Genomic DNA, 51,685 nt, shown 5'->3' on the forward strand with positions numbered 1-51,685 from the left:
TCTTCTAGGAAAAGAATGTCTTAGGTGTTTGATGTCCCTCTGGGTTGCAGCCAGAGATTACCCAGGGAGGATGCTATGAGGTGGCATTTTGTTGTCTGGACTTCTATCGCAGACTTGTATCTCTGAGGTCCTTCCTCTTTCATCAGGGAATCCTTAAGCAGAGTTCATTTCACGATCCCCAGGTAATCAAAATTCTGTGGTGCTGATAGTGCCGAATGCTAATAAGCTTCTTTGGTGCCAGCCTGGCATTTATTGTTATCTGAAGCTAGTTGCTTGCCTTCCCTCCAGGGTTCTATTTGTGAATTTTCTACGTCTATAAATGGAAACCCTAGCTAACAAGAAATTATCGCCTGGGCAGCCTGATACAGTTCTGTCTCACAACTTGAGTATGTGATGTGGTAGGATGTCTAACATGTAGCCGGCTAAGGTGCCGCTTTGTGGGATCTGAATCCCTTCTCTTCCTTGGAAATGGAGTTAGGAAAGCCTAAACTAGAAGCTTCAACAAGAAACACTTTGTGGAATGAGAAGCTAAAGGTAACAAGTGGTTTACCTTAAAATAATGGGGTGACTTGGAGTTGCTGAGGGTATGGAAGAAATGCAAAGGAGCTCTTGCATAGCTGAGACGTTCCAGTTACTATTTTGATACTTCCTCAAGTCAGTGACCTTGAAGATTAACAGGTTCAATAACAGTGTGTAGAAATTAATTCTGCTGTTATCTCTCAGCAGGAATGATGGGGGTGGTGTTACAGACATTTCTGTACTTTGGAGTTGCCTGTTAAAATGATAAAGCTTTAGATCTGCTCCTGCATTTTGTGAAGTCTTCTGTATATGTTTTAGCAAGTCTTTCAACACTGTGCATGCCACCCGCTATGTGTCCAATACTGCAAAAGGTAGAGAGGAATCCAAAATGCCCCAGATTTGCTTTTGTTTACGCTATATGTTGACTTAGACTCTGGGGTGATAAATGGAATTTGCTTGTGCAAAAATTGTTTTCCCGGTGGCATGAAAGGGCTGCGTTATTCTTGACCCTGGGAACGGGTAAGCTGTGTTGCCTGTCACTTCCACCAAAGGATGAATTAGAAATTGCATCACGTTCTTGAGAAGGAAGGCAATACAATTGAGGGATCAGTTTTGTCCCCTTCTCCTAATTCACTGTGAGAATTGCTAGTTTTTACTTTGCTGGCTTTTGCTTGTAACACTCCCCCCCCCCAACTCCAGTGAAGTAAATAAAATCATTTGTGGACAACGATGCAAACTTTTTATTCTACTCAAGGAGTCTTTGTCTGAGACCCTGTTAGTCTCAACCCTTCACCTAGAGATTATTTTCTCCCTTATCGGTTTTTTGTGTGTGCTACATTATTTAAGTTCTGACACAGAGATGTGTTCACCTAGTAACCTACCCTGTTTCCCCCTTTTAATACGTAGTCGTAAAGTAAGCCATGGCAGAGTTTTTAAGCATTTGAGAAGTATAAGACATACCCCGAAAATAAGGCATACTTCCGCGCTGCGGAAACCAACCCCCACAGGCACCTCCACTCACAGAGTCACTCCATGCGGCCGGCATTGCAGGAGTGCGATCAGCTGTGAAGTGGCGCTCCAAGAGCTCTGCTTAACAGCTGATCGCGCTCTCACCTTTCTGGCTGCATTCCTGCGCTCCACCTTCTCGTCCACAGTCATCCCTGCCGCTTCCATGCTTGCCGCCACCACTGGGCTCACTGCTTCTTCCTTGCCTGGCCCGGCCAAGGAGCTTGGAGCGCCCTGCAGTGGCAGGCGGAGCGCCTGAGCCAGCGGCCTCCGCCTGGCCCGCCCAAGGACTCCTGCAGCCCCGCCACTCGGAACCGGTGGCTGCTGCAGCGCCGAGCACTCAAGAGAGCCCAGCAGCGCCCTGAGCCGTAAAAACCGTACCAGTAATAAAAAAATAAGACATCCCACCGAAAGTAAGCCCCCTGTGTTTTTTTGAGGAAAAAAAGTTATAAGACGGTGTCTTAAAAAGGGGGAAACACGGTAGGGACAAGGCTACTGCCACCCTCAGGCCGAACCTAGAATCCTTCTTTAGAATTAGTGTTTACTTGATGTAGGTGTAGTTGTCAAGAACTGGAACTATTGCTATGCTGCAGTAAATTGTATGCATAGAGTTCCATAATATATACAAATTTATCTGTTAATTTCTCTGTCTCTTATGCAAAAATACTATACATCATTATGAACATACATACAATACTGTTACCTATATTTTACTATGTTGTGTTTTATAATTCTCTTTCCAACATATTAAAAAATGCAGCTCTATAAGTAAGTCCACCTATTTTTCCAACCTTGCAATAATATCTTTCTTTAATACTTTCATTCTAAATTTTAAAGCAAAAATAGGGCTTTAAGCCGTTCAATGAAGTCCAACATTTATTTTTCAATTTTTCTGCGGTATTTTTATTTTCAATTTAAGGGCTAGCAACATATTTGCTGCTGAAAGCAAAAATGAAACACTATATCAACTGCCTATTTACTTCCAACTTTTTAAAATAATAATAATAATAATAATAATAATAATAATAATAATAATAATAATAACCTAATTCCATTACTGTAGGAATGAAGCTGCTTTAAGATGTCATTTCCCCTTATGCCAAAATAGCAGCCCGTTCTCCCAGAACCAATATTTGTAATTTGACAGCAGTAACTATCACCAACAGACATCCTTTAAATTAGTAGTTATATAGTGGTGATTTGTTGACAAAGGATATTTTTGCTGCTGGGTCTATAAATAACCACTGTAGTAAATTACCAAATGTCTGGCAGACTTAGGGCTGACAGACCTCCAGGTTTGACCTGATGTTTTCATGTTTGCCTGGCCTCCACCAGGTGACAGGTATAGGGCTTGAATCTCTAGGTGAGCTAGGGTACCTTTAATAACAACAACAACAAAACAAAAAAAATATTCAGACTGTGCATATAGTTTATTTTATTGCAGATTTCCAAAGACAACCTCCAGTGCAACATATGGTTAAAAATATATTTTATATTTTAACATCTGGTTAAAAATATTTTTAAATATAGGGAAGGTTTCTATCACTATTAGAAAATCCAAAATCTTTTCAGATACATGTCCCACCCAAAGTGACCACACCCATTGGAAACAGCTTTTTTAAAAAATCTACTATTGATTTATTTAAAAATTCAGCAGGATAGCAGATAGTTTCTTGCAAAATGGTTCCTTGCCCCAGTAGAGGCAAATACTCAGCAATTAGCACCTATCTGCCACTGTAAATGGTTAAAGTTGTGCTTATTTAACATATATCTAAACTCTAATGTGGGTGGCGCTGTGGTCTAAACCACTGAGCCTAGGGCTTGCCGATCGGAAGGTTGACGGTTCGAATCCCTGCGGCGGGGTGAGCTCCCATTGCTCAGTCCCAGCTCCTGCCAACCTAGCAGTTTGAAAGCATGTCAAAGTGCAAGTAGATAAATAGGTACCACTCTGGCAGGAAGGTAAATGGCGTTTCTGTGCACTGCTCTGGTTTCGCCAGAAGCGGCTTAGTCATGCTGGCCACATGACCTGGAAAAACTGTCTGCGGACAAAAGTCGGCTCCCTTGGCCAGTAAAGCGAGATGAGCGCCGCAGCCCCAGAGTCGTTCGCGACTGGACTTAACTGTCAGGGGTCCTTTGCCTTTTAAAGTTCTAATTACAGTAATACCTCTACTTACGAATAACTCTACTTATGAATGTTTCTACTTACGAATAGAGCTCCGTCCGCCATCTTGGATGCGGTTCATAGCTGCCAAGTTTTCACTTTTCTCGCGAGGAAGCCTATTCAGCATAAGGGAAAATCCCTGTAAAAAAGGGATAACTTGGCAGCTATGATGCGGTTTAGATAGGATTTTTTCTACAAATTTTTAGATAGAGTTGCTTCTACTTACGAATTTTTTCTCCCAATGCATTCCTATGGGATTCGACTTACAATTTTTTTTTGACTTACAAATGTGCGTTCGGAACGCATTAAATTCATAAGTAGAGCTACCACTGTATCAGGGACTGTTGTTTTTGCACCTCATTGACATTCAGCTTCACCTTAAAACATTCTTCTTCATATACCTGCTAATTCATGCATACCCCTCAACTGTCCCAATTTAGGTGGGACATCCCATATTTTTTTGGGGGGGGGGCATGCTCTCATGCAAGTCACTTGGCTTCTGTGAGATCTGGCCCTGAAAGACACACGTTCCAGTTTTACTCTGGGGCATGTTGAAGGGTATTCTTCATGCATCTAAAAAAGTGGCCTTGAGTCCACAAAAACTATACCATCATAAATTGGTCGTCTTTAAGGTACCTGGGATATGAACCTCACCAGACACAATGAGACGTACTTCTGTGTAAGCCTGCAAAAGATCGCACTGTGGAAGGCCTAGGAAGTGAATGTTCATTTGAGGCCTCCATCCCATTTCTCCTCAGTTGTACTGTTCTCTAGGACCTCTTCCAGGCCAGTTGCGATTGCCACCCCCCTTCTCCCTCTTTAAAAAGGGTGCTCTTACTTGATGTGGTGAATGAAGACTTGAAGTAGCAATGGGATTAGCAACTTGCCCCTTTGTCATAGCTGCCAAGTTTTCCCTTTTCTCGCGAGGAAGCCTATTCAGCATAAGGGAATTTCCCTTAAAAAAAGGGAAAACTTGACAGCTATGCCCTTTGTATGCTGAATAGGCAAAAAATTGTTCTCGGGGGAAACCAGGCACAGAAGGAAGAAGGAAGAAGGAAAATGTAATGGGGAGCCTCAGTGCTTTAGCTGGGTTTCTTCAGGTCTGTGGCTGTTGCCTCCCTGTTGCTGCAAGTTTCTTGTTCTTTCTCTTCTCAGGAAGGAGAGGCAGGCAGGCCGAGTGCCCAGTATGCTAAGGGGCATTAGCCATAGCACTGCTTGTATTTTCCTCCCCAAAGACATCCTCACCTTTTAATGTGCCCTTTCGTTTAAAAGTACGGTACTCTGTGTTACTGCTACAGCTGCTGCGTCAGTGCTTCAGCTTTGCCCTACCTGAATATTTTGTCATTTCCCTGGCCCAGCGAGAGGTGGGAGATGATTGATACGAAGGGGTAGGCTCAAAGGCAGAGGGACTTGCAAGCCCCGCATCTTTAGTGTGACATTTGTTACATACAGTACATGCAGTAAACATATTTTCCATCTTCGCTTTGCACTGAATTTCATGTACCTAAATATGTCAGGCTCCCTTTGCCAATATAATATCCACAGGGAGAAATTGAAATAGATTCTTGTGAGAGATAAGATTACCGTCTGGCACCTCAGTCCAAAACATTTTCACGATGGCATGAGATGTTAGGTGTCCCCACGGCATGTGGCTAGCTTCATGTTTTGAGATGTTGCACTGGTGTGAGAGATGAATTTCCTTCCCTTCTCTTTATTCACTTTTACTTAAAAGAACATTTATAAGCTGCCGATTCATTAAGAATCATGACTATGTACATGAAGATGTTGTAAGAGTAGAAAATGCAGAACCAAATGACCACTGGATCCTATTAGTTCTCTTTAAAAATGGTCGGCGACATGTTTGTGACAGGTGTCAAGATGACAGAATTGTAGGTGCCTGACTTCAATATTACTTGATGCCCCTGTGCTAAAAGCCCTAGTTCATGTAGAAACTACAGTAATGGAGTCTCACTTACTGTAACTACAATAGAAGAGCTTCTCCAGATGATTTCAACGATGACAACAGAAGTCTGCTATAGCGCAAGGATTCCCAAGCTGGGTCTGTGGGCCACCAGACAGTGGCTTGTGAGCTTCATTCAGGTGGTCCGCGGCATGTCGGTGGATTTGTGATTGAAGATGGGAGGTGACACATCCATTGCATTAGATACTCATATCCGTTTTTAATTGTATTTCTTGGCCATAGATTCATAGAATTGTAGAGTTGGAAGGGAGCACAAGGGTCATCCAGTCCAACCCCTTTATCACTTTATTTATTTATTTTTATTATTACAATTTGAATCTGAACACACTCAAATGCAATCTTTAAGAAATGATATATAAAACACACTTAAAACTCCCACAACACCTAGGTCAGCACATTGCAATTGCTACAGGAGGCAGAAAAATCAATCAGTGGTCCACCAATACTGTACCACCAGCAATTTCAGGTGGTCCATGGGGGGGAAACCTTTGGAAGCTGTTGTAATAAGTGTATTACAACAGCTTCCAAAGTGTATATCTAGCCACATAGCTGGTGCAGCAAATCTGCGGACTGATGTTATTTTACTGTTGAATCTTCGCAGAATAGCAGACCCACGGATTAAGTCGTAGGAACTTGTAATTTGTGGCACGTGGATGACTTCGCTCATCACAGGTGACTAAGTGTGTAGCTACGCATGAGTCTGCAGTATGTATTCTAATGTCAGACTGAATTTCAAGGTAGCTGCAGTACTTCTGGGATCAGCACTGAGCGATAGATTTGAATTCAGAGTACTTCACAATCTGGATCTTCTTCTATAATACAGCTTTATGAGATGATCCCTGACTGTTTCCGCTTGATGGAGCTTGAAGCATTAAAGAGTGATCTGAACGAGAGACTGACATTAGATAAAGGCTTTTAATGCCAGTCTCCGATTATCAGTACAGCAACAGTGATGTTGACTTTCCTTACAGAAAGAAGTTTCAGAATGCCATAGACACTCCTGGCTTGCTTTGGTTAATCATTCTCTTACTATCTGTTGGCAGCTTAGTCAACTTCTGTTGGCAGCTTAGTCAACTTCACTGATAGATGTGTCACAACTTGATTCATTAAGGGCTAGAGGCAAATGGATCTTATTTCTTTCTGGTAGTTGGGTAGGACGAAGTACACTGACCTCAAGTAGCATCACACTCCTTGCTGAAGGAGAAGTCAAAGTTCACTGCCTTTCAGTTCAAATTGAACATTCCCAGGTTGCACAGATGATAAATAGGAGTGAGTGCTGTTTATTTGGACCAGGGTGTCTATCACAAGCTGCTCTGCTAAGTGGGAAGCTCACATTGAAAGTAAACCGAGACATCTTAATAGCATTCCTTGCTAAAAACGCAGGTTGCAGCCCAAGGATGGACTGGGTTTTTGTGGTGCTTTCTCAGGAAGAGATGGGCAAGCCCAGCTTCACATCTGAACATTAGCTGACTGATGAAAAGGAAAAGGAGGAGCCAGGGGGTGAGGTTATGGAAAAGTCTGGGATATGTGGCGATAAGTGAATTCTGGAAACCAGCCCTGTTGCTGTAAAATGCTGGTAATTTCAAAAACTGTGTCATACACCTGAGACTTATACTTCCAGTGTCTTATCCAAGGAGGGAAATCACATCGGCATGGGCATCAAATTCACATGGAGCACACATCACTCTTAACTCTTTGGACTTCACCCTGGGAAAAAAACTTTACACATACCCTCCACTCTCCAAAGCTACTTGTTAATTACTTATATAACTGAGTTCCTTCAAAGCAACACATTTTTACAAAAGCAAACGAAATACTTGGTATCAAGCTAAGGATATCAGAGAATTCTCAAGAAAATAGGAGCAGAAATTGCCAAAGTTCATTTATTCATCTATGTCAGGGGTCAGCAAACTTTTTCAGCAGGGGGCCAGTCCACTTTCTCTCAGACCTTGTGGGGGGCCGGACCATTTTTTTGGGGGGGAGAATGAATTCCTATGCCCCACAAATAACCCAGAGATGCATTTTAAATAAAAGCACACATTCTACTCATGTCAAAACATGATGATTCCTGGACCATCTGTGGGCCAGATTTAGAAGGTGATTGGGCCAGATCTGGCCCCCGGGCCTTAGTTTGCCTACCCATGATTCATGTCCAGGATAGAAATCAATCCAGTGAATCTGATTGGTATTCGCAATTGTTCTCAGTCCATAAATTATGTGTAATTGATGACTCCTGCCTTCCAATCTGCACTGAATCTTCTTTTTACTGAAAAGATGCGGCCCAACGTCAGAATAACGCAGTTAATTATGTAGAATTTTACCACCATGGACAGTGAAATGAATAATGTAGGGCTTTCGCCCCGGAAGCTGAACTGCAGAGAAGCCTGTGGTGAATATGGGGCAGAATGGAAATCGATGCCGCCTTACATTCCTAACCGAGACTGAGCAACGATTTGCAAAGAATCTCTGCTTAGAACCAGTCGACTGTTCCAACAGCAACCTGACCCCACCTTGCACCTGCATAGTTACATCCAAAGGACATTTAGTTATTCAAGGGTTCTGACCTGTATTTGACTCCAAAGCTACTACAATTTTTGGTAAGAGTACATTTTGAAGGTTAGCACAGAGGTAACATTAATTGCATGATGGCAACCCATGAGCACATTTTTATGGATGCTTTCAAGAGATGCAGATCCTTAACCTCAACCCATATATTAGTTATCCTCCAAATATCAATGAATATACCAATTCAGTTTAATGTGACTGCTACTCATTCCCCACATGCATAGGGTTGCATTGTTAAGTGCCTCATTTTTCCACTGTTCATGGCTCCTCAAAGTGCTTCTTGATGGGCAGAATATCAAGTGCTGTATTTCTAGGAAACACATTTTTTAACCTCAAGCAGCTTTTGCTACACCTGAAAAAAATGTGATCCTTGACAGATAAGTTATGGCTATGGCTTCTATCTTATTGGTAATTGAGCAGAGCAAGGATTCACTTATTTTAATATTTTTTCATTTTCAGATGTATACGCAGCCCTTCAAACGACTCATTACAGCCCATTGTTAGATTATGTTTGCCACAAAATCTAAATAAATAAACTGACTAGCTCATGTTTTTTCTTGGATTGGTTCCCAACTCTGGAATATAATTTATTAATATACCACTTAAACAAAAGGCTCCTTAAAACGGTAGATAAAATACAGCTAAAACCCACAAAACTATTTTTTTTTAAAAAAAACCCAAATATACATAAAATCTTTGAAACACAGATAACACCAGTAAAACCTTTAAAACAAATGTAGGTAACTATGCTATGTTTGGGTAAGGTTGCTGAAATAAAAGGTTTTCTCCAGGTGTCTAAGACAAGGTAACAAAGACACAAAACTAGTGGATTTTAGTAAATTTCATCCTGTTGATTATCTTACTAGTTTAAATCATAATTAGTCGTTAAAGGGGGCAGAAACACAGATATTTTGTCTGTTTTCCCTTTCCCTTCCAGCAATGAAGTTGGTTTATTGGTTAAAATTAGTAAGGGAGAAGCCTAGCCCTGCCTTGATGTCATCTGTATGACTCATCAACAGGATAGCATGTTAACCCTCCACCGTAGGGTGTGGCACTCTAAGAATAGTGACAGAACTTGACTCCAGCAACAACAGCTATTACATGACTCTCTCTAGTTGACTGAACTGTCACAGAGGCAGCACTGAGGAGAGAAAGAAGAAGAGAAGACTCGCAAGAATCTGTTTAAATCCCTCCCAAAAGGAAATACAAAACAGAGCTCTTCCTGTCCTCGGTGGAGAACATTACAATGTTAACTCTATGGCAGAATCCACAAAGGAACCTGCCCTATTCCCAGGGAACCCTGGGAATTATAGTTCTGCACAGAGGGCAAGGAATCTCTAACAGAATTCTTGACATCCTTAGCATTCTGTAAAAAAACTGAAAGTTGATGAGCTTTTTTTTGGGGGGGGGGGTTATTGAGCTTTTTAACAGTTGTGCCTGTTTTTAAGGAAATTCGCCAAAATCTAGACTCCCGACATTAGTTGCTATACGTGTGGATTTCCCCAGACATTTCGGCAATTTCCGCCCAGACACTGCTTCTGGCTACAGTATTCCAGCTATATCTGGGAAGTTTGGGACTTCAGTATAAGGCATTTTCCTGTTTTCCTAAGTAGAGACCTGAGTGAGAACTGTCTTAGTGTATTTGAATCAGAGATCTTGTTATAAATTGTTATAAATTTAAATTGCCTTAGCAATTATGTTATCATAATGACAATTTTATAAATATATAAATATATAATGAAGAATAAGGTATTTTATTTTGGCATCCTACATTACTTTGAAAACTGCATTTTTCTCTTGTGCAGATTCCTTGAAGCCAGCTAGGCGAGACACTTTAGGGCCATAATTTTAACCATCAGCTTATTTGGGGGTCTGATACACTGTAGCATAATCTTTGTAGAAGTGTTTCGATTTGGAGCAATTTTATTTAAAAACACCAAGATTTCTTTGCTAGGCACTTTTTAAACTTTACAATCACTTGAGTTTTGTAGCAAAGCAGCTTTTGTGGCTGACTTCCATTCTGAAGGGCATTAACTTCTCAAACAGTTGGTGCCAGCAGCATACACCTACACACAAATATTTTAAAACGTTGTTATTTGTGCTATACACACAAAGTTTTATAGGACCGAACCAGCAAAGTAAGAATTCTGTGTCTTAAAAGAAGCAATGTTCACATACATTGTCTCCCTCCCTTTTCCTATTGTAGGTAAAATAAAATGCATCCTTTGTAATTCCATATGATCAGTGCTACAGACTGGTGATGTTCCAAGTAGTCACTTAGGCAAAGCTGTGTGCCTTTTCTAGGTAACATGATCACCTGTAGAGCTGTCATCATGTGTGAGCAACGAGCAGGTGGTACTTGAATCCTTCAGCGGAATAAAAGAAAATATAGTGGTACCTCGGTTTATGCACACAATTGGTTCCAGAAGTCTGTTCATAAACTGAAGCGTTCATAAACTGAAGCGAACTTTCCCATTGAAAGAAATGGAAAGTGGATTAATCTGTTCCAGACAGTTCGCGGAGTACTTAAACTGAAGCGTTCATAAACTGAAGCGAACTTTCCCATTGAAAGTAATGGAAAGTGAATTAATACCTTCCAGATGGGTTTGCGGCGTTCGAAAACCGAAATTTCGTAAACCGAGGTGTTCATAAACCGGAGGTTCCACTGTACTAGAATAGGTTTTAAGACAATGAATCCACTTGGTCCTAGAGGTCTAATGTGGCTTTGGTTATGATGTGCCCCCTGATGTTGCTGAACTACAACTCCCATCAGCCCAGACCACATCCCAACAATGGCTGGGATTGATGGATGTTGGAGTCCCAACACATAGGAAAGGCCACAGGGCCACCACCTCTGTCTTAGGAGTAAGTTTAAGAGTTAAACGTTGTGGCCTGTTTTATAGGGTTGCCATACATCTGGGAAATCCCAGGCATGTCCTTTGGGGGGGGGCAACATACCCATGGGGGGATTTCTAAATTTTAAAGGAAATGCCAGGGTTTGGGGTTTTTTATTCATTTATTTTGTAATTTTTTGGCTTGGGCTTGGCGGTTCAGGTGTGGGTGGTGTGGGCTGCTCTGCATGCCACAGCAGCTGCCAACCAGAGCCGGGGAAAGAGGTGCATGGGTTCAGTGGCCCCATGTGCCTTTTTCCCTGGCTCGGGCCGGCAGCGCCTTGAGCTGTCATCTTTTTTGCTCTTCAAGATATGGCAACCCTACTGTTTGAGCCGCAGTATAGGATTTTACCATTTGCAATAAAGTGCTCCTGATCTTTGAAAATCAATGCATCCATCATTTTCTTTTAAACTGTCACCTCTTAAATTAGATCCCATTGAATGACGATAACTTATTTTCCCCAGTTAAATGTTCAGAAATCTATCTACCTCATCTCATAGGATGCTTAAGTGCTTTTACAAAATCATCCAGAAAACTTTCTGCTTGAACAAACAAATAAATGAATTTTTGTTGAATTTCTGCATTGTAAAAGTTCTAACATCTATTCTTTTTGTCATTTTGCTGTTCTGAAGTATTTTCCATTATAGGTAAAATGCATTCTTAGTAGTTCAGTATGATAAATGTCTTTTTGATGTTTCAAATAGTCACTTAGGCAAAGTGTCTAGCTTTTGTAGGTTACACAATATTCTGTCTCATTGTAGACTTGCTACATGCAAGCAGTGAGCAGGTAGAATTTTAATACTTCAAAGAAATGAAAGAAAATAAAAGGATAGATTTTAAAACTTTCACAATACAGAACATTCAAGTGCTGTTAAAGTATGTTTCATTCAATTTATTTGTTCACCAGAAATTTTTTATGGATAACTCTGTGAAAGCCCTTAAGCGTTCTATGGGCTGAAATATGTCAATTGCTGAATATTTAAACCAAGAAAGAGAGTTACAGGTAAGTAGCTGTGTTGGTTTGCCGTCGAAACAAAATATCTGAAGAAGTGTGCATGCACACGAAAGATCATACCAATGACAAACTTACGGTAGTTGGTCTCTAAGGTGCTACTGGAAGGAATTTTTCTATTTTATTTTTATTTTGTTTCAAGAAAGAAAGGTTAGCATCATTCAACAGGATACAATTTAAGAGGTGATACTTAAAAAGAAAAGCATTTTTGCACTATCTTCCAAAGATAGTCATTGCAAATGTTAAATGAGAGGACTACAAATTACTGGGATTAAAACAGGCCACAACTTTCATTTGACTCCAAAACTTACTACTGTGGCTCTCTAGATATTGTTGGCTCCAATTCCAATCACTTCCTGCTAACATGGCCTGTGGTCTGGGATGATGGGATGATGAAGAAGAAGAGTTTGGATTTGATATCCTGCTTTATCACTACCCGAGGGGGTCTCAAAGCAGCTAACATTCTCCTTTCCCTTCCTCCCCCACAACAAACACTCTGTGAGGTGAGTGGGGCTGAGAGACTTCAGAGAAGTGTGACTAGCCCAAGGTCACCCAGCAGCTGCATGTGGAGGAGCGGGGAAGCGAACCCGGTTCACCAGATTACGAGTCCACTGCTCTTAACCACCAAACCACGCTGGAACATCAGGAGGGACACCATAACCAAAGCCACACCAAACCTCCAGGAATAAGTGGATTCATTGTATTCTATATAATGGATCCAGCATATTTAATATTGGGGAAATAAAGGTTTTAATTATCTCAACAGTTTCATATAAATATCTTGCCCAGTGAAAATATTTTGCTGACACCTCTGGCCCATGACATTAGGAAGCAGCCATTTTGCCTTCAACAATGTCACATTTTAGCCACTGGATGTAGTTGAACACAAGCTGAGCCTTTGTGTCCCAAATTCTTCCTATGCCCACACAAACTGCCTACTCCTAGAATATCCCATTAATGGAATCTCTAGCTAGAAATACATTAATTCCCTAAGACACAGGCATAAATCTACTGCGCTATTTTATTTGGTTTTTTCCTACAACATGGAGAACAGACTGAGGCAAGAAATGTGAGAGACAGCTCCTCCTTAAATTTCCTTTACAGAGAACAGGTATGAAGTCTTTTTGGATGTAATGGCCTATTGTATATTTTAAAAAAACATTCTAGGGCTTGAACACTGCTGGTAGGTATAATGCTGTTCTGCTAGGATGTTAAAATTTAAAATTATTGTATTGGTACTCCTGGTATAAATGTTTCATGTTTAAGATGGAAATCCCCATAGCATAGCTAGAGGAAGCAGGCCCCTTTTGAACTCACGGTGGCTTGCTTCCAGGTAGATAGGCTTAAGACGAGGCTTTAAATGTTGTGCTGGTTTTATGCAGTCAAAAGAGGTGGGTTCTGAATACAGATTGTTATTTTGGATAAGTCTGTTCACATGCTACACATTTGCAGATGCAGATAAGTCTGTTCACCCCTTTTGGTGCCACGGCACTGCAGGATGGCAAAGGCTTCACCAGGGACCTGAGGGGGGGAACTGGAACAGTGGTGCCCTTCCTAATAAGTGGTGGGGACTCAAACCCCCTCTGCCTATCAGGAACTGGATCCTGGCCTGCACCCAGCTTTGGCTAATGGGGATGCAGGCTGGGAACTTGGGCTGGGAACTTGTGCCAGGGGGCGGAGCCAACAGAGCAGGTAGGCTTCCCTCGGATCCGCACACGTTTTGGGGGCGGGGCGCGCCGTGCGCGATGACGTGGTGCGCGTTTTGGGGCGGGGCGGGCAGTGGCGATGGCGCCCCTGGGATCGTGTCGCTCGGGGCAATCCGCCCCTACCGCCCCTATCTTCCTACGCCCCTGTGATTCTCTATATCTGTGCCATGTGTTGCTGGCTAGAACACCCTGAGGCTTTGGGGAAACTTCTTCATGTTCCAGATAACCCCAAACGAGAGTGATCTGAATGAACTCTTAAAATGTAAAATTGTAGCATGTGGGCCTGATAGATCTGTGAAATCCTTAGCTTGGTGCCCTCCAAGTGACTGACAGCTATGTCAGCCATTGGTACTTTCACAGAGGAGTGTGTCAAATCAACGTCTTGCAGTGCCAAGCACTACTGAACTCACTCTCCTGCCTTTTCTGCCTGTATCTCTGACACTTTGAGCTTAACATCTCACGCTGATGGGTGATGTGGGTTTATGTCTGTGTACACACTACCAGCTTAAAACACAGCTAGGTGGTTTTTTCTCTCAATTCAGATAAGTAATAATAATTTTTTATTTACCGGTATATGCTGGCCATCTGACTGAGTTGCCCCGACCACACTGGGCAGCTTCCAACAAATTATAAAACCACAGTAAAGATCAAAACTAGTTATTGGTTTTGTTTTTTTGGGGGGAGGGGGGGATATACATCAAAGTGGAGTTGTCAGGGTTGTTAAGACTTCTCCTGAGTAACAACCTTCCACATACTTGTCCTTCAAAAGTCTTTATTGGTGCACATTATTTATAGTGTAGTGAGCTGTTGGTTTCATGTCTTCTCATTCCGTATCAGAATCCGGCACTGCCCCTTTTCGCGACTTTGACCAACATAAAAGCCTTGGGACAGTGAATCTCCTCCCCTTTCTCCTCCTCCTTAATTCCGGTGTTGGGGGGAAGGGTCTACGATCTGCTTTCTCCCTGTCCACCCTTCCCGCCTCTCTCTCTACCCGCCTGTGGAGCAGTGGCTCTCCCATGCTGCCAGAGCCCTGGAACTCCTTCTCCGTCTCCTGACTAGCCCCTTCAGACCCTGCGCTTTCATGACTGCTTGGAGACGGACTGCTCCTGATGAGAGGGGGGGGGGTTTCTCTATAATCCCTTCCCCTTACAGGAGTATTCCATAAGAAACAACAGGATAGATAGATATAGATGGTGGCTAACACTCGTGTATACCACTTCGCAAACCACACTTGGATGCAGAGTAAGCAAGCGTGTGCACGGCCTATATCTCAAGAAATGTGGTGTTCTCTAATTTACCACAAGACTGCTATTGAGTTCCCCTGTATTTACAGATTTGTGATAGACTGTTGCCACACATGTCCTGCCCCATATATATTTTTTACCAGCTGCTATGGAGGCCAAGCATTTTTATTGCTTTCTGTACACATACAAGCAAACACTATCTGTTGGCCAATTCTCTCCACATAATTAGTGGTTAGAAGGACTCAGTTTTAGTATAACACATCTTGAAAGTCTGTGGGTGTTCTATAATCAGCAGTTCTTTCTCGATCATGTTGAGTCTTAAAAAAAAAAAAATCAGTTTTGGGCCATATTCTTCTGCTAAACTGCATAGGAATGGTGAGTTGGCTCTGGCTATGTAGCCTCAACTGTAAAACTGCATTTTTTTACAAGGTAATGAAAGCATCTAACTTTATTTGCTGGGGGAGAGCTTGGCTTAACATTTTACAATATGCTGGTGGTTAAACTGATGAGATACTTTAAAATGAGTCATATCTCTTGTAAAATGGTGCTGCTAATTGCAAAAGCATGGAGTGGATCCATTCTATCTGTTTAGTGTGCTTATAAAACGGAGTATTCCCACTGGAAGCATAAATGCTGATCTGATTATGGCATCACGCCCACAATTGAAACTTTAGATTGACTAGTAAAATCCTGGTGTGTGTGCTGCAGGAAAAGTGGTTGGGGGGTGGTGGTAGAGAAAGAAAGTATTGCCATCTGCTTGAACTGTTCCATCTCCATTTACCGTACTTGCTTTTCTACCCATGCTTCTAAAAGACAGACGAACAGCAACAAAAACAATTACTTTTCCAGCTCACAGTAACATGGCAGGAGCTTGGGGAAAACATAGTTTCCCAGGCAAGGTGGTCCTATTACAAGATTGTAAGAAGGATATTGACAAGCTAGAACATGCGCAAAGGAGGGCAACTAAGATGATCGAGAGCATGAAGAATGGTTGAGGGAGCTGGGTATGTTTAACTTGGAAAAGAGGAGGCTGAGAGGAGATATGACACCTATCTTCAAATATCCAAGGGTTGTCACATGGAAGATGGAACAAACTTGTTTTCTCCACTCTTTCCAGGGAGAGGTCTAGCACTAACGCTCCATGTCCAAGCATTTGTTCTGTATTGTTTTGCTTTTGCCATGAGCTTTCCCTTAAAAAAAAACACAAAACATCCTCACCCTTTTAAGCTGAATTGGAGCAAACATCGAATCAGGTTTTCCAAGAGTTGCCATTTGCTCTGATTGAGCTTTAAAGAGTGGGTTTTCAAAAGGGAGGGCTTGAACATGGACTTCTAAATTGTGGGCCATGCTTGGAAAGAACAGAGGAAAAGTGTGGATAAGGTCTGAGTCAGCAAGGGCAAATTCAGTCTGGGTTGACTAGGGAAAGCTGATATAGATGAGAAAATATGAACAGTAAAAGAAGTCAGAAGAGATTATCCTCACTCCAGGTCATCAGAGAAAATACCCACCTGAAGTTAGGTCCAGTGAAATGACTGCAAGGTGGTTCAGACATTGTAACGCAGCATTACTATACAGTATGTTCTTTGTTAAATATCCTCTTCACATGCAAATATATATTTTGTAGGTTCCTTCTGAATTTCTGAGGTTCACTTTTGTTCCTTCGTTTGGAAGTCTTCCAACCCAGTTCTACATCGCTGATGCCACAACATTTCTTGCAGAGGGACCTGTGGATAGAAACTCTCGAGAAATTAGTGGGCACAAGGTAGGTTCCACCACCACCCCATTTATATTATCATACTGATTTATGTTTGTGTGGAGACAGTCTTTCAAGCTGTCTTGAAATAGGTTGGCTGCCATCTGCATAGGCCCTCTTTGCTTGCAATCTTTCCTGTTTACAAGCAATATCATCTGTTCTTATTTTCAGGTTGGATTCACTCACATGCCAGCAAACCTAGTTTCATAATTAAAGTTTATTTGGTGCTCTAGTGACAGGCCCACTTTCTGACCACCCATCCCCCCCCAAAAAAAACCTGGACATTTTTTGAAAAGCAAGCAGGTGGGGAAATGTGCTGGAAAATGTAGGGTAACTGTGATTGATTTAATGTCAAACAACATCTCCATAATCAAATCAGATGATGAATGCTCAATAAATCAAGGAAGTCATCTAACCCTCCCCACAAACTTTGTGCAAACAAATTATGACAAAATGCTCAACTTGTGGGTTTCCCGGAAGTGATCTTTATTTCAGCACTGCATTAATGTTTGAACCTTCTTCAAAAATGTTTTTAGTTTTGGCTGCATTATAGCTGCCCTTTGTTCTTCATCACACCTTGAGAACATCACAACCAGCCAGGAGGGATAGGGAAAGCCTGCCCATTTCAGCCCACCTTTGGGAAGCATACCCAGCTAGTAAATTCTTTGGCAACCAGTCACCTGTACTCTCTTTAGTCTTGCAAAGAGACGCTTAACAGACTTGGCCAGAGCCACTAATTTAACAGAGACAGGTTTGATCATTTGGTCATCCTCATTTTTCTACAGAACCCTGTTTTACAGATATAAAATCACAGGCTTGGAAGGGGACCTCTAAAATGACATCCATACGAATCCCAATCCTATAGCAATGTTCTGTGAGTATGCTCTGCTGGATTAAGCAGAAAGTCTTTCCAATCATGCCTTCAGTTGTGCTCTTTAAATCCCCAAAGGAGGTAACCTTAAGGAGTGCCGACTCCGTTTCCCCAAGCCAATGTGTTTACACAAGAAGTTCCTAGGAGGTATTCCTGAACGAGCACAATGTGTACTAGGGTTAAGTGTACAGTACGTAAGAGCTATTCCCTCATGGAGTCCTACCTTGTGATACAAGCTAATAATAATAATAATAATTTAATAATTTATTATTTATACCCCGCCCATCTGGCCGGGTTCCCCCAGCCACTCTGGGCGGGGGAAGATATTGTATTTGTTAAGCTAAGATATTGTAAGCTAAGATATTTGTTAGCTAAGATTTGTAAGCTAAGATATTTGTTAAGCTAAGATATTGTATTTGTTGTTTAAAATATATGGTGCCTTGTTGGGGACAGCCTCCAGTCTCTAATTCAGGAGCCACAGCAAAGCTGTTTCTGGCATTTGAGGGGTTAATGGCCACAATCTGCAGGACCTCTGAATGGGTCCCTGTAACAAAACAATGATGCTTTGTACCAAAATGTCTATCTGGGGCTTTGCCCCAGATTTTTCCATCTGAGGAGCGTGGGAGCCAGTCTTTTGCTCTTCCTGCAGCTCACAGCCAGAACCCAGTCTCCGTCCTGCCTGCTTTAAAGGGGTCTCATAGTCCATTCTGCTCGACTGCACCTGCCTCCACCCCAGTTCCTTTATTGTTCCTAATAAAATGTGAATGATTTCTTCTGGAGTCTCCCCCCTCACTGTTTTGGTGCTGCTTGAAAGCGGCAAGTGTCTTCCCTTGTATCGGGCCACATTTATAGGAAAGACAGTGTGTTGAGGGAAGAGGGAAGTCGCCAACAGTGTAAAGCTCATTATGTCAACAATACAAGCCCCACTTTCTTTGTCTGTGCCATTCCCCATCTTTTCTGGTGCCTGAGACGTTGGACATGTTTTTCAATGCACTGTAACATTAGTGTGTACTACAAATTCTTAATTCTTTTGGCTGGTAAGGAAAACGAGCTTATGAAAGTAAAACAGTTGACCCAAGTCTGGTTTGTTTTTGTTATTTTACAATAGGCCGAAGCAGTTCCTGGAGGTCAGGCTGTAGGAAGTGGAAACAAGGGAAACGGTGGCTCTGCCAGTTGCACAAACAGTCACCACAAACTTTTCCAAGCCAAAGATCACAAGGCAAGCAGAGGGGAAATGGAAGGGGATGACCTATTCAAAGCTGAATTTGTCTTCATTACGGACTCGGATGAGGACAAAAACACTCCACTAGGCAACGGATATGGACATGGAAGATCTAAGGGTCTGGATCCATCCTGTTTGTCTCCGAGCGGTGAATCCAGAGGACATCCGACAGCCCCACAGTTACCACTGAACACTGAGATCTCTTACAGTTCTGTCAGCCAACAGAAACATTCTCAGGTATCTTGTTTTCCTAATTGTGATCATGCGTGGGAAAGAAAATATTGCCATCTCTATGAAAACCTGTCTATTTGTACTATTCTTGGTTAGACTTGCTGTTTATTCGTTAACTTGCTCAGTTACGAATTAGTCCCTCACGTATTTTATTGCCTTCCATGGCTGAGAGAAGCTGCTTGTCTAGCGGAAGAGATTGGTGTGGTGGTGGGAAAAGCACACGGCACTGCAACATTTTTTTGTACTTTGAATGGCACTTTGCAGTTATGGCAAATGGAAGTAGTCCAGCCTTCCCCAAGCTGATATCCTTCAGGTGTTTTGGACTCCCATCAGCCCCTGCCAGCATGGCCAGTGGCCAGAGATGGTGGGATTTATAGTCCATAATATCTGGAAATCACCACTTTGGAGAAAGTTGGTGTAGACCAGGCATCCCCAAACTTCGCCCCTCCAGATGTTTTGGACTACAATTCCCATCATCCCCGACCACTGGTCCTGTTAGCTAGGGATCATGGGAGATGTAGGCCGAAACATCTGGAGGGCCGCAGTTTGGGGGTGCCTGGTGTAGACTGTTATTATACTGCTTCACCTAATGATGGCTGAAACAACACAACCTGAGCGAGCATTCTACTTAGGACTACTTTACACATGACAAAAATCTACACACACACACACTCTCTATATATATTTGGGTAGGAGTCATTAAGGAAATAAAGGAAGGGAAGGGCTTTTGCTCAGTAGCACAGCACAGGCTTTATATCCCAAAGATCCCAGGCTCAATGTCTGCCATTTCTAGGAAACTCTGGTAAACATTCCTATCTGAAACACTCCACAGCCACTGCCACTCAGTGTAGACCAGGCATCCCCAAACTTTGGCCCTCCAGATGTTTTGGACTACAATTCCCATCTTCCCCGACCACTGGTCCTGTTAGCTAGGGATCATGGGAGTTGTAGGTCAAAACATCTGGAGGGCCGCAGTTTGGGGATGCCTGGTCTAGACTATGCTTGATGGACCAATATAAGGCAGCTTTGTAATTTGTTTTGACGTAGGAAATTGCAACTCTCTTGCCTGTGGATCATCATGTATAAATTGCTTCCCAGTGTGTGCAAACATGACTTATTTGAATATGAGATTTGCTGGCATTCTGTGCAGGCATCCTACAGATCAATGAACATTTGTGACTGCTTTTAGTCTCACAGTATTACTCTGAAGCAGGCAGAACTATTCACTGGACCAAGCAATCGGGTAATGTAATCAACGAAACTAACTTTTGCTAATGGGCTGGATTCAGTGCTTCTTTTCCTCTAGTGGAAGAAGCTGGATCCAGTACCAAATCTGCAGGCTTTTTAATAAGTTAGGTTTTTTTAGATTGCTGTACACCTACATTTATTTTTAACTGAAATGGTAAAGGACGAATGTGGCAAGCATGTGCTGGTAAACACGGGGACTGAATTAACCATATACACTTGTTTCAGAGCTGAGATTGGCTGCAGATCTGTCTCAAATCCATTTTGGGGGGCTGCCTAACTTGTGGCACTGTAACTTGTAAAATAAAGATTCTGAGGGGGTGGGGAATGTTTCAAATGTAGTTAGTAGACTCGTACCTTATCTGATTTGAGATATATGTGTAAAGATTGCTTCCTACAGACCAGGACTCTTGCATCTTGTGCCTACTTTGTTTTTGTTTTTTTGGAAACCTGAGGTTCATCATTGAGAGCTGGGTGCAAAACTGGGGCTCAGCTGAGCAGACATATAGTAAGAATTAAAGGACAGGGTGCTTCTGAACACATGTTCAAGCCAGGATTTGTGATCAGTACCAGAACCAAGTGTACAATCTCTCTCTCTCTCTCTCTCTCTCTCTCTCTCTCTCTCTCTCTCTCTCTCTCTCTCTCTCTCTCTCTCTCTCTCTCTCTTTCTCTCTCTCTCTCTCTCTCACACACACACACCATTCCTGGTTGCCCCTTAAAATTCATTTCTCAACAACATAATTTAGGAGCAGAAGAGCTTTGTGTCAAAAACACATGCTGATCTACTGAAAATCACCCAGAGATCTACCAGTAAAGCTTGACTGATTGACAATTCTGGCCATGCTTACTCCAGACAAGCTACTACTCTTAAACAAAACTATATTTTTGACACATAGTGGCTTGATGTCGACTCGACTGCACAAAGACCCCAGAAATTAATAATTAGCACTGTGATGAATACAGTGGGATACATCAAACCCCCCAACAGGCTTGAATTGCATACAGGACACTTTTCTGAATTCCCTTATGCTTTCTTGACTTCACTTCTACATCTTGTATTTTGCCCCCGGCTACTTATCCCCAATGGTTTTCATAATAGTTTAACTTATGATGAGACCAAAGCACATTGCAGTGCTCAAAAGATCAGTTTTGCTGTGTCAAAGACTGTAGGGAAGGGAGTGAAGAAGCTCCTCATCAATTAGCTCTAAAACAATTGGGATTTTGGAAACCAAGTGAATGATAACAGCAACAATAACCATTCTCTAAATTATTCAGAATGACACTATCGTTCCTGGATGTTTTTGCTTCAATATATCGCTGTTTGGTCCCAGCTCCTGCCAACCTAGCAGTTCGAAAGCACGTCAAAGTGCAAGTAGATAAATAGGTACCGCGCTGGTGGGAAGGTAAACAGCATTTCCATGCGCTGCTCTGGTTTTGCCAGAAGCGGCTTAGTCATGCTGGCCACATGACCCGGAAAAACTGTCTGTGGACAAACGTCGGTTCCCTCGGCCAGTAAAGCAAGATGAGCGCTGCAACCCCAGAGTCGTTCACGACTGGACTTAACTGTCAGGGGTCCTTTTTTACCTTTGGGAATGCTTATTTCCACCTGCCCTACTTTGCTTGCATATCTCAACTTGAGTTGACGATTGTGATTGTGATTGTGTGTGTGTGTGTGTGTGTGTGTGTGTAACTGGGACAGTTTTTTTTAATGGGGTAAGGTACCCATGAGGGGAAGACTGAAACAGATTTGGACCATGGAACTAAGGAAGATGTAATCAACACTAGTATGCTGTATAAAATGCTGCTTATATTATTAGTGCTCACCCGACCAAGAAGAACCTTATTGCTTTAGAGAAATTCTCTTTATGGAAGAAACTGGAAACTCGGTATATATGGAATTCCATATATATATAATAGGTACTAGTTTGCATCCCATGCCAGTGGGTTAGTCATGATTATTATTATTAATAATAATAATCATAAATACATAACAAAATGATTTATACCCTGCCCATCTGGTTTCCCCAGCCACTCTGGGTAGCTTACAACATATAAAAAACATAGTAAAACATGTTATATATGCGTGAGATATATATATTCTGATTTGTAAGCTGTTAGAGAATCCTTTAAGCAGCACTTGTTTTCACGGGAAAAGTGCAAAAACATTTGCCAGGTGGTGCTAAGGAATGTGCTTGGTGTCCTCAAGTCAGGACACAGCAATGCTTATGTCTTCACATCAACTTCTTGGGGAGATGTGCATGTATAACTGTGAGCCCATTTGCAGCCATTAGGTCACTTTGCAATTCCACATAACACCAAGGTGTCTGCTAATATCCTTTCTGGGTTTGCATTTTAAAAACCTGAAGCTTTTTATATCTTCTCTTTACAACCCACAGTTGCGAATGACATTTATTACAGTATTATTATTTGTGGAAAAGTGGGAAACAAATTAGTATTGAATCTAGAACACTGATATCTTTCTTTTATGTAAATAAAGCAAAGTGCCAACAAACTATTTAATATTTAATATTAAATAGCAATCACTTAGCAATGCAGCACACAACTGATAATTAAAGGAGGTGTTATGCTGTTAAAGCACATGGCAGATGTAGTGAATGGAAATAGGATGCATAATTTGAAGAACATCACGGTTGCTGCTCTGTATTAACATTTCTTTTTCTTTTCCCCTCTCCAGTTAACTTCTCCTCTGTCTACCTCTGATCATCCTTCTTATAAGCCACTTGTTGCTCATTTGCTTTCTCCAACTAACCTGACGGTAGAGCAGGATCCGTCTCCCGCTGTCCACCAAGCCTCTTCTCTTCAAGAATCCCACAGCCAATGGCAGTCTGCAAATGGGTCCTCCGTACGCCAGACAACTACCTATTTACAGTCTACTGCTTCTTACAGGCTCCCTTCTCCCATATTGCAAAGACCTTCTTTCCAAAGTCACAGCCTTTCAGATGGGGCTCAGTTGCCCAGTGGTCTCCAGGCTAGGAATCTTCCCCAGAAATATGAGCCCACCTCATCCCCTTTATCAAGCAAAGACTCCTGCCCTTCTTCCTCACAGGCTTACAGTTCAGCAGACACGCTTCATAGCTCATCCCCTCAGGCCGCTTCTCCTCTCCCGCCCAAGAGGTTTGCCCCCTTGTCTGTGGCTCCCATCTATATCACAACACACTTATTATCCCCTAGTCCAAAGCCTCTGTCTTCTCCTCTTCATGGTTCCTCTTCCACCATCTACAGTGTGAACAACCCTGGCAGCCAAATGTCTTCTAGTGGGAACCTTCTGAAATCCGGAACTAAGTCACCACTACCAACTAGGCTCTCTCTTCTGACTGCTATTTTGAAGTCAGGCTCCGCTCCAAAAAGACCCTTTTCTCCTGCATCTTGCCCTGCTACGTTTTCTCCCAATTCCTTAGGCTCTTCAACGCTGGCAATAGACCAAAAGTTTAAAATGACCCCTCCGACCCCTAAGAAAGCTGCCTCGGAGTATTCAATTAGGTCGGCCTCTCCAAGCCAAGAGGAATTTCGTCTTTCAGTGTTTTCTACCATGCCCAATCGCATGGCCTCGTTTTCAAAGTCCAGCCCTACTCTTAGAACTAGGTCCCCGTCTCCTAAAAGGCACCTTGACACCAGGGCACTTTCCCCTGACAAATTGCGCCCTTTGTCGCCCACCATTTCTTCCTATAGAAAAACAGTTGTGTCTCCTCTGTTACAGTCGAAACCTTCCACTTTCTCCTTGCCTCCCCACGCCCCTAGGAAAGGGGCCCACTCTCCTGCCCACAAAGCCAGAGGGCCTGAAAAGTCTAAGAAGGTGCATACCTATTCCCCCACTTTTACCGCTAAGTCCTATCCACTGTCTCCTCCTGGTGTTAGCCAAAGGGATGCCGTTTCCCCCACTGCAGACAAGTGCTCTCTCTCTCCAACCTTAATGGATTCTAGCTGCCGGTCAAACGGACGTTTACCGCAAGCCATTGTTAAGGACCCAGCTACGTATTCAATAGCTCTTTCACCTCATTGGCAAGCTTCTCATACAGATTCGACTTCACCCACTCCTCCAGGCTATCATATGAAAGCCCCTTCTCCACAGAGAGAGTCCTCTGTTCATTCAAACTTCAGAGCTTGCCCTCCATCTTCAAGACCCAGGACCCCAACAGTACCACAGAACAAATCTCCTGCCACGGTGCACTCACCTTGTTCGTTGTTGTCAGGATCCAGGGAGGTGACTTCACCGCTATCTTTCTCTCTGCCTTCTGCCTCTGAGAATAAGAAGTCCCAGGTATTCAATATTTTCTTGCCTGCCTGCCTGCCTGCCTGCTTGCTTTCCGGGATGGGAGAGCCCATCCAGTTTGGTTGTTTTGGTGTCTCATTTTCCCGGACTTAAGTTAAGTTATCCACATTATGCAACAATTAGCAATTTATTTATTTTAATCCTCATGGAAATCACCAGCATTTTAGCACTAATTTATTCTAATAATCACATGTAGTTTGCAATCAATTTATTCTAATGCTTCTTTGCATGTTATTCTACTAATACCTCCAGTTTTATGCCTACTTTCCACTAATAGATGTGTTTTTGTAAACACTGTTTGGAGAACAGCACCACAAAAATTGGAAAAGTGTGACATTTCAAAGCATACTTGTGTTTCGGTTTGCATGTGGCTTGGAAGAAATGGGAATTTGATAGATTTGGCTTTAAATGTGCACTGAGTCAAATTTCTCCTCCATCCCTACTTGCTTCCCTGCTGGTCTTCCCTTTCTTTCCCACTGCAGGAAAATAGTGCCCCCCAAAAAAAGAAAAAGAGAGAATCGAAATTCTGAGCAATATCTTTGATAATTGAGATAATCCTCACCCAGCAATGTTTTCCAAGCACCTTGAGCAAAATATAGAAAAACTTTGCATATAGAACCAGTGAGGGGGCCAAGCTAACTGCTGGTGCCAAATTTGTTCAAGGTGGTTAAAACAAAAATATATTGCGAGGAGCTCCTAAAGGTTCTCTCAAAACTGAGTGGGTGGGCAGGAAACTGGCAAATGCAATTCAGTGGCCTGGTTTGCTCATCACGGTATGGCTTCCTATGACTGTGTGAATATGCCACCTCCCAGAGAGGGAGAGTGGAACCTTGTTTGCTCCTCCCTGGGTGTGGGGTGGCAGCTAAGCCAAGGTTTAGCTCTGCTCAGATTGTGGTTAAGGTCTCTCCTCCTTCACCATGATCTATCACCCTAGAGCAAACCTTTATAGCAGGCATCCCCACACTTTGCCCCTCCAGATGTTTTGGACTACAATTACCATCATCCCTGACCACTGGTCCTGTTAGCTAGGGATCATGGTAGTTGTAGGTCAAAACATCTGGAGGGCCGCAGTTTGGGGATGCCTGCTTTATAGTGACTTTCTCCCTCCACTGTATGCCTCTGAATACCAGTTGCACCAGTTGCAGACCAGATGAGCTGTTGGCCTGATTCAACACCTCCATATCTTTGACTAAATGAAAATAATGCAGACCCTCATTATTTTGCATACATGGCTTGCACCACTGATGAAGGAACGGTATATGCATCCGAGTACCCATGAATGTCTGCATCATAGAATAACTGTATTTGTAGTTTTGACACCACATGTCATTAACAGTGTGTAACAGATTGCTCAGCAACTACTTTTAAGGCTTTCTTTCAAAATCACTTCAGTTGAGCTGGTGACCATTTGACACACACGAAATCTTTGGCACTATTAAATCCACACACTCTAGCTTGTTAAAAAGAGAACTTTCCCCCTTTCTGCTTTGTTCATGATAGAATGACAGTTCTAATCTGTGCTCATCAGTAAGTGGAAATAATCATGAGCTGCTCTGGATTAATTAATTTTTGGAATTGAATGTTTTTGGTGTGATGCACCCTGTTTTCTGAAGCAAGTAGGGCATTGTCTTCAATCCCACTTTTCAGTCCAATCAATTACAATGCAATTCAAACTTGCATCAACAATAGGCTGATTTGCACATGCTGTCGATGGATATTATAATTATTGTTGGCGGGAACTAACTTTGTGGCTCGTTCCATAGAAATAGCTTTAATTCAATTCAATTAAAAATGCAGCAGTTGTATTACTGGATACAAATATTTATAAACCATTGTCCATATAAATCTCAAGCATGATTCATTTTGTGAGGAAGTGCTTCCCCACACAAAAGCAGAGCAAGCCTTCTTAAAGGCTGCTAATAATTCATGGCCTGCTATTACTGCAGTCATCTCACTGTGAAAGGGATCGAAAAGCATGGGATTGTATGCAGTTTGCACGAAATGCTTGAATAGATATTGTAGACATTACAGGACAGAAGTCTTTCTGCCACATTCATGTGCATGCACACACAGACACACACCTGTGGCTACCTGCAAAATAAATATATTGTATGTGCAGCCCACAATTCTCTCACACATCTTATGCGCATTCCAGAAAACACTTTAGTGCATGAACATCCACAGTGGGGTAGTGGGCAGGCGAGGGCAGTTGCCCCATGCATGGTTTAACCATAATTCCCGGTTTTTTTTTTTTTTAAGAGAGCGAGTAAATTTCTGCATTTGTAGAACCTGATATACAGTGGTACCTCGGTTTATGAACACAATTGGTTCCAGAAGTCTGTTCATAAACTGAAGCGTTCATAAACTGAAGCGAACTTTCAAATTGAAAGTAATGGAAAGTGGATTAATCTGTTCCAGACGGTCCGTGGAGTACTTAAACTGAAGCGTTCATAAACTGAAGCAAACTTTCCCATTGAAAGTAATGTAAAGTGGATTAATCCATTCCAGATGGGTCTGTGGAGTACTCAACCTGAAGCGTACTTAGCCCGAAGCATGTGCGTAATTGGTTCCGGAAGTCTGTTCATAAACTGAAGCGTTCATAAACTGAAGCGAACTTTCCCATTGAAAGTAATGGAAAGTGAATTAATCCATTCCAGACGGGTCCGCGGTGTTTGTAAACCGAAAATTCATAAACCGAGGTGTTCATAAACCAAGGTTCCACTGTATGAGGCAAAATAGACGGGTATCATTCATATTTTTTGTGAGAAATTAGCATGTCTTAACACATGGACTTGGGTTTCAAGAATAAACAGCATCTCTCATAGGACTGGTATTTTGAGTGTATGAAACTGCTCTCCATTGTGCCTTCAGAACTTCTAATGAGAGTCACGGTTTCAGGGGAACAGCTTATTGGGAGGAACATAGGGGAAATCGCCATCAAATAAAACATTTATTCATACGGTAGAAAGAAAAATAATAAGGGGAAAACAAAAACAATTTGATGCCAGTTTTATTGTGATGAGTCACTAACAACTCTATACAGTGGAAATTCATGAGCTGTCTAATCCAGTTTGTCCCTTAAGAGTTTACCTAATCTGACTCTAATAACTATGCATCCCATGATACTAGGGAAAAGACAGGGGAAAGAGAATCGGGGGGGGGGGAGGAATGGACTACGAGGGATAAAAAAATGAAACTTTAATCCTTCCTGGTGTGTCAGAATGAACTTCCAAAGCAGTGATTTGGAAGAAAAAGTAGGAAAAGTGCTTTCTTGTGCATTGTAACACCTTAGACTGTTTGGACCATGTGTGTCACATGCAAAGAAAAGCACAGGAACTTACAGCAGGGTAAAGGTAAGGGGACTCCTGACCATTAGGTCCAGTCACACATGACTCTGGTGTTGCGGCACTCATCTTGCTTTACTGGCCGAGGGAGCCGGCATCTATCTGCAGACAGCTTCTGGGTCATGTGGCCAGCATGACTAAGCTGCTTCTGGCGAACCAGAGCAGTGCATGGAAACACTGTTTACCTTCCCATCTACTTCCACTTTGACATGCTTTTGAACTGCTAGGTGGGCAGGAGCTAGGACAGAGCAATGGGAGCTCACCCTGTCATGGGGATTCGAACTGACCTTCTGATCAGCAAGCCCTGCTGTTGCTATTTTTGGGTGGGATTCAGTCACATACTGGCTGACCAATTCGGGTTGACCAAATAATGCTGATGTGGATCCCTTACACAGCAAACCTGCTTCCCTAAGAGATCAGAGTTTTTGCACTAAGGAAAATGATGGGGAGATGCACCGGAAAGTAGAAGGTAACTCTTGTTGTGACGCAAAGTCATATAGACTCCCCACAAACAAATCTGAATGGATGCTCATTAAACAGTTATCGAAGCTCCCTGCAAATCAGTTGTGATGAGTGCTCAATATACAGGTTGTCTGGAAAAGCGTTCCTAGTGTGTTTACTTTTTCCTTGGGAGTGAAATTGATTAGATCAGGGGTCAGCAAACTTTTTCAGCAGGGTATAAGAATTTTCTATAATGACATCAGATATTGATTTTAGCGTAGTGCCTAAATTTTTAATCATAATCTTAAACTTTTATTTTTGAATTGTTAATATTTGTCCTTGTGAGCTGTGAATTGTGTTATATTATTTGTGGCTTGTACGAGTCCACTATTTTATTTGATTTGTTTTGTTGTGTTGTGTTTTATGATGGGCGTAAAGCCGAATAAACATCTTTGTTGTTGTTTCAGCAGGGGGCTGGTCCACTGCCCCTCAGACCTTGTTGGTGGCCGAACTATATTTTTTTTTGGGGGGGGGGAATGAACGAATTCCTATGCCCCACAAATAACCCAGAGATGCATTTTAAATAAAAGGACACATTCTACTCATGTAAAAACGTGCTGATTCCCGGACCGCCTGCGGGCGAGATTTAGAAGGCGATTGGGCCGCATCTGGCCCCTGGGCCTTAGTCTGGGGACCCCTGGATTAGATGAAAAGGTGCTCACTATCTGGTCCAAGGGACTTCACCACCTTCATCGTCTAGCACAGCGTTTCTCAACCGCTGTTCCGCGGCACACTAGTGTGCCGCGAGACGCTGGCTGGTGTGCCGCGACGTGCGGCGATGAGAAGGGCGATTTGCATTGTCACGTGCCTGGCGGCCGCCAATGAACATCTCTAACCCACCGGAAAGCAATATTTCTCCTCCTCTTTCCCAAAGCTCAGTGCAAACGAGCCTGGCGGCCGCCAATACACAGCGCTAACCCGCTGGAAAGCAATATTTGGCAAGTGTTTCTTACAGTCATAATTATAATATAGGCCGGCACAGAGTTAATTTTTTAAACTTTTTTAATGGTGGTGTGCCTCGTGATTTTTTTCACGGAACAAGTGTGCCGTGGCCCAAAAAAGGTTGAGAAACACTGGTCTAGCAAACAGAGCTAAGGAAGGCAACTGCAAGTCAGAAGGGAGAAAGTCAAGAGTTATCGCTATTGCTCTTTGAAAGTGATCACCTGTCTCTATCTGGAGCGGTCTTCACTGCCCCTGTCAGCAAAAGGGCTGCATGGATTGTATTTACAGCAAAGCATAAAATGAATATTGTGTGCACTCTGTTAGACAAATGAATGCATGCCAATGAATAGTGAAATGAATGTGTGAGCTACTGTTCTATAAAAGTCAGAACAACATATTTATGTAGCATGTAAGCCCCCTTAATGTTGGCAATATTTATAGTTGAGATTTTAATGTATAATGTGTTTTCTCTTTCCATTCTCACTGCCCGCCCCCTTTTGTTTATGATCTGTAGTCACACAAGATCAAAACAAGCTACAAGGCTTTTGCAGCAATCCCGACAAACACACTACTTCTCGAACAGAAGGTTAGTTTGTTCAGAAACCTATTCCAGTGATAGTGGTAATTTTATAATTAGGAGTAGCCTGATAAAACCACTTATTGGGGGGTACCAAAACATGTGACCAATGCTCTGCTGTTTGTGGTGGATGATTGACAGCTGTTTAGCCCTAAGTGTAGATAGTCGCTCTAAACTACTGGCTACATTTACAGAGCATCCATCCGCGGGGATACTTGCCACCATTTGCCACCATTTGTGCTGTCTTGAAGAACTGGAGGTCTGGATTGGTTTCTGTTAGCCTTTCTAAGGAGTTTATCATTACAATAATCCAGGTTCCCCACCATAAGAATTCTGTTTGAAACCCTGGACAGAGGCAAATTTGGGAGACTGCAACTGGTTCACTTGCACTGGGTGCCACAACAATGACAAACAACAGAAATTAAGAGGAAGTGGAGCACCACATTTTGGTAGGGTTGCCAGACTCAATAGTGGACAGGACTTCTGTGCCTTTAATTGCCCTGCTCTCTTTTGAGTCTGGAAACCTTAAAGAGAAACCAGCAGACCCTTTGTTTAATTTCCAAGCAAAGGGTCTGCTGGTTTCTCTTTAAGGGTTCCAGACTCAAAAGAGAGCAGGGCAATTAAAGGCACAGAAGTCCTGTCCACTATTGAGTCTGGCAACCCTACATTTTGGCAGCACACAGGATGCTGATAAAATGTTAAAGCCCAAAGTCTTTCACTGCCCTGGGGAGCCGCTGCCATTCAGCATAGACCGTGTTGTGCTAGATGGGCAGGATGACTAGGTTCAGAGCAAAAGCAGCTTCAAGTGTTCCTATGGGAGGAAGGAAACTTCAGTGTGCATGCTCCCTCTAGAGGACAGGTGGGCACAGTGCATCAGAACTGCAGCATGACTAGGAACCAGAAGTCACATTGGCTATGCCCAAGCCCTCAGATCTCTCTCTTGATTGTGGAACCTGGCTGGGAGAAATTAGCTTAAAGTAACAAAGGAATCTTAAAAAAAAACACAAAAATAATTTAGGAGATACTCACGTTTCCCTAAATTTACTCCTTAGATTCTAGTGCTTCTACGAATGTGTGCATGGAGATTAAGATTATAATACTACAAGTGTGGTTTATTTTGTTTTTTTTTGTTCCCCTGTGGTACTTTGCAAAATGAGTTGGGGTTATGGTAACAGCTGATTTGATGGAATTCTTTTCTTTGGGACTTTGTATGCTTGTTGCTTAGGGTGTTTGGACAGATGGATGCAATATCAACAAAAGAAAGAAATGCTGTAGATTAACAAGTGAATAAAATTCGCATTGTAGTTCTGCCTTTGTTTTTTATTTTTCCAATGCTGCCTTGATCTCAGAATACTTTGAATTAATCCATAGGCACTCGATGAACCAGCCAAAGCAGAAGAAGTGGCGGAAAACAAAGCTTTGGACACACATTCAGAGGTGACTCTATTCTTCTCTCAGAATTCAAACCATCCCTATTAAAATCTCTTTATTTCTGGTCACATCTCCATTTGACTGATCCTGTCCACAGTGAATAAATGTTAGAATTTGCACTTTTAAGTCGCATCCACGCCATTCAGTTGGAGAGCATTTCGAACACATTGCTTCCTCAAAAGAATCTTGGAAATTGTCATGTACCTTTCAGAGAGCTACAATTCCCAGTTGCCTTAACAAACTATAGTTCCCAGGATCTTTTTTTTGGGGGGGGGCAATATGTTTTAAATGTGCTTTAGATGTATGATGTGGATGTGATAGTTGTGGTTCTCAAAAGATGCAGGCTATTCCAAAACGCTGGTAGCTGTGTTTTTGCCCACTTCTTATGAAAACTTTGTAATGGTAAGAGCTGTCTGCCAGTGGAAACCGATAGCCATGGGCATAACTGTCAAGTTTTCCCTTTTCTTGCGTGGAAGCCTATTCAGCATAAGGGAATTTCCCTTTAAAAAAGGAAGAACTTGACAGCTATGGCCATGGGAGGTTGCAGACTGTCCTTCACTTGATGGCATTTAAGGAGATGCTGGGTGGTCATTTGCCAAGGATGCTATGGTCCAAGGGAAACCAGTGCTCTCCAGATTTTTTGGGCTATAACCCCCATCATTTCTAACCATTAGCCAAGCTGGTTGGGAGTTGTAGTCCACAATATCTAGAGGGCAGCACATTGGACCCCTCTGCTGTAGTTGCATTTTGCATTATAGTTCTTGTATTGAGCAGGAAGCTGGTCTAGATACCCCCCAATGCCCCCTTTAAGCTCTCTGATTCTAGAATTACAAGGGCATTTCAGATATTTGTGTGATATTTGTCAAAAGACCTAAAAGGGGTTGGGAGATACATGCATGATTTGGGTGGTGTTGTGTCATGATGCATCTTTGGGGAGCTTAAAGTGTTGTGCTTTTGTGTTCAAGACAAACAAATAACCCAAACGCTTAGTAGTGTTGAACTTGAACATTCTTGCCCGCACTCTTCCTGGAGAAAAATGGAGGTGAAGAGATGGAATAGATAATAGGATGTAGCAAGAGGAAAGATGTCGAAGGAGCAGAAAATGAATGGAGGGTGAGACTTTGCCCTTGGTAAAGTCAAGAGAAGGTGACTTATTGTTGTTGATTATAGAAGAGATGCAAGTTGTGAAACAGGACTTGGACAAGACAAGGACAAATTATGCAATATTCACGGCACAAGCTAATCCCAGTAATAAAAGCAGGAGATCATATGAAAAGGGGGTGGTGAGCTGCAAATACATCCTTGGGGTGAAGTTGAGAATAATGATGTAGGTAACTGTCTCTCTTTTAAAATCTTCTAGATGTGCTCCCCTGCTCAGCTCAGGCAACAAACTGAAGAGCTGTGTGCTGCTATTGATCAAGTATTACAGGACCCCCTGTCTATGGTAACCAAATATTTAAAGCATCTTGTTTGCCTATATGCTTTCTCCCCAACCCCTTTTGGTTTCTGCAACTGAGCACTTGCCATTTTCAATTCATTCTTCCTAGCGTCGTTGTGATTCTTCTCCAGGCTCCCTGCAGAACATATTGGATTCAGACGCAGGCAAAGTAAGTGGGCATTATTCCGCATGGATACAAGAATGCATGTTGTCTTACCCAGATGTCCACAGCAAAACATTTCTTCCCTGAAAACATGAACAAAACAAGCTAAGGATGTTCAGATTCAAGTTAATATGAAATTGTACTTTTCCATCTGACAAATGCACAATAGTCTGGGGTCGTTAATACATCCCATGCTTCATCTTTGACTCTAGTTCAGGGGTGGGGGGGGGCTTGTGACCCTCCAGAGATGGTTGGACTGCTGCTCCCATCAGCCCTTGACCAGCCTGGCCAATTGCCTGGGATAATGATGGGATCTGTAGTCCAGCAACGGGAGGGTTACAAGTTCCCGCTCTGGTGAGAAATATACCTTGAAGGTTTTTCACTCTGTGGGTGGAACTACATACACATAAGGCCAGAAGTGACTAACCACCAATTTGGGGGCCTCATCTGCCCATCCCCCCAAAATTTCAGGGCCCCTAAGGTCCTACCCTGATTTTGGAGATGATGATGATAATAATAATAGGAGGGGGGAGAGGAGGAGGGAGGCATAGTGCTGTGTTGGACTGATACGGATACAATTTTTTTCCTCTACCTTGCATTCAATGCCCTTTTAAAATGTGTTATTGGGTTGTTCTTGTTTTTATTTTGATGATGTATTTTGTGTTTCTATATTGTGGTTTTATCCTGTCTACATTTACAAAATGGGGATAATTATGTGGTCCTTCTAGTTCCTCGTGATGGGAGCAATGTGCTAACTAACTCTGATCTTCTTAATTCCTAGAAGGAAAAATAAACATATTCCAGTGTACGGTTAAATTATGTTCTGGATAGTTGACCGTGAATCACTTGCTACAGTGATTGGCCACAATGGTCTTAGTAGTCATAATATCTTAACAAGACACCCCTTTTCATGTTCAAATCCTGTGTGTATCTTAAGCAACAATCTTATATTCACCTGTGAACAAGCCTCCCTGAGTTTAGTCAGACTTAGTTCTGAATAGATGTGCATAAGATTGTGTTGTTATTTGTTTGCGTTACTGTTTGGTGATAACAACAACAGCAGAAAATTGCCTGAATGTTAAAATTTGGCACAAAACATCTCAGTACAATGCACACAGAACTGGCCAACCTATGTTGCAATTACAATATTGGGCTGATTAATCTTTACCTACAGACATTGATGTCTTCACAGAGACCAGCTGGACGGGAAACAAGATTTGTAAGTAATGTAATAAATGGACTTTGTATCTATTGGCAAGAGCATAGCACAACCTTGGAACGTATAAATGCATAATGCATTTTCTCATCACTGACTGGCTACAGCAAGTCAATACAGATTAGGAAGAACAACTTCCAGACCTGGGAAAGGTATTTCCAGAGAGATCTGAATCCTGGCATCTCTTCTCTTCTCTTCTCTTCTCTTCTCTTCTCTTCTCTTCTCTTCTCTTCTCTTCTCTTCTCTCTCACACTCACTCTCTCTCTCTCACACACACATTAAGCACTGATCATAATACCTTTACAAGAATGCCACGTTCAAAATCACATTATTCGTTGTAATCTTAATCATCTTTAGTCTATCAAACTGAATGACAGGAGCCCATCTCCAGGGAACTGAAAATAAGTGGCTTGAAGGCATTAGCATTTAATGAAGCATTTAATGGCATTATCCATCTCTTCTCCTAGCAGCAGTTCCTTACAGAACAGGCACCTGGTAGAGAAATCTTGAAGCCTACTTTGAATTTTTTCATTAGCTCCTATGAGGAGCTATAACAGGGCACCAACTGTCTTTTCTCTTATGATGATGATGATAGTAATAATAGTTGCCCCAGCCACTCTGGGTAGCTTCCAACATATATACGGCATTCCAGGATCAAATTAAAAATTGGGACATCTTCTGTAAATCCAGGACTGTCCCTGGAAAATAGGGAAACTTGGCGGGTCTGGAACATAGATATTGTGCCTAATAGCCACTGGCGGCCTTTTTCTAATCCTCTTTTAAAGCCACCACTTCCTCTTGCAGGGACAAATTTCATAGTTTAACAATTTTCCTCTGTGTAAAGTTGCTGATGTCGCTTACAATTTTAGGTTTGGAGTGTATTGCAAATCTTGCTCTTCTCTGTTTCTATTTCTGGAATGAACGAACCGCTTACGACATACCGGTAGACTCTGCTTGGATAAATATGACAATATTTGGAATGAAACATTGTAATGTTGTCAAGAATTTGTAAGAAAAATCATGAATGATTCTAACTAAGATGTTACTTTCTCACTGCAAAATGTATCCATTTCTCCTGTCATACCATGGGTATTTTGTTATAATGTGACGTGGCAAAGTGCAGAGGTTTTGATGAAAACATAGGTGGGTTTTTCCTTCTATGCACAATTAACTGAGGGGGGGGGAGGGAGGGAGAGAACATTTATTATCCAGGGAAAGGTATTTATTTCAAGACAGGTTGATGTTGCAATTTTAGTCTACATGAGAAAACATATTCATGGTTACTCCTACAATTCATTTTATTTCCATTTTCTGATATAGCCTCAGAAGGCTCAATGTAGGAGGTGAAGGAATAAAAATTCCCAGTTTATTTTTTTATTTATATTTCTAAGTCAGTGCAATAGATGGCTAGAGAGGTGGTGGGTTTTTTTTTATCATGTGCTGGCCCATAATGATTTGAAAAGGGAGTAGAAGGTGATCATTCACTCTTCTGAAATTGTCTAACATGTTAAACTATGTTTGGGGTGCTGCTCCAGTGGTAACTGCTTGGGGTCTTTCCAAAAGATCAGTTTATTTAGTGCAACAAATATGCAGTTGATATTCATTTGCCTCAAGTGATAACAGTGTTGAAACAGGACTCAAATACAACATGCCTACAATTAGGGAGAGGAGAATCTGTCAGTTTTTGTTCCTCTCAGTTTCTCATTTGTCTAGTCTTCAGTCGTCATGAAAATTCACCAGCGTTTGCTCGCGAATCCTTCCTAATATACACATTTTATACAATTTTCCAAATATACACATTTATGCAAGCAATTTCCCCCAATATAATGCATTGCTGAGTATGTAATTTTCACTAATATATGGATTGTAATGAACAATTTATCCTAGTGAATGTGTTTTTGTGTGCATTACTTGTCTGCAGAACTGAAGTGCAAAAATTCAGAGAAGTGCAAAATTTAAAATATAGCTGTGTTTTGGTTCACATATTAATTAAGTTCATTCTTAAAAGTGAACTGAAGTGAACTTTCCCCCCTCCCTCTATCCCTGGATAAGCTACTGCTATGAGCATTTTTATTTTTGTGCAATTCATTTTGTTGCTTGTAGAAACAGATTTCATTTGGGCTACCTTTCTCATTTTCTTAGTTCTTCAGTTATTATGCACTATTGTGATGCTTAGTCTCATTCAAAAGATAAAAATCTGACACATCATTTGTTTTCAGGCTGTAAAGCCTCATACGTTCATACTTTCCCCAAAGAAAAACAAGACACTCTTAACATGACGGAAAGCAATGTATGCTTCTAGTTGAACTGATATTGCATGTTTTTTTATTTCAGGCTAACCTTCGCTCATTGCAATCTGCAGCACCTGAGAAGCAAAAGGTACGTTTCATGTCTAAACTAACACTCCCCACTACAATAAAATAAAATAAAATAGGTTATGGAGCTGAAAATGATTGCATTTAAAACACATCACTGGAGTCAAGGTAGTTTTATTTATTTATATTTATAGTTTCATGGCTTTTAAATCTAAATATGTGACCAACAAATTAAATAATTAAAATGCAGCATTAGAGCAACCCATCACTCAAGATGAAATTAAGTTGCAGGGCTCTAAACCAAACCTACATGCATGGAATTATTCTACCTAGGGCCAAACTGCATGTTGCATATAGCAGAGCTGTAGCTTCAGGGGGTAGCTGGGTTTTTTGACCCGGGTGAAGCCTCCAGGGGGCAGCACTGAGGCTCCCAGCCTTTGTGAGTATATGATGCAAATACACATGTGTGTGTGTGTGCCAAACTTGGTCTTTGACCCAGGTGAAATAAAAATTAGTTCCACTCCTTCATATAGTGCACCTTAAAAAAAAAACTACTTAGAAGTAGGTAGATCAACTTATGTTGCATGTGCAAAACAAAATCTTGGAAGTGCCTCTTTCTAGAAGTAAAAATGAAGTGATAATAAATTAAATGCCTAAGCATTTGCTGCCCTATCTCCCTGCCTGTGGGAGATGCAGCTATGCCTCTGAGAGAGTTTCGCAGAACACTGCCCAGCATTCGGAACAGATCTGCGTGTTGCTTGAAGCTGGGATGTGATTTGTCAAGCAAAATAACTTTGGCCAAGTGGCTGATAAAGAGACTTGCCAAATATATTGCTTCGTTAGGAGCAATATCAATGCAGCGGATGTCACGGTGCCCTGACAGCGGATTGCTCATATCATTGTATTCAAAGCTGCTTTGCAGTTATATTCCATTGAATAAATCAAACGCTTGAGATGTTGTGTTTTCAGTCTGGTGCTGAGCCTTAGGGCTTCATCGTTTTATTAACTGCAAAGCAACATTCAGCAGGCTGCTTATTATGTCAAGAAAGGGAAGTGCTTATTTGGAATTCTAAAACAGGGATTTCTCGCTATTTTTAAAATGCCTTGCTTTGATTTACAGATCATGAGCATTCAGTAATTATTTGGAACTCTAAAACAGGGATTTCTCGCTATTTTTAAAATGCCTTGCTTTGATTTACAGATCATGAGCATTAAGTAACAACTTGAACTTCATAGTACTGTTGGACAGGTTTTGGAAAACCTAGTCCCATAGCCCTGTCTAGCCATTGACATGCAATGTAGCATGCAAGCCTAGAAACTGATAGTAGGCATAACATACAGTATCCTGAGAATCTCAGCTTTCTTTTCCTTCGACATCAAGTTTCTAGTCCTTATGGTTATGAAAATGGACTTTGACAGTATGTTGGCAAATTGTCCCCTGGGAAAGCTTTCATGGTCCTCTTTTTCAATATGAGTGATGGATTGTTGTGTCACCCACAAAGACTCCTGTGGTGTGTTGGGGATAATGGGAGTGATCAGCAATGGGACACAAGCAAATACAAATAAATATTTTCTTATTGGTTATGTATCTGGCTTTCCTAAGTATTGGCTTCCATAAGGCATCTATGAAGACCTGATGAAGACCTATAGCACAATGCAATACAGAGAAAGTATAGAGTGCTAAAAGAGAGTTCAAAATATTTAATTTATACTGTATGTATAAATCAGTCTCCGGGCAGAACGTTGGGGGTGGAGACGCTCCTTCAGGTATACTGGACTGAGGCCGTTTAGGGCTTTAAAGGTCAGCACCAACACTTTGAATTGTGCTCGGAAACGTACTGGGAGCCAATGTAGGTCTTTCAAAACCGGTGTTATGTGGTCTTGGCGGCCGCTCCCAGTCACCAGTCTAGCTGCCACATTCTGGATTAGTTGTAATTTCCGGGTCACCTTCAAAGGTAGCCCCACGTAGAGCCTATTGCAGTAATCCAAGCGGGAGATAACACACAAAAATATCTCTCTACTTCTCTTTCCTGAAAACTAGACAAAGCCTGGTGTCATTCGTCCAACAATGGTGAAAGCAAAAATAATAACGTTAAAGGAAGAGGAACCTGCCCAACCAAACCCGTTCAGAAAGTACCTAGAAGAAACTGGCGGCCTCCAAACTGAACAGGTAAAGCTTCTTTCTTTTCCTAATTCGGCGTCAGTGCTGAGATTTTCTTACTGGAACACTGTAGCTGAATTTGTCTTAAGTGGACATTTTTAACAGCAGAAATAACAACCATCGCCGAACCAAACCCTCTTCCCACTCACCCCCAATATCTAATAAGAACTGCCCCCCTCCTATGCTGATGTCATTGCCATTTTGTGCCTCCCCACTTTTGTGTCACGGGTTGGTAAGAAGGGGGAGACTTGGGCCCCAAACCCTACTTAGCCACCAGGCTCCTGCGTAACTCTGGGAGAATATTTGCTATCTCACAGATGAACCCGCCTCACAGGGTTGCTGTGAGGATAGCATAGGAAGGTATCCCTCAGATGAAGCAAATCAGATATTCACAAGCTACATTAACTATTTTTTATTTCTTATCCAAACAACCTGTGAACAATTGTGTCCAATCCAACAGAAGCATAATAAACTGCAACCCTTTACTGTATCTGCTGCAGTAACCATATTAACATCCATAAAACCATACAGAAATAACAAGTGAATTCTTAATCGTACAAAGTCAAGCGAACTGGGCATCCCCTCTGGGCCTCTTGAGTTGTCCATTAACCAATCTCTTTGTCTGCTTCTCTTTCTTTCCAGGATCCATCTCTTTCCCACCCTTATTTATATACTAAACTGAGCTCTCCTACTAAGTCCCCATTGCACCCACAGGGGCTCTCTCATGCTGACTTGCTAACTCCTGGTCCATTCAATCATTTGGGTACCATCTTTGGCGACATCCATGACAGTTCTTATAGTCCTTACCGCCGCAATGCTTTGTATAACAAGGTGAGAAATGTCTCTTCCCGGTGTTTCAGTTGAAGGGCAAAGGTTTTTGAGACAGCAATTCTAAAAACAAAGTAATTCTATATACAAATACATTGATATAGTGCACTTTGGCCAAATGGTTCCATAAGAACATAAAAGTAGCCCGACTGGACCAGACCAAAGGCCTGGGGTCAGACGCAGACGGCCTTTATTGTCTCCCAAATCCTGTCTACTTGCCTGGCCAGATTGGCCAGGATTCAGATAAACAGATGGCGGGAAAGTCCAGTACTCCCTAGCGGCTGGCCTAGGAGTTCTCCAATGACTGACCGCCTAAACCAGACACTGCTCCCAGGGGGTAGGTATTTGGAGCCGCCCATCCTGTGACCAGGTAAGCAGCCATTTACGAACCAGATACCTGTGTGAATCCCATCAGCAGGGCCAATAGCCCTCTCCTGATGCTGTTCCCCAGCAACTGGTATTCAGAGACATACCTGGATGCTTCGCAACAAACCAGGACAGTTTCAAAAACATAGCACTTTTAAGCACGTAAGGACGTGGGTGGTGCTGTGGTCTAAACCACTGGGCCTTGGGCTTGCTAATCAAAAGGTCGGCGGTTCAAATCCCCGTGATGGGGTGAGCTCCCGTTGCTTGGTCCCAGCTCCTGCCAACCTAGCAGTTTGAAAGCATGTCGAAGTGCGGGTAGATTAATAGGTACCGCTCCGGCGGGAAGGTAAACGGCGTTTCTGTGCACTGCTCTGCTGTTGGTGTTCCATTGCACCAGAAGCGGCTTAGTCATGCTGGCCACATGACCTGGAAAAACTGTCTGCGGAGTGGACAAATGCCAGCTCCCTTGGCCTGTAAAGCGAGATGAGTGCCGCAACCCCAGAGTTGTTCACGACTGGACTTAACTGCCAGGGGCCCCTTTACCCTTAAGGACACTTACTTGGAAGGTACCTGACATCAATAGGTTATATGTGGCCTCTAATAAGCATCTTCAAATATTGTGAAATAGTGCAAATGAAAAAAAACAGTAAAACAAGTCTCCCTGTGTTGTGAATTTCACTGCCCTCCTCAAGGCAGCCTCATTGGGTGACAGGGATGTGGATGCAGGGCTGGGGAAAATGCCCTATCACGTGGGGAGCATTGCTAAATATTATGGGGTGGGAGGAGAAGTTACCATGAGGATGCTATTTCCAGAAGCATCTTTGTGGAGTATATAATATGATCAGATTCAACACCAAGTCAAATTCTGGACCACATAGACCAGAATTAAAAATTATGTGAGTGTCCCAGAAAAGCTTGGTTGCTCTTATGTTTGTTGTTTTTAAATTCACGTGCTATGATTCCATTCTTCGGGTGGTATTGCATCAAGTTTTACTCAGAGTAGGCTTACTGGACCTAACTTAGTCTTTTTCATTAATTTCTGTGGGTCCACTCTGTGTAAAACATAATTGAATACCACCCCATTTATTTTAAGAACTTGTAGATATCCTAGCACTGCAGATCTAAATTTCATTAGCATCTCAACTTGATCTCTGATTAGCTTTAGGGGTGGGTTTTTTTTCAATAGAAAGTGCAGTCATTCCAGCATCATTAAAATATATCCCAGGCATTTTCTCAAACTATCTCACATAAGTTGAATTTTGAAATTAACCTTCTGCTGTGTCGACCATGATCTGAATTAACTAGGTAAGTTGTACAGTACTGGGATCATTCTACCACTAGAGAGCAAGATTCACTGAGCAAAATGACCTTCCGCATTCATGAAGCACTAACAGACCTGCTTAAGCTGAATGGACTTAGGTATTTTTCACTTGCTTTTGAAAAAGCAATTTGGTGCCGTTGTAAATTACCCTTATGAGAAAGAGTCTTTTTATGCCTTGTATGTTTCATTTTAAGTTAACAATAAAACTCTTTTGTCATAGAGCTGGTTCAAACCAGCAGTGGGATAAGTGGGCTTGGGCAAGTCACCAAGGTGAGTTATCAGGCTCTGAGTTTACAGTCTGAGGGCTGGTTCGGGTAACGTAAACTTCGGGTTGCAAAAGTGGCAAACCCAGAAGTGTTTCACCACACACGCATACGCAGAAGCAGTCTACCGTCTAATGCCATGAGCGCATGAGCACAAGCAGTCTAACGCTTCTCCTCCAGTTGCAAAAACTTCAGGATCCGGCCGGACCTCCGGAATGGATCCCGTTCGCAACCGGAGGTACCACTGTACTATAATGTAAAAAGAAGTGCTTCTCATCATCGTGATTAAGCCTGTGACCAGCTTCAAGGTCTCCCTTAGGATGGTTCTTTATTTTGAAAAGGACTTGAACCAGACAGCCTTCAAACAAAGGACTGCTTTCTGTAAGACAGGACACACAGCATGAAAGATTGGGGTGGGGGTGGGGTTTACCTTAGAAATAAATTGGATATGCCTTTAGAATTTGCGCGTAAACTTTAAGTGCTTCTTTATGTTTTTGCATTCCTTTCCCATCAGGACAAAACAGATCTGCATGCCTTAAATGCCTAGGGAGAATGAAAGTTTGAAAGAGATTTTAACCTCACTAACTAGCACAGAAAAAAATGTGGGAAACAGAAGATGTTGGAAACAGTCTTGTTGCTATGGCATTTGCCAGTTGCCAACTGGTAGAATTATATGTCAAGGGCACGCAGTTCCTATTGGGAGTGGGGGGGAAAACCTCCCACAGCTAAAAAGACAGTCATTCAAAAAGCCCCACGCTCCTACTGTGAATGGTAGCAGGTGATCTAGCATACCATTAAAAATATGGAAAGTAAACATGACTCGTTCTCTCATGCAAGAGGAATAAAGGTCTAATTAATCTATTTTGCAATCTTCTGGCGCTGCAGCTTAAGTGTCGAGTGTTTTGACATGGAATTGCTGGTCTAGAGAGAACAGCATCAGAAAGCCTTTTTAGATGCCCAAAGAGGAGAAGGAACACTTGGGTTTATTGGGGCAGGAGAGGGGGGTTAGGGAGAGAAGAGCAAGTGATGGCATACCTACACTCATATTACTCTCGGCATGGTCCTTATCTGCATACAAATAGTATGTGTATAGGTTCTACTCTAACTCCAACAATTTGGAGTTGACAGTGGGTACTCCCTGACTGTCCCCCTCTTTTTTGGGTGGGATTCAGTGACATGTTGGCAAATTCAGGTTGAGAAATTAAAGTTGATCTGGGATTCTTGCCAGCACCTCCCCCCTTCCCTCCCCTCCAAAATCAGACCTTTGTAGGTGGGCGTTGGGGAGGGGAGGAGGGGTAGGGGAGAAACCCAGCCACTTAAAACGAACCACCTTCGACTATTTGCTCAGCATGGGTCTTTCTTGTGGCAGGAGGGGACTCATGGGGGGGGGATGGAAGAAGGTGTGAAATTACGACTGTTTATTTCTCTGTATTTTCTTTCTTTATTATAAAATCAATAAAAATTATATTTAAAAAAAAAACCAAAATCAGACCTTTGTGAAAAGGAAAAGGCACTGGAAAGTGTGGGTCAATGTTTCCTTGATGGAACATCATCTAACCGCCCTGGAAACAAATGAGGATAAGTGTTCAATAAATGGGTTGTTTGCATATGAATAAAAACTAAGTACAGTGGTACCTCTACTTACGAATAACTCTACTTACGAATGTTTCTACATACGAATGGAGCTCCGTCCGCCATCTTGGATGCGGTTTAGATAGGATTTTTTCTACTTATGAATTTTTAGATAGGGTTGCTTCTACTTACGAATTTTTTTTCTCCCAATGCATTCCTATGGGATTCGACTTACAAATTTTTTCGACTTACAAATGTGCGTTCGGAACGCATTAAATTCGTAAGTAGAGGTACCACGGTATTTCAACCTGGCATTTTCTGGATATGGGGTTTTATTCTTTTGGGGGAACTGCAACTAAACTTCATCTAAATTAGCATCCTCTTTCTAGCAGGGGACAAGCCCCCAAAGTGAAAGCTCTAAAGATGAGGATTCCATGTAGGTAAGAAGACACTCAACTACAGACCAGCCTTCCCCCATCCTTGGGTCCTCCAGAAGTTGCTGAGCTACAGCTCTCATCATCCTTGATCATTGACCATGTTGGTTAATGGTAGTTGATGCCCAACAACATCCAGAGACACCCTAAGCCCAGGGAAGGCTGTTATAGACAGAGGAGCTGATCTAATTCCCTTTTAAATTAATTTAAGCTGGTGGCGATCACTATACAGCTAGCACTCTCTGGGGCTATGTGGGTAGCAGCAAATGTAAGGCTCAGTGACTGAGGTCACCAGAGACTGAAAACTGCTTTAGCACCCATCCTCCAACAGTGTCCACAAGTGAATATTTTCCTTTATTTAATCCTGTGGAAAGGGTGAAGCACAACTACTGTTGCGGGGGGGGGGGCTCACCTTCACCAACACCCCAAGCAGACACACACTTTCAAAATCTTCAAATTACACAAACCCACACGTGTATGCTGTCTGTCTGAATGATGGGCATACTGCTAACAATGCAGCGAGAGGAGTTTTTCAGACATCAAGCTGTCATGCAGGGTTCATGGGCAGACCTCTTTGCAAATGCTGAACATTTATCTTCAGTGCATTGGCGTCCCATTTGCAATACGCCAGGTGTTTCCCCCCCATGATATGCCATTAGGAGCCATTGCAGTGTCTGCTTTGTAACGCTCTTAACATTTCCTCTCTTTGCAGCCCACTCATCCGATAGTGCCCATTCCAGAAAATGAAGCACTCAGCTCCAAAGAGGTAATGGTAAAGCACTTTGCATTTCTAAATGCACTCAAGGTTATGAGCGCCCACTCAGATTTGTTCTTGTTGATGCAATGTAAGAATGAATATCAGGAGAGGATGTAGATGGGAAAAGGTCTTTTTAAATGACAGGTTCACATCATGGGTTAAATCCTTTAATCTGTTTATTTATTTTACTTCTTTATAAAGGCATTCAAATACTTGCTATGACGATTGAGCTCAAGGAAGTGTACATATTTTAAAAAAGATAAATGAACACAACAGGGAAACCGCAATGGTATAAGTAAAATGCAACTGAAAACCCGAATGACACCATTAATTAATTTTTAAGAATAAACACCTGGAAATGCTTTAGTGCACAGGTATGTTTTAAACAAGTGCTGTGTTTAACAAATGTTGGCACTTGTTGGAGCTGCAAGGGAGGCAATTCTATATAGAAAGGGGGCCACCACAGAGAAGGCCCTCCCCCTGGTTTCCTCTAACCAAGATAGTGACACAGCTAAGAGTGCAATGCTTGGACAGGACAGTAGGGGCAGATGCTCTCCTCCAGGTATCCTGGTCACAAGTTGTTTTATAGGTTAAAGTCAAAACCTTGACTTTCACCTGTTAGCATATTGGAAGCCAGTGGCGTAGCTTCAGGAACTGTGTAATATGTGTGAAATAGAGCACTAAATGGCACACAAATTACACAGTTGTGCCTACAAATGAAAAGAATGGTGGTCACGACATGGCAATAGGTGAGATAGAATTAATCATATAGAAGGGGAAGGGGAAATCCTGCCAGTACCTTTTTTTTGTGGCAGAACAAGGAGACTGCAGCCAACACTCTTGTTGCTGAGGGGATGGTTGGCCTGACGTGGACACAGGATGCTAATGTTATTCTCCTGCCATGGCTGTTAGGAGTTTCACCTACCAAACTTCTTCCTCAGCTGTGGTCGGTGTGAGGGCAGGAGGGGGAAGTTTGTTCTAGAGTGGAGCCTTCATTCTGTTTTCCCAAATTCACTTCTAAAACTTCTAAAAGCTATGATGCTTTTTGAAAAGGAAAAAGAGAGAGGCAAGCATACCTGTGTTGTGTTCAGAATAACAATATTCTTTCTCACTGGAAACTTTTACAGCTTTGTTCTGCTAGAGCACAAAACAAGCTGGATTTGCTGCCCTACCAGGAAAACAAAGATCTAAGCAGAGGAAACTTTCCAGACAATGGCAGCCCTCACAGCAGAGCTCAGTGCCTACCCAGAGGAGACTTCGAGAACGTTTTTGCAAAAACCACCTAAGGTAGATTTGTTTATTATCCAAGGAGCTCATGGTACCCCATCTCCAGTTCATCCTCACAGTGGTCTGGGAGGTAGATGAGGCTGAGCATGACTTACCCCAAGGCCACCTAGTGTGCTTTGTGGCTATGTAGGGATTTGAACCCTGATCTCCCAGGATCTAGACCAGTGTTTCCCAAACTTGGGTCTCCAGCTGTGTTTCGACTACAATTCCCATCATCCCTGACCACTGGTCCTGCTAGCTAGGGATCATGGGAGTTGTAGCTAGAGACCCAAGTTTGGGAAACACTGTTCTAGACCAGGCATCCCCAAACTTCGGCCCTCCAGATGTTTTGGACTACAATTCCCATCTTCCCCGACCACTGGTCCTGTTAGCTAGGACTCATGGGAGTTGTAGGCCAAAACATCTGGAGGGTCGCAGTTTGGGGATGCCTGTTCTAGACCAACACTTTATCCCAGTCTTTCTCAACCTTGGTCTCCAGATGTTCTTGACCACTGGTCATGCTGGCTAGGAATGATGGGAGTTGTAGTCCAACAACATCTAGGGACCCAAGGTTGTGAAAAACCTTCTCTGACCACTGCAATACACTGCTATTTCCTGTTCATGACCCACCTTTTCAATATGTAAAGCATGCAAGGCACATGGCAGGAGGTCCAGCAGAAGGGTCTAGCCATCTTGCTCTCTGCACTCAGAACAGAAACACTGAGGACCCTCCAAATGGGTTGCAGAATTTGCCTAATAAAGACCTCTTAGGCTCTCATCAATGAATTAGTGCATCAGTCTTTAGCCTCCAGGATCTCTGAAATAATTATAGGCTGTCTGTGTAAAATAATACACTTTATTAACAAAAAGGGACACCATCACAGCTGGATGTTTCATGCAATGTTAACAACACAGCACTGTAGACATGCTCTATTAAAGCCCAATAATGGATCAAAATTATTTATTCATATGAGCATGCTTTTGTGTTCATTACAGTCGGCACTGATTCTGACAGCGGGGATAGCTCAGTCAGTAGAGCATGAGACTCTTAATCTAAGGGTTGTGGGTTTGAGCCCCATGCTAGGTGAAAGATTCCTGCATTGCAGGGGGTTGGACTAGATCAGGCACCCCCAAACTCGGCCTTCCAGGTGTTTTGGGACTACAACTCCCATCATCCCTAGCTAACAGGACCAGTGGTCAGGGATGATGGGAATTGTAGTCTCAAAACATCTGGAGGGCCGAGTTTGCCTATGCCTGGACTAGATGATCCCCGTGGTCCCTTCCAACTCTATAGTTCTATGATCCACTACAGTTTGACTTCCACTAAAAGCTATGTTGTTTGTCTCACTATCCACGATGGCCAAAAGTAATGAAAGGGAAACAATGCAGAAAACAATGTCAATGGCAGACTAAAAAACCTATGGCTAATGCTGATTGTATTCATTTGCTCAATTTCCGTTCCTGACCTCAGATGAGCATGTGAATTGCAGCCATTTCCACTCCTGATTCCAGTTAAATTCCCTGACATCCCTACTCATCAGCCATCACAGCATCCTACAGCAACAAATTCCACAAGGACAATTAGGCATTGTGTACTGTACTTAGGTCTTTTTCTTGTCTTCTCTTTCCTACCAGGGCTGTCACTTGTGGGATGTTTTGTATGGGAGCTGGAAGAGGTATTATGTTTCCCTCCTTAATATCATAATTGCCCTTTTGTCACTTCTGTGTCTAATGAGTACAACAGGGAATTTAATACTACTGAATACATGCCATGTAGTATCTATTAAGCTTCAAAGTCACCAGCTATTGCAAATTTTATTTATTAATTAAAAATATTGCTAGTTCATTAAAAGAAACCCAAAGTGGTGTACAGCAATATTGTAGATAATCAGCTATTACAGAAAGGTGATTTCTTAACTTCCTGCATTATCTTGACAGCCTAGAAAAGTTTTCATTGGACATTTAAAGGTTAAAACAGAAGTTGCCTCCTGAATTGCCATTGGACTAACTAACCCAATTATACTAAAGTCTGAGATTCTTGTCACTGTCAGATGAGTCTCACCAACTTGATCGCTGTGTTGTAAACTGCCCTGTGATCTTTGGGTGAAGGTTTGTACAGTCATACCTTGGTTTTTGAACAGCTTAGTTCTCAAATGTTTTGGCTCTCAAGTGCATCATTTTAGGATGAAGACAGGTGTAAGGCTACAATACTGTGCATTCTTACTTCAGACTAAGCCCAGTTAAATTCCATTGGACTTACATCTAAGCAAATATATGCATAGAGGATTATAGTGCCTAAATGATGGAATGTATTTGAACATACATTTGAAGCATTCCAAGTCATAATTTTTTAGGGTAGCGAATATATATTCAGATCACTTTCCACTACACTTAAAATGTTAATGCGCTTCAGTTTCAGGTTCTTATAGTGAATTTAACATCCTTTTCACAAATCTCCAATAGCTTCTGTACATGACCACCTGTATGTTAGTGGCTTAGTAAAATGTTAAGTGGTAATCCAATTCTAATTGTTTATAAATTGCAACATCAATTGATGCAGATTATTAGATAAAAATTCAGTCTATGACATTTATATTAATCTCTCTCTCTCTCCCTCTCTCTCTCTCTTCAGACATGATTTAGGATTAGAAGTTAATTATATGGAATGCTACTTACTAGTCTGCTGCAATGCTGACATAAGATCTATGCTGAAGTGAGCTGAAGTGTTGCAGCTTAAAAATGGCCTCTCTCTGTATTCATCGGAAAATATCAGTAGCATACCACAAGTAATCAGGAACTCCACAGGACAATAATATACAGTGAAATGATTGTTGAAAATTCTGTATAACTTCCTGAAGTGTTTTTAACGCATGTTGCCAAGAAAATCAGCTTCGGCTGATCAGAAAACGATTTACATTTTGAAATGAAATAAAGTTGAGTTGTATATTGTATAAAGCAATTTTTTTGTGACTCATTTATGCCTGCTGAATACTGGTCAGAAGGATTTGTCTGTTGTGTTACTCTATTTAGTATTATTCATTAAATTTATATACTGCCTTTCATCCAAAGATCTCGGGTAGGTTCACAACATAAAAACACAAAATGAGAACACCAAATACATAGTAAAACAAAAATAAATCGGTAACCCCTTTCCCACAAACACATTTAAAAAGCTTTAGAATGTTCAATCAACCAAAGGCCTAGTTATTGAGAAACATTTTTGCATGGTGCCTGAAGATATGTAATGAAGGTACTAGGCAAGCATCCCGGGGGAGAGCATTCCACAAGTGGGGAGCCACTGCAGAAAAGGCCCGTTCTTCTGTTGCCACCCTCCTAGCTGCTTAAGAAACATCCAGATGGTGACAAGGTTTGTACACAATGACCGTTCCCCACATAAAAGGGGAGGCACATTTTGCGCGGTCATGCGCAGCCCCCTGGGATCCCTGGGGCAGCCCTGGAAGTTCAGAGGCCGGCTCTGCCTTCCTGGGCTGGATACTGGTGGTCTCCGCCCAGGCAGTTACCTGTCCAATCCAGCTCAGGGAGGCGTTGCCGGGGAGATTGGCCAGGTAGGAGGAGGTAACCTTACCTTGAACATGGCTGAAGCAGAGTCATTCCTGGGAAGCAGTTGATGGCTCCAGAAGCTTTCCCACCCTCCACTCCCAAAAATAAAAAATTAATTAATGATTGCATTACAGGTTATCTTCTTCCACAGGCGTACACGCACGCAGGCGCTGCTACGACAAGGCTGCTGTTGAAGGGCCTGAAAGGAATTTCCCCTGCATTGGCAGGTTTCGCCTTTCCCGTAGCAATTCGTCACAACTTTGGCGGGTGCAGGCCTTGGGCAGAATCCTTTAGTCATCTACATAAATGGGGGGGCGTGGGGTGGTGACCCCCCGCCCCCATTGCGGCGGCGATAACAGGGTTCCTGTAAATGGGGCTAGGGGGGAGGCATTGACCATACGCAATAGGCTGTCATTGCCCTCCCCCTCCAGCGGCTGCGATCAAAGGGGGGCGGGCTATCTGCTTGAACATATGTTCTCCAGAGTTAGCCCAACCCCCCCCCCACATGCTGGATAACCCTGAAATTACCCAGATCCCCGGCTGGGGGCTGGGAAGGCTATACGCCCAATGCCTGAGCCAAGGTCTCCCTACATCCGAATTCTTAATAAAGTTGTGGCCAATTTTAATCCCATAGAACGTGGTCTTGTGTCATCATTCTGCTCGGGGGCTGCCGGGGGGCTTTGGGGGACTCCGCCTGACCGCGCAATAATTTCTACAAGCAGATTCAGGTGCCCAACCTTTTCCTCTTTCCATTCAAGGACTGTTTTTTTCCTGACGGTATCAGAAAATGGAGAGAGAGAGAGAGAGAGAATAGGTTTTGATGAGCTTCTAAAGACATGTAAGCCATTATCATTATCATTATCATTATTATTATTATTTTCATTTATATCCTGCACCTTTCATCTGACATGGGGTCCAAGGCATCACCATGTTGTTCCAGGCACTAACCTGCTGACATTCAGGAAAGTGCTATACTCACCTGCTTTCAGACTATACCTTTGGAAGCTGATTATTACAGTATGTCACAAATAATTTCTAAATTTTCAGACAGCTCTAAGCCTACACAAACCTGATTGAGCAATATGAAATGGGACAGGGCAAGAAAAACCCAAGACAGGTGATTGTCAAAACTACTGTGTGGTGGGAAATGAGAAATATGTAGTAGTCTCACCTCAGTTGGAAAATGATAAGCAGAGGATTGCATTCGGTGACGTTCTACTCAGCATAGGCCCATTGAAATGAATGGACCTGGGTTAGTCGTAATCACTGGACGCAACCTAGAATGGCCCGGTCATTTGAGAAAGGCTTCACTAGGCCCAATGAACAAGGTTTTTTGCATTGTACCTGTTCAGGTTACAGGTCTATTTCTGAACGTATCCCAATGATAGGTGGAGAATTGGTGAAATCAAAAACCTTCCTGCACATGGAAAAATACTGGTTGATCCTTACTGTGCCAGTTTTGTATATCCCCCTGCAAAAAAAGAGAGAGAAAGACGTTTAATGGGGTAGTATTCAAACATCAATTTCCCCAGCTGTACCTGCCTAGGAAAATCATTATCACTTTGTTTTCATTGAATGTACAAAGTAAGCAGTGCAAGACAGATTCTGGGAGCAAACTGTCAAGGTGATAAGATGTGTAGCCAATCGTCAACCTAACACCCATTGTATGCTCAGAGGAACTGATGAAATTCAGGCTCTGTACACGACACACGTTTAAAGCACACCTCCTCCTTCCAGAGAATGCTGGGGACTGTACTTTACCCATCACAAAGCTATAATTCCCAGCATCCTTAAACCACAGTTTACAAGATTCTTTGGGGTGGAAATGTGCTTTAAATGAATGGTGTTTATGTAGAGCAGAGACAGTGGGATTGTTGAAGGGGATAAATATATTGGATATGTTGAGGTCCAAATTCATTGTCGGTTGGACTTGATAAATAATGGCAGTCTAGCCCAGTTGTAGGAGTCTTTATTTATGCAAATAGCCCTCCAACGGTCAGTATTCTGGAAAAAAAAGCACCATTGGAAATGAGGAATATTGTGAGGGTTATGTTTGGTGTGTCAATGTGCAGGTGCTTTAGTAGCTACCGGTAATAGGTGCTTCATTAACTGCTGAAAATGTAGAAATATGTGTCATTACATTTTATGGCAATTGCTTAAGCGGTAAAGGCTCAGTGAGAATCCATGTATTAGACTCCTAAAGCTAATGTAAAAATGATGAGGCTTCAATTAAACTACATGTGCTTTTAATGGGCATTTAGCATGCTTAATTAGGTGGTGGCACAATGTTTGCAATGACTTGCATTTTCAGCTGCTGGCTTGCACATCTGAAAGTCCTTATTTGCAGGAGAACATTTGTATGATATCAAATTTACGGTTGTTTTCTTTTTACTGGATTTATGGGGCTGTGCCATTACATAAGTTCCCTGTGCAGCTCACAAAACAAAATGCAGTGCAGAATGGGGTAGGTGCACATTCACAGTCTTATTTGAAGAGGAAAAACTGCTTCCAGAGGGTATTACCACGAGGCG

General features: G+C 42.3%; 1 protein-coding gene across 7 annotated transcripts; it reads left to right on the forward strand.

The window, feature by feature from the left end:
* Nucleotides 1–335: 335 nt before the first annotated feature.
* Nucleotides 336–48,548, forward strand: MLIP (muscular LMNA interacting protein). 7 transcript variants are annotated; one of them, XR_015948891.1, is made up of 16 exons: nt 336–534; nt 16,710–16,847; nt 18,818–19,168; nt 23,103–24,686; nt 30,000–30,071; nt 31,434–31,499; nt 32,854–32,937; nt 33,041–33,100; nt 34,269–34,462; nt 36,645–36,689; nt 38,667–38,795; nt 39,429–39,617; nt 44,283–44,336; nt 45,455–45,614; nt 47,229–47,269; nt 48,226–48,548. XR_015948891.1 is itself a non-coding variant. In XM_035109782.3 (16 exons), exons 1-14 carry the CDS (start codon nt 469–471, stop codon nt 45,611–45,613), a joined length of 3,042 nt encoding a protein of 1,013 aa, XP_034965673.1. In that variant the 5' UTR covers nt 336–468; the 3' UTR covers nt 45,614; nt 47,229–47,269; nt 48,226–48,548. The 7 variants fall into 7 exon arrangements, 6 of the variants coding, with proteins under 6 accessions (XP_034965673.1, XP_088521887.1, XP_034965676.1 ...); XM_035109782.3 differs by having other exon boundaries at nt 34,269–34,313; XM_088665761.1 differs by lacking the exon at nt 47,229–47,269 and having other exon boundaries at nt 34,269–34,313.
* Nucleotides 48,549–51,685: the final 3,137 nt, after the last annotated feature.

Source organism: Zootoca vivipara, chromosome 3, assembly GCF_965207765.1.
Source record: "Zootoca vivipara chromosome 3, rZooViv2.hap1.1, whole genome shotgun sequence".
Taxonomy (NCBI): domain Eukaryota; kingdom Metazoa; phylum Chordata; class Lepidosauria; order Squamata; family Lacertidae; genus Zootoca; species Zootoca vivipara.

What these genes read in the sequence shown, in the direction of transcription:
- MLIP (XM_035109782.3), top strand. Translation starts at nt 469, where the DNA reads ATGGAGTTAGGAAAGCCTAAACTAGAAGCTTCAACAAGAAACACTTTG. An exon ending in CTTTGGACACACATTCAGAG is followed by an intron (nt 31,500 to 32,853) that starts GTGACTCTATTC and finishes AAAATCTTCTAG; the next exon opens with ATGTGCTCCCCTGCTCAGCT. An exon ending in TGGATTCAGACGCAGGCAAA is followed by an intron (nt 33,101 to 34,268) that starts GTAAGTGGGCAT and finishes CTTTACCTACAG; the next exon opens with ACATTGATGTCTTCACAGAG.